The sequence below is a fragment of the Panthera onca genome, chromosome C2, assembly GCF_046562875.1.
Source record: "Panthera onca isolate mPanOnc1 chromosome C2, mPanOnc1 haplotype 2, whole genome shotgun sequence".
NCBI lineage: Eukaryota > Metazoa > Chordata > Mammalia > Carnivora > Felidae > Panthera > Panthera onca.
Window position 1 is genome coordinate 124,842,055 of NC_138347.1, and position 52,024 is coordinate 124,894,078.

Genomic DNA, 52,024 nt, shown 5'->3' on the forward strand with positions numbered 1-52,024 from the left:
CTGAGTAAGAGAAAAGATAATGTGGGCTCCACAGGAACTCGAGGATAACATCAGAGAGGACAAGAATATTTGGTTTTATTAAGTTTGAAATGCAAAAGGGGCACTTGTTTAAATGTGCAGTTTACATACTTTTTGCTTCCAAAGTTATTTAAGTGAACCAGCCATGTCTTAGAAAGGTGGAACAGAATTGCCAAACCATGTGAGAGAGATACAGAGGCTCCTTTTCCCCTCTGGCACCAACACTCGGCAGCAGTCTCTAGTGCTCTGCCCTCGGAGAGCAGATGTAGAGGCAAGTTTGGGATTTGGTTTGCTTTTTCCTATGGAAGTGATGCCTCCTGCTGGAGTTTGGTCCTGGGCCATCCCACGCTGGAGTATTGAACTGAGGGTATTTAGGTATACCACTATAACATTGTGGTCATCGGAAAAGTACATTTCAGTTCTAAAGTAGATACAGGGACAAATTTCCAGGCAGCACAGTACCAGAGGTGGCAGTCAGAAGGGCACAGGTAGTGTTGGCTTTTGGCACTTTTGGTGTGGGTCCCTTTTTATTCCTATAAAAGAAGCCTCTTCAGTCAGTCGCTTCCCAGGAATATTGGTAGCTGCTCCAGGAACAGACCTCCTTTTCCTCCTATGCCTGAGACAGGACCCTTTTGACAAGTCCCAAGTTGTATGTAATTACCCACACACAAAAAAAATCACCACTGAGATTCCTAATAATTTATTAGGCACGAATACCTCATTTCTTTTTGGATTTGAACAATTAAATCCAACTGAGAGAGTAGTTCTTGCTTTTGCATATGTTGACCTCTTCCTAGTATTATCCAGTCATGCACTTAAATTTCACACGAAAATGTATGTATATATTTTCAAATGGCTGTTCTGATTTAAATTACAAAATGTACATATGTACACATTTTAATATAAAGCTGGTAAGGGTGCTCATCAACTTCGGGGCTGTCCATCTGGAGTCAGCTCATACCTGTAAGACAGTCAGGTTGGACTTGCATTAGTATGAGAGCGTGCTGTGGTGGCAGTGGCAGAAAGGCAGCCTTGTCTAGCCTGCCTGGGCCCCTGTGGGACAGCAGAACCCGTCTCTCTGTAAGGAGACCAGGCAGGGTTAAGGCGAGAACTTAAAGAGGTCTGTTGGGCAAGTGAGATCTGCAAGCGGGGAAAGCCTGAAGTACAAGTCTAATCTGTCTCTCTCCCTGATAAGCAAAGAAGCTGACATGTCCTGAAAAGGGAAGAACTTTGGAGAGAATATGCACAGCTGAGACAGTGTCTTGAGTACCAGATTAATGTGATAAAATGAAAGGGCTCACTTACCAATGTGAGAAGCCCATAATCAGATCCTCTTTTGATAAGTCGATCAGTACCTAAACAAACACAAGTAATCAGTTTCCTTCCAAAAATTGCATTGAGTGGAAACCTATTGGCACAAACGGAATTGATCATAAAAAGGGCTTCCTTGGGCAAGGGCTCTTTTTCCTTTGGCTCTCAACATTGTACTGTCCTTGTGGAGAGGTTATGACAATGACCTCAGTGTCCTGAGAAGAGGTCAACTGCTCTTTGGAGTTAAACCTCAGAATCTACATGGGGCACCTGGGTGGCTCAGTCAGTTAAGCATCCGACTCTAGATTTGGGGTCAGGTTATGATCTTGCAGTTTGTGAGTTCAGGCCCTGCATTGGGCTCCATGCTGGCAGTGTGGAGCCTACCTGGGATTCTCTCTCTCTTAAGTAAATAAATAAAACTTTGAAAAAAGAATTTATCAATGTTACTGAACGGGAGAACAACTTGCCTTTACTCATGAACTGATCATAATTTTAAGCAAGACACCATAGTTGCCTCAACTGTAAAAGTGAGGATATTACCTCCATCATAGAAGTGGGCTTTTCAAAACATGATTATAAGAAGATGTTTATTGAAATACAACTGCAAAGTATTAACAAACATCCTTCTTTTTTGTGTCTCCTTGGCATCTTCCTGAAGATTATATTTACCGTACTTTTACTTTAAGTAAAATCTCATCTCCGCAAAAATCTTGACGTAATGAGACCCAAGCCTTCACAGGATGCTGTATTTATCAAAACAATACTTAATACATGTTCAGATACTTGTGCAATGATGAATTTAGATAGATTCTCCAGCTTGTTAAAAGTGTTGATCATATTAATTGGCACATCTAATACTATCAGAAACATTACACACACATACACACAAAATAAAAATAACCTCCTAATGAGGCTCTCCCCTCCTTGAACCCAGGTCTGATAATAACCAGATGATCCAATCAGAATTTCTGCAAGGGTGTTCCACCAATGAACAGTTAGAGTGCCGGGGGTGGGGGGGTGTGGGGGCGCTGTGGGAACAGAGTGTCAGGAGTCCCTCTTGTACTTACTTTTCCTAGTTCCTTCCTTCTGTGTGAGCCAAGTGGCCTACTGTTTTTCACTGCGACATCTAGTGACCTCTTCTTTACTTCTTCCATGGGAACAAAAAATTCAAATCTTAAAGAAGCAAAAAGTCAAATTGAGATTTACATATTTTAATCATTTTTGTTTGATCTATTTTCCTACTTTTAAAACCGAAGACTATTCAGGGGAGCATCCAGAACTGTTGGTTCATAACAGATATTCAGTGCATCATTATGACAGATAATCGCTGTCGTGTGCTAATCAAAAGCCCTGGAAGCATCAAGAGGCTATTTGCCTCTCTGGGAAGTGCCTCGGACTACTGTGCTTTGGGATTTGCTTCGGACTTTCTCTGAGCTTGCCCTGTCTCTCTTTACCTGCCCCTTCTCTCTCAGCAGTGCCTGTTCATAGGCCCACCTCAACTCTGTTTTTTCTGACCAGCTAAGGACTAGGATGCTAAATACTTAGGTCTCTTGGAGTTTCATGAAAAATAGTGGCCTGCCTTTCTTCTGTCTGTGGAGCAAGGCAGAGGAATCTTTTTGTATAAGCTTTGTCATGTACTCACAAAAGGTTACTGGCCTCCTTACTTGTAGATATTTTTTTTTTTTGAGGTAAAGTAACATTAGTTTCATGTGTATAACATGATTTTATATGTGTATATATTGCAAAATGATCACAAGTCAACATCCATCACTACACAGTTATAAAATCTGTTTTCTCATGGTGAGAACTTTAAAGATCCATTCTCCTAGCTACTTTCTAAAATGTAATATAGTATTATTAAATATGGTCACCATGCTGTACATAATATCCCCATGACTTAATTTTATAAGTGGAAATTTGTTCCTTTTGACCCCCTTCACCCATCTCTACCCTACCACCCCCTAGCACCTACCACCAATCTCTATATCAACGAGCTTGGCAGTTTTGGGGTTTTTGGTATCTTTTATGGATGTTTTTTTGTTTTGTTTTAGATTCCACATGTAAGTGAGATCATTCAATAAGAATCTTTGTCTGACTTATTTCACTTAGCATAACACCCTCAGGGTCCACCCATGTTTTCACAAATGGCAAGATTTCATTTTTTTTTTTACGGCAGAATATTTCATTGTGTGTATGTGTATGTACACACACACATACACATCTTCTTTATCCATTCATCCACCATTGGACACTTACGTTGCTTCCATGTCTTGGCTATTGTAAACAGTGTTGTAGTGAACGTGAGGGTACATATATATTTTTGAATTAGTATTTTCATTTTCTTTGGCTAAAGACCTAGAAGCAGAATTGCTGGGTTGTAGGGTAGTTCTATTTTTAATTTTTTGAGGAACCTCCATATTGTTTTCCACAGTGGCTGCACCAGTTTGCATTCCCACCAACAGTGCACAAGGGTTCCCCTTTCTTCACATCTTTGCCAACTCTTGGTAATAGTCATTCTAACAGGTATAAGGTGATATCTCATTGTTTTGATTCCCATTTCTCTGAGGATTAATGATATGGAGCACCTTTTTATGTATCTTTTGGTCATCTGTGTATCTTCTTTGGAAAAATGTTGAGGTTCTCTGCCTATTTTTAAATCAGACTTTTTGGGTTTTTTGCTATTGTAGGAGTTCTTTGTATATTTTGAATATTAACACCTCATCAGATAAATGGTTTGTAAATATTTTCTCCCATTCAGTAGGTTGCCTCTTCGTTTTGTTGACCATTTCCTTTGCTGTGCAAAAACTTTTCAGTTTGATGTAGTTGCACTTAATTTTGTTTTTGTTGCCTTTGCTTTTGGTGTCAAATGCAAAAAATGATAACCAAGACCAGTGTCAGGGAGTTTATTGCCTATATTTTCTTCTAGGAGTTTCATGGTTTCAGGTCCTACATTACATTAAGTCTTTAATCCATATTAAGTTTACTTTTGTGTATGATGTGAGATTGTGGCCCAGTTTCATTCATTTACATGTGGCTGTCCAGTTTTCCCAACACCGTTTACTGCAGAAACAGTCCTTTCCTCATTGTATAAGTTGTATTAATTGACATTGTCATAAGTTAGTCAACTATCTAGATGTGGATTTGTTTCTGAGCTGTTTTGTTCCATTAATCTTTGTGTCTGTTTTTTACGCCAATACCATACTGTTTTATTACCATAGCGTTGTAATAGAGTTTGAAATCAAAGTAGTATAATGCCTCCAGCTTTGTTCTTTCTTAAGATTGCTTTGGTTTCTTGTGGCTCCATACCAATTTTAGGATTATCTGTTTTATTTCTGTGAAAAAAGCCATTGGAATTTTGAAAGGATTACATTAAATCTATAGATTGCTTTGGGCAGTATGGACATTTTAACATTAATTGTTCCATTCCTTGAGCAGGAACTATCTTTGTGTTGTATTCAGTGTTTTTCATTAATGTCTTAGATTTTTCAATGCACTGATCTTTTACCTCTTTGGTTACATTTATTCCTAGGTGTTTTATTCTTTTTGATGCAGCTGTAAATGGGACTGTTAATTTCTCTGATAATTCATTATTAGTGTACAGAAATGTGAATTTGTTGAATAGTTCTAATGGTTTTTTAGTGGAGTCTTTAGGGTTTTCTATAATGTTATGTCATCTGTAAATAGTGACACTTTTACTTCTTCCTTTTCCATTTGGATACCTTTTGTTTTTCTTGCCTAATTGCTCTGACTAGGACTTCCAATACTAAAAAAGTGGCAAGAGTGGCTATCCTCGTCTTGTTCCTGACCTTAGAGAAAAAGCTGTCAGCTTCTCACTGCTGAGTATGATGCTAGTTGTGCGTGTGTCATCTATGGCCTTTATTATGTTGAGCTACATTCCCTCTATACCCACTCTGTAGACAGTTTTTATTTTTAGTGGATGTTGAGTTTTGTCACTTTTTTTTCCCTTAATGTTTATTTTGAGAGCGAGCGAGGGAGGGAGGGGCAGAGAGAATCCCAAGCAGGCTACATGCTGTCAGCGCAGAGCCCAATCTCACAAACCATGAGATCATGACCCAAGCTGAAATCAAGAGTTAAACACTTAACCAGCTAAGCAACCAAGGCACCCTGAATTTTGTCACGTTTTATCTGCATCTGTTGAGATGAACGTATGATTTTTGTTAATGTGATGATTCACATTGATTGATTTGCAGATGGATGTTGAATCATCCTTGAATTCTGGGATTCCCACTTGATCATGGTGTGCCATCTTTTTAATATATTGTTGAATTCAGCATTGTTTTTTAAGAGAGAATGTTATCTTTCTTATTAAACATTTAAGAGAATGTTACCTTTTTTATTAAAAAAATTTTTTTTAATGTTAGAGAGAGAGAGAGAGAGAGAGTGAGTGGGAGAGGGGGAGAGAGAGAGGGGCATTCAGAGTTGTTTTTTTATGTTTGTTTTTGAGACAGAGACAGAGAGAGAGAGAGAGAGAGTGGGAGAGGGGCAGAGAGAGAGGGAGAGACAGTATCCAAGGCAGGGTCCAGGCTCTGAGCTGTCAGCACAGAGCCCAACATGGGGCTCAAACTCATGAACCATGAGATCATGACCTAAGCCTGAGCGTCACTCAACCGACTGAGCCACCCAGGCTCCCTGAATTCAGCTTTCTAATATCTTGTTGAAGATTTTTGCATCAGTGTTCATCAGGGATATTGGTCTATAATTTTTTCTTACGATGTCCTTGTTCAGCTTTGGTGTCAGGGTAAATACTGGCCTTATAATATGAGTTTGGAAGAGTTACCTCCTCTTCTATTTTTTTTGGAAGACTTTGAGAAGAATTTGTATTCTTGAGTGTTTGGTAGAATTCACTAGTGAATCCATCTGGTCTTGGGAGGTTTTTTGTTTCTAATTCAGTCTCTGTATTAATAATCAGTCTGTTCAGATTTTCCATTCATTATTCAGTCTAGGTTGTATGTTTCTGGAAATTTACCTCTTTCTTTTAGGTTGTCAAATTTGTTAGCATATAATTTTAGTCTCATCCATTGTACTTCTGTGGTATCAGCTATAATGTCTCATCTTTAATTTCTGATTTTGTATTTCCTTTTTTTGATGAATCTAGCCAACGGTTTGTCAAATTATCTTTTCAAAGAACCAGCTCTTGGTTTCATTGATCTTTTCTATTGTCTTAGTCTCTATCATTTCACTTATTTCTGCTCTGATCTTTCCTTTCTTCTGCTAACTTTGGGCTTTCTTCATTCTTTTCACAGTTCCTTGAGGTGTAAACTTAGGTTGTTTTTTGGAGATGATTATTATTTACTGATATAGGCATTTATCACTGTGAACTTTCCTCTTAGAATTGCTTTTGTTGCATTCCACAAATTTGCTAAGTTGTATTTTCATTTGTCTGAAGATATTTTTGATTTCTCTTTTGATTTCTTCTTTGACCTACTGATTGTTCAGTAGCATGGTATTTAATCTTTACATACTTGTGAATTTTCCGGTTTACTTCTTGTAATTGATTTCTTGTACTACTGTGGTCAAAGAAGATGTTTGATATAATTTCACTTTTCTAAAATTTATTAAGACTTATTTTGTGACCTACATATTATCTATTTTGGAGACAGTCCCATGGGCACTTGAAAAGAACGTATATTCTGCTTTTGGATGAAATGTTCTGTATAGGTCTGTTAAATCCATGTGGTCTAACATGTCATTTAAGGCTGATATTTCCTTATTGATTTTCTGTCTGGATGATCTACCATTGAGGTAAGTGGGGTATTAAAGTCCTCTACTATTACGATATTGCTGTTTCTTCCTTTAGGTCTGTTAATATTTGCTCTATATATTTTGTCACTCCTAGGTTAGGTACATAAGTATTTACACATTTTAGATCCTTTTGTTGAAGTGACCTCTTTATCATTATGTAATGCCCACTTTTGTCTCTTATTACAGTCTTTATTTTCAAGTCCATTTTGTCTGATAGAAGTATAGCCACCCCAGTTTTCTTTTGGTTTCCATTTGTGTAGAATATCTTTTTCCATCCCTTCACTATCAGTTTGTGTGTGAAGGGAGTCTTACACTTAGCCTGCATCTGAAGTGAGTCTCTTATAGGCAGCATATAGGTGGGTCTTGTTTTTTATCCTTTCAGCCACTCTGTGTCTTTTGATTGGAGAGATTAGTCAACTCATAAAGTAACCATTGATAGTTCGTATTAATAGTACTTAATGTCATTTTGTTAATTCTTTTCTGGCTGTTCTATGACTTTCTTTAGTGGTATACTTAGGTTATTTTTATGTTGTGTATATGTACTATAGGTACATATGTGTGTATATGTACTATAGGTAACATTTGTGGTTACCCTGAAGCTTACATATAACAGTCTACTTTAAGTTGATAATATCTTAAGTTTGAAAGCACTCTAAAACTCTACATTTTGACCACTCCCCCCACTCCACATTTTACATCTTTTTATATCTCTTAACTAGTTACTGTGGTGATAGTTGTTTTTCGTACTTTTAACCTTCATACTAGCTTTATAAGTGATTAATCCACTACCTTTACTATATATTTACCTTTACCAGTGAGATTTGTACTGTTCTATGTGTCCTTGTTACTAATTAGCGCCGTTTCTTTTCAGTTTACAGGGTCCCTTTAACATTTCTTTTAAGGCCAGTTCAGTGGTAATAACTTCTATCTTTCCAATTATTTCTTTGTTTATTTACTCTTGTGAGATAGAGAAACACACAGAATCTGAAGCAGGCTTCAGGTGCAGAGCCTGACTTGGGGCTCCAACTTAAGAACCGTGAGCTTATGACCTGAGCTGAAGTCAGACACTTGACCAATTGAGCCACCCAGGCGCCCCCATCTCTCCAATTCTTAATGACAACTTTGCCAGGTAGAGTATTCTTGGTTAGTTTTTCTTTCAGCACTTTGTATCGTGTTAGTCCCTTCTGGCCTGCAGAGTTGCTGCTGAAAAATCCCCTGTCTAAAGGTGGTTCCCTTATGTGTAACAAGTTACTTTCGTCTTGCTGCTTTCAAGATTCTCCCCTTAACTTTTGACATATTAATTATAACGTGTCTTAGTATAGGTCATGTACTCACAAGAGGCCTCTGGGCTCCTTACTTCTAGGTGTATTGTTAGGGTGGAGGCTGCTAAGTCTGCCCTCCAGATAATCCAGCCATATCTTGCTGGATCATATTTTCAGAGAGAATTACTAACAGATCAGGTTTGTCACAAAAGTCAGATGTCAAACCTCTCCCTCCTCTGTTCCTACATGGCAATTTTGAAATCCTTTTACAGTTGTGTCAGAGCTGTCTTTGAGTACAAAGTCTCTGACTTGTGTGGCTCTAGAATATAGATGGTGCCTGGCATAATATGTTCAATAAATAATGACTAGATTCTCTCTCCCCCACATCCTTTCTTGGTACCACTGAACTCCCAAGTGAAGCTCTTAAAGGAACATACTAGTTCTTAGACATGGCCCAAAGAGCACTTAGTTCAACTCTTTTAAAATGAGTAATTATTAACCAAAATGAGAGGAAATCAGAATTATCAGGTATATTACCTTCCTAGGCTGGTTAGAAATGTCTTTTGTTAGGATCCTGATGCAGAAGGAAGCAATGAGGAGATTTTGACTTGTGTACCTTGAGATCAACTTGAAGTCAAGAATATTTCACATAAGACTTGCCACACCAGGACCATCAAAAGCAAGAAATGTGATGAGAATCTGTCTACCAGTCTTGTATCCAAGGACATGGGTGGACAAGTCAGGGTAACATATCTATTTCACTTGACAGCTATGCTTTGTTGCAGAAGGGAAGACAGGCCAAAGAGCTTGGAGCTTTGGAGGAAATTTTAGGTCCTTAGGTTCAAGGTATGTTTATTTTTAACTGCTACTTTAAGAGAGATTCCAAGAAATCCTCTTTGACAATATTTATATCCTTTTACTTCTAAAGAGGCTTCATTTAAAGAAAAAAAAATATGGCACAGTTCATAATCAGGAACACTTTAGCCCCTATGGGCAAGAACAGATGGTAGCTGTTTTGCTTCAGTGCCCTGGCAGTCCTCTTCTCCCAGTCATGTCTAGAAAGTTCGTGAAGGCACACATGTGGCTGGCTTGCCAGGCCCACCACAGGCCCTCAACAAATACTTGAAGACATAAGACAACACTCTAGGCAGGGCAGCTTGGTCCACTTACGTCTCATCGAACAGAGGTTCCAGGGTCTTCCTTTTCACTGAGGTTTTCTTACGACTTGCCCACCTCCTTTCTGGTAGCAAGTACACACGGACATAGGGATCAGCTCCACTGCTGGTGCAGGGTGTCAGGTTTCTGATTTGGTTTCAAAGACATTAAAGAAAGTTTTAAAATACTGCAAAGACTCATTTGGAGAAAGCTATACTAGCCATGGAGCTCTAGATGGCTTTGAGGACAAAAATGCCCTGTCGTCTAGATGACCAAACAGCAACAGTCTGCAGATTTGAAGGACAAAACATCAGACACACGATTTCAAAAGCGTGTGTGTGTGTGTGTGTGTGTGTGTGTGTGTGTGTGTGTTTTAAAGTAGGGAGGAGAGCAAGTACATTGCATCTAAAGGAAGTAGGAGATTCCTACTTGAGAGAAGGCACTGGCTCCAAGTCACCCCAGACAGTTTTGCAGTGGTTATGTCTGAACAAAGCCCTTGGCTCTGGAGCCCATCAGCATCATTGAGGACTTGTCATTCACAGCAGGCAGCCTTCAGCCCTCCCTCCTTCCCTGTGTATTACTTGTCTACCTCAGCCATGCCACCCCCACCCCCCCACTGCCATTGCTCCAAGCGCCTTTACTCTTTTGTTCACCTGATGCTCCCAGAGGCCTCTTCCTGGCCCCAGCATCTCGTTACCTGCAGCCACTGATGAGAACACTGAGGCAGCGCCGCAGACACACATAGCGCACCGTGAGCCGAATCTCACCCAGCCTCCGCTGCCGGAGATCCCCGCCTCTGTAAAGAAAGGGCTTGTCACGTCCCTTGCCATTACGGGTGTTGGCCTCTCCCCCAACCCCAACGACAGAAGCATGTCCTGCTTTAGGAACATAGGGCCCTGTGGGTTAATAAAATAGCTCTCAGGTTCTTTTTGGTCTGAAGTCCGTTCCATCCATTCACATTAATTATCCTACTTTACAGTAGGAAGGATATGAACCTTGGAGTGGGATCTGTTTCTATACCATGATTTCCTGTGAAACCTTGGGTAAGTTATTCGACTTTTATGATAGTAAATTGTATCTCGTAGGCTAATCGTGAAGATGGAATTAAATAACATGCTAAGCCCATGGTAAACACTTTATATAAATCCCACATTCTAAGCTCTCCATATCATCCTCATACACTTGAGAATTCAGGAAATGTTTCTGCGCTAAGGAACCTTCACTAGAGCCCAGCACCTGTTTTACAGTTGGTATGCATTTGCTCTCTCTCTCCCCCCTTTCCCTTGTGTTTCTAGCATACCATGCTGCCTCTCATGAAGCCACTCTGAAAGACCAGAACTTGTACAGCAAAGTAAGTTTGTGTCTACTATTCTATCCAGGGATGGATTTTTCATGCATGTCATTTTAGAATAGATTAAGCAGAGAGGTGCATACTCAGTGTTGAGGCTGATATCTGTCAGGTCAAAGCAGGAGGAGGCCAAGGAGTTCAGCGAGGACATGCTGGGAGCCAGCCTCTTGGGTGGCCACACAAATGGGGAGACAGGGCATTTCATGGGTCTGGGTGACTTGATGGGCCCTGGAGAGTGTGGGCCTGGGACAGTCAGGAAGATGGTGGCCGCACTCCTCTTCTTCCCCGTGGGCTCACAGAACCCTTTGGCACTGTCCTTGCCTTTGGGCTCTGGGCCTGTCTCTTGGGGTGTGGGCTCGGTGGCAACAGTAGTGGCACTGGTGGTTGTCATGGTGCTCTTGGAGGCTTCCTTGGTATCAGAAACAGGGTCTGGGGGGCATGGCAAATTTTCAGGGCCCCCTCCCTGGGATGGGGCTTTGGGGTCCTGGTTGGTGTCCACCTTCTTAACGAACAGAGGACCTTTCTTTAGGGCTTCAGGTCCTGTGTATGGGCTCCCCATCTCTCGTTCTTCCACACGCAGGAACTGCAAGCAGATGACAGGGTTATGGGCTGGGCCCCCCTATCCACCTTCTCCTCCTCTGCTCTCATCTTAACCTCTGGGAAATGGTTCCTTCCTGACTGCCCAATCCTCTAGATTCTACCTCCCACCCCCACAACCCCACACCATATCTTCCTTAATCTCTCTTTGCCCCTGGGTCCCTGTAACCAAATATTCTCTTTCTCCCTTATTCCTGCCTCAGTCATGAGTCTTCGTGAAGACTCAGTCCTGCCCCCACTCAAACTGGCTGGTGGAGACCTAGCTCACTCTTACAACATGCACTGTTCCTCTACACAGAGGACTCCCCTGCCTTCTGGATGGGGTCCTTTCCAGCTGTCACCCTATTCACCACTGCTTTCCCTAAAACAGTTCCTGTCCACATATACCCCTGTGTTCCTACCACCAAAATTTCAAACCTCAGCCACTATGTTTCTTCCCCGTTAGTCATCAAGACTGTTCCTAGGGACTTCCATTTCTAGCACTGTGGTGGTCAAAATATTCTGAAAAATCTCATTAGGAATGTCTAATAAAATGAAACAAACATCCTTTTAAATGCATTGCCAAATTCACAAGAAAGGAGGGAAAGCCCCTGGGGTTACTGAAAAACGAAGGCTAAGCTTTCCTTGGGTGGTTTATCAACCTTGAAAATTCAAGGGGTAAGGAGAAGAGGCCTCGGATCAATGTGAGGCTGGGAGTTGAAGTGGGAACCATGAAGGTGTGATCTCTAGGGGAAAAAAGTAGTCTAGGATAAACATTCCACCCCCCAGGAAAGACTGATAAGAAATATGTCTGTCTCAGCCTGTACTCTGGTGGGGGGAACTGAAGACTTTCCTGAGAATATGGCACCTTACAGGACTGTCTTATATGAATTTTGGTTCTTATTTTTACCTGTGGAATCTTGAAACCTAAAATTTTAAAAATAACCTAAGAATGGACCCTAGGTTTGTAATGCTCCCGAGGTGCTTGGTTATAGTAAAACGGAACCTCGCTGGAAGCAAGCAGCTTCAGTCCAGGTCCCAGAACACTGAACGTATGTTTGCAACCCAAGTTACCAAGCATAGAAAACAGATACAACAACCATCAAAATCTAACTCAAGATCTTAAGATATAATGTGTACCTGTGAATTCTAACGTAAGTATTTTCAAATGACTGAAGATGGAATAGAAACATCATAATAAAATACTATGAAAAAAGATAAAATCAGAAATAAAAAACAGCCAATTAGTGGTCTAAGATGACAGAGATCTGAGGAAATTTAGAATGTAGCACCAGGAGATAAAGAAACAGAAAATATGACAGTGAGGTCAGGTCGGGACATGGAGGAGGTGGTGGTCCAGTGTAAGAATTCTAGAAGGAAGGATTGAAAGAATGGGAGAGGCAATATCTGAAGGGATAATGGCTGACCATATTCCAAAGTTGATGAAAAACAGCAATCTATCTCCTAGCTTCTTCTCGGCACAGAGCAGGTACTTAGTGCTGGGATAGACCACCTTGTTCCATGGCCAGAGCTCCACCCCTCACCTACCCTGGGGCACAAGAAGGGATGTTTACCCGAAGCACTAGCCTCATGGAGATGAGGCTGTCCAGGCCTGAGTGGTCCAGCTGAAAGCGCTGCTCCAGGGTGAGGTCTGTATAGGGTAGAATCTGGCACAGGGGGAACTCCAGCACTCCCAGAGCACACTCCTGGTCATCATCAAGCACCTGGGCAGTGGGCCAGTCACAAAACAGGCTAACCCAGCCTCAGACCCACCACTGCCTTTCCCGAGTCTCAGTTCGCCTAAGTAAGTACTGTGCTTCTATTGGCCCCTGGCCCTGTTCTGAAAACCTGGGACTGGGACCAGGCCTGGTCCCTGTTTACAGTCAGGGTAGAGGCAGTTATGATCTGTATGAGGCAGGGGCCAAATGTCCATGGCCACAGGGGCTTTAAGAGCTGATGAGCTGAGCTGCTCCATGATGAGACATCGGACAAGGCTGAGGGCCCCCAAAATTTGCTGGGTCATGAAATCTTGGACGAGTCATCGTTTGAGCCTCTATTTGCTCATGTGTAAAATAAAGAAGGTATCTCTTTTCCACAGATCGTTTTGAAGATTAAGTTATTTTTTTAAAGAAGTATATCATCATTGACGTCCAGGGAGGATTCCAACACAGGCCCTTCTGGGTGCTATGTAAAACTGGAAAGACTTGCAGGGAGAGAGCCAAGGGACGTGAGGGTTCGCCCACCCACCAGTCCGTGAGGATGCGGAGCCTCCACATCCTCTCCCACACACACAGGCTGACTTCACCACTGGGAGCACCTGCCTGAGGTGCACTTCAAGCTCCCCACCCCTCCTGCCGTAGACACCTGTTAGCCTTGTTCCAAGACCCGAACTTGACACAAACCTTCAGATGCAGCTCCTCGGCTGCCACATCGTACACAAAGAAGGAGAACACCTGGCTCCACACGGGGTCCTTGGTGTGGGGACAAGTCTGGGGATGGAAGAGAGAAAGATCACTGAAGGGTCAGGATGGGCAGAGCAGGGTGCAGGCACCCTCTGCTCGCATCTGGCCACTCACCAGCACTGCCTGGGGGTCAGACCCACCCACACGGCTTGTGGGAGACTTTAGGGTGGGGCAGCCAGGTTCAAAGGCAAGGAGAGCTTTCCCAGGAAGGTTGGGGGTTTAATTTACTTACTTAAATTCAAGTTAGTTAACATACAGTCTAGTATTGGTTTCAGGAGTAGTGATTCATCACTCACATATGACACCAGTGCTCATGCCAACAAGTGCCCTCCTTAATGCCCATCGCCCATTTAGCCCATCCCCCCACCCCCCACAACCCCTCCAGCAGCCTTCGGTTTGTTCTCTGTATTTAAGAGTGTCTTAGGGTTTGTGTCCTCTCTGTATTTTATTTTTCCTTCCCTTCCCCTATGTTCATCTGTTTTGTTTCTTAAATTTCACATACGAGTGAAATCATATGATATTTATCTTTCTCTGACCTTTTTCACTTAGCATAGTGCACTCTAGCTCCATCCATGTTGTTGCAAATGGCAAGAATTCATTCTTTTTGATCTCAAATATTCCAGTGTGTGTGCATATATGTACACGTACACGTATATACATAGATAGATCTTCTTTATCCATTCATCAGGCAATGGAGATGTGGGCTCTTTCCCTAAACTGGAAGTTGTGTGGGGCTGAAAGCATAGCAGCACTAGAGCTCACTTCCAGGGGAGGGGCCAAAAGGACTTCCACAGCTTTCTAGCATGGGCCCTTGGGTCAGTCACTCCATCTCTGACCCTCAGGTTCTTGAACTGTGCAACTATTTTGTGAGGTTGTTTTGAAGACACCGGGCCTAGAACGTGTCCTGACACCTACGAACACTGTTCTGTTCTCTAATCCCCTGCCCTTTTGCTTCTCTCCTGTAAGGGGTGGGGCCCTCACTGTCCCATGGCTACACACTGAACTGTCTCACCTTGCTGGTTTGTGTCTTCTTGCCTACAGAGAGCTTGACATAGGAAGAGGGGTCTCTGCTCACTTTATTCTGTGGGGAACAGATGGACAACAATGAAAGTGGTACCAATGGTCTGAGACACCACCCTGACCAGCCTCACCTCCCAACCCCCAGGAGCATCAGTGGGACCTGGGGCCAGCCAATTGCTTCCCTCTGACAGAAGGCTACCCTGGTGCCCCCAGGTCCCTGGGCTGCCATCACTGTGAGCTCTAGGATAGGGCTAACCCCAGGGGAGGCTCCAAGGTAAAGACAGGAGGCCCAGAGCTGGGCCTGGTTGAGCACACGCTCTTGTTCCCTCGAGCTATGGAGGCAGACAAGTTCTGGCTCTTCCTTTACCTTGTGACCTAGGTACTTAACGTTTCGGGTGCTACTTGTAAAATGGCAATAAAACGAGACACACTCATCATGGGACTTGGGCATAACGAACGTGGGGGGTGGGTTGCAAAGCCCAGCACCTGGCACATGGCAGACATGGTGAATGGCACTCTTGTCATCCATAGGCTGTGTGTGCACAGACGGTCACCCAGAAGACAGGGCTGTGGTTACTCTGAGGAAAAGGCACCGTGACGGGCTTTCACTTACCTTGGTAAACCTAGGGAGTTTTTTGGCTCGATATTCGCCATTCAGGTAGTCAAAGGGGTTTCTCTGCAGCACAAGAATAGGATAAATGAATGACACATGGACATGTGCAAGAGACGGGCACAAGGCAAAGGTGTATGTGACACTGGGCATGGCACCACTCACCGGCAGGTTGCAGGCACTCTCCAAGAAAACCACGAGGATGGCAGTTGAAAAGCCACTATGGTCCTACAAGCACACACAGACTCTCACTCACTGGGTGCTGAAGCATTAGGAGACACAGACTGGTTTTGGAGAAGCCTATTCACGGCAGAAGGAAGCTAGCTAGCCAGACCTTGAACTCCAGACAAGCCCTACGATTGCCCACAACCTAGCTTTTTGTTAAGACTGAATCTACAACTGCAGCATGTCAGATTCAAGTCAGACACAGGGGTGGACTTCCTCAGGAACTGGGCTGACCAGCACTGACAGAGCTTTTAAGGATCCCATCTTTCCCGAAGATGGCTGAGCTGCTCCGAGACTGCTGAGAGATCAGGAGCTGCCTGATGTGGAGCTGAGGCCGAGGGACAGGTTCTGCCGAAGGTGGGGCTGGCTGGATGATTCTGTGAGCAAGATCTGGGGGCTTCATCTCGCCCCCTTCCACAAAGCTCACACAGGGACCGGCCGCCAGCCTCCACACACCTTTCTGGTAGGGAACGCTGACAGCCCACCCTCACCTGGGTCAGAGCTTCCGGGCTGGCGATCAGTGAAAGCCACTCCAGCCGCAGGTGCAGCCGCCCGCTGGTTGTGTCGTTCAGGACAAACCACTGCAGGAGGAGGGTGAGGAGGGTGAGGAGGGAGGAGGATGAGGAGGGAAGAGGGTGAGGAGGGAGGAGGGAGGACGGCTCCAGGAAAGGCCCACTGAGATGCTACCGACCCTCTTCAAGCAGTTCAATTCTGGGACCTGGTGGAGCCCTAATAGGGGCTTTAGGGCAAAGATGGCCCAGCCGGGCGGTGTGGGCTCTGGGCTCGAGGGAATGGGAGAGGTGGTTATAGAAGGCCAGAGCACTACACTTTGAGATGGAAACAAGAATGTCCATGGGGGGAGGGGGGGTTGCAGGCTCGACTCTACCTCATCCACCACTCTGTTCGTCATGACATCCCCAAGGCAGATCTGCAGGCTGGAACACACAGGGAGTCGGCTTAGCTCCAAGCAGGCAGGAAGCAGCATATCCGAGGGCGGCCCTCAAGACAGGGGACCTTAGGGGTGCCTGGGTGGCTCAGTTGGTTGAGTGTCCAACTCTTGATTTTGGCTCAGGTCATAATCTCAGGGTTTGGTTTGTGCGCTCGAGCCCCACGTCAGACACAGCAGACAGCATGGAGCCTGCTTGGGATTTTCTCTCTCCCTCTCTCTGCACCACCCCCCCTTCTCTTGCTCTCTCTCTCTCTCTCTCACTCAAAATACATAATGTAAAAAAATGGTTTATAATCTTTGAGGAAAAAAAAGATGGGATCTTATTCATCTCAAGGCACCAGTGGTAAAGCGCTTGCCGCTCAGGCAAATGAAGGCCAGTCAGCAGGTGGCTCCAATCCCCAGAGGAGAACATGAGCAGAGGCTGCTGGGCACACTGGCTCTGGATTCCCCAGTGACGGTACTATGGGCATTTTGAACAGGATGATTCTTCTTTGTGAAAAACTGCCCATGCGTTGCATGGGTTTAGCTTCCCGGTCCCGTGTCCTCTAAACACCCGCAGCACCGCCTCCCACAGTCATCATTAACGACCCCCAGGGCCCATCCATTTCCAACACTGCCCCAGGTGCCCTCCAGGGGATAAGTCTGGTTGGCATGTGTGTGACAGGAGGTGACAGAGACCTAACCTGACTGCAGCCCAAACACAAGACCCTGATAGCCAGAGGGGAAGGGGGGTGGGGATTAAGTCTGGGTGACTGTTAGAAATGTGCTTGAGCTCAGCACACGCTGGAAATCAGTAACATGCAGCATGAACTACAAGCCACACTTCTCATCTGCAACAACACAAAAACTGCAGCTTTTTCCATTAAGAGAAGAAAAAGAACATCTGGTGGGGAGCTGTTTCTTAGGGTGGCAGATGGCACCCTTCCCACTTTGTTTTGTTGCTTTTAAAATTACATGCTCGTGGAAACCAGCTAAACAATACAGGAGCAAGAAAGATTTGGGTGAAACTCTCTTTTCTGCCTCCTCATCCCAGGCCCCCTGAGGCGAGCGGTGTGAACAGTCTGCTGTGTGTCTCCTGTGCCCTTCTCTGTGCTCACACAAACATACTCCGGGGTCCTCCCTGGAGACATGAAACCACATGGGCCACACCCAGCTCCCGCCCCTTACCCCCTCCCCACCCCCCCAACCAAGTCTTCCAGCTCAACACAGACCCTGCTCATTGTTTTTAAAAGCTGCAGAATATTCTGTAGTTTGGCAATGGCAAATCTATTCAAACACTCGACCAATATCCTCTGAGGCTGGACATTTGTGTTTCCAGCCACCACAGTTCTGCTCATTGCAGAGCACCCCACGTATAATACTCTGACTTTATGGGAGATTCCTGGAAGTGGGGCTGCTGGGCCAAAAGACATATAAGTCTGAAGTTTTGATGGCCAGCCCCAGCCCCACCATCTCAGTCCCCCCACAGCCCTGAGTTTGGGTTCTGCCCCAGAGCAAGAGGCCAGGACTCCTTGGCACTGGGAACCTGACCATCCACGCCGGCCCCACCCCTGCACCTGCTCTGAACAGAGAGTCTAGCTACTGCACCAGGACTGCAGGACGCAGAGCCCATGGGACACAAACCTTGGGGCCCTCTGCATCCCCGTAGCCCAGCTCAGGGCTGGGCACTCAGGAGACACCTAGGAAGGAGGTTAGTAGCAGGAACGTGGAATGACAGAGCAGGATGCCTAACGCAGTCACTGTGTCAGGTGACTGCGTGCTGGAGGCGAGGGTGCTGTGGCCCGAGGCCTGGCCCAGTGCCCCTGCGCCCAGCTCAGCCCTCCTCCTCACCTGCCCAGGAAGTCGTCCCTGTCGGGATCCTGGTCATACAGGTCCACCTCCAGGTCCTGCCCAGGGACTTCGTACACTATAAACTGGAACAAAAGACGGGATACTTGATCTGCAGGCCGCAACAGCTGATGAAGCCAACCTCAAGCATGACCCAGGGAGAGCCCAAGTCCAGCCCCACCACCTGCCAGCTCAGAGCCCTGGGCAGTTTCCTGCCTTCAACACCTCTGGAGAACCCCACCTGTAAGAAGGGAGTGATGTCCTCCCCTGCGGGATGGGGAGGACGGGGGTTGGTGCACAGGGGACAACGGCTGCTGTGTGTTTTGCATGGGGCTCGCAGCTTCTGGAGCACTTCATAGGCTGTGGGTGCTACCTTCAGGTAGTAGGGATTGTGGGTGGATTTAAGAACTTTAAGCTCCTGGTGTGAGGCTCTGGCAGCAGGGGAGGCTGGGAGGATTGGGGCAGAACTGACTCAGGTTCTTTTACTTTGATTTGAAAAATTCCAACAAATCTGACAGTGATGGGGAAGGGAGGTGGGAATTCATTTACGAGCTGTTCCTCCAGCAGGGCCACGGCAGCCCACCTCTGAAGCCTGATGGATGTGGGAAGGAGGAGTGATGCAGGCCACCCTGCATGTCCCCAAGGCCACTCCTCCGGCCCGGTGTTGCCACATGGGTGTGTGAGGCCCTCCCTTGTTTGTACCCAGCATGACCCAATGTGGAGCCTGGAGGGCATCAAAAGTAGCCGAGGAGACCCTCACCTCAAATACCTCATTCCAGGTGGGGTTCAGGTTCTTGTAGATGGTCCTGCTCCGGAAATGCTGTAGGCCAATGCTCACCTTGGCGTAGGGGTCTGACTTGCCTCGGATCCCCAGGAAGTTGTCCTTCTGAGCCAGCTTCTCTGCTTCCAGCAAGTGGACTCTGATCACTCCCTGGAAAATGCCCCAGCCCAGGGCTCACAGCTGCTTTCTGGGCTGTGCCCACCCCCAAGGCCCACAACATCAGGGCCAAAGCCATCAGACATCATCCCAGCCCCGTCTCAGTGTCTCTGTGGTCTAGATGGGAGACAAGCCAGATATGTCAGTTTCCTTGCCAAAGCCACGCAGCAAGTGATGTCAGGGTCCAGGGCTCTGTCCACTCATCACCATGCCCTGCCCCCATTCCTGGCCTTCAACCTGCCGTGTGAATGGCTTGTTCAGCCACAGCTATTTCCTCCTGTGCTGACGACCACCATCTGAGGAGGCTGCCTCCTGGATTCCCCCTCTCCAGAGGGGAACAAAGTTCTAGTCATTTCCTCCTGAGGCCCAGGTGTACACACCCCTGTGGGCACTGCGTGCCGCTGGCAGAGTGCTCATAAAGGCCCCGCACTCTGGGCTTTGTCCTCAGACAGAATGGAACGCAAGAATTAGGAAGTACACTTCATGGGGCCAGGAGGCCTCCTGCCTAGAACTGTGTTTTTAAGTATCAGTAGATACATGTACGCTTAGGATGAGCACTGAGTACCGTATAGAACTGCTGGGTCACTATCTTGTACACCTGAAACTAACACAACACTGTATTTTACCTGTATTGGAATTAAAATAAAAAAATAAAACAGTGACAGATACACAGGCATTTACCCTTTGACCCAGCAATCCCACGTCTAGCCCTAAAAGTATACTGCCAAAACTCAAAAAAGACACGTCCAAGGCTATTCGTGACAGCGCTATTTGTAATAGCGAGAGATCAACACAGCCCATTCAATAACCCCCTGCACACACACACCGTGGAGTACTGGGCCGCCGTAAGCAGGAAAGAGTTAGGGCCCTGTCTACCCTGTCACGGAGCAGTGCCCATGACATACGGAGTGATAAAAGCAAGGTGGAGAAAACTAGGTTGCTGCCATCTGTCAAAGAAGGGGAATATGACCATCATCAGATATGCACACACAACCATATCTGCAATATATCTGCAGCTGCTCATTTTAGAAAACCAGCAATGAACAGTGGAAGGATAAACCATTACTTAAGGGGGATGGTGGAGGTCAGGTGCAGGGAAGAAAGGATCGAAACCAGACCCCTTAAGATAGAATCCGTTTTTATGTTGGACTTCGGAAGCTTGCAAATATTTTACATGACTGTGAAAGGAAGTTACGGTAAAAATTCACCCCTCAAAATAGAAAATGGAATGAAACAAATCAATGTAAATGTTCACAGCCAGTTGTCGCAAACACGCAGAAAGAACTATTCCAAGTGAGTTTAAATGGTAGCAACTTTCCAGGACCTCTTGAGGGGGATATCCCCTGAGGACAGATTGTTTTCAGTAACAGAGGCGTAGGTGATGGGGTTGGTTGTTATTCTGAGATGGCCAAACTCAGCCTGGGGAGGCTGAGAGGACATATGTGCTGCCGCCTGCTCGCCCCGGGCCTTACTCCGGTGCAGCCAGAGCAAGCCGATGCCTCTTACCTGGTACTGGTGGAGAAATGGGCATGCACCCCTCTCCCGAGCCCCGACTCGCAGCCCTGAAGGGCACCTTCTGTAGGGAGGCCATGTGGCTGTCCTCAGGGGCCTCCCAAGCAAGGCCCAGGATGTGGGGGGCAGGAGCAGTGGGACTGAGCACACAGGAAGGCCCACGTCCTGGCTCAACTGAATGTTCTTCCCAGTGTACCCCAAGGATTCTTTCCACCACCAAATAATGGAGTCGGGGGAGTCTCGTGTCCCTGAAGGGAGGATGGGAATCTCCTAGAGTTTCCTGGGGGCAGGGGTGACTTCCCATAGCCCCCAACCCAGGCTGCACAGGTGGGGGGTGGTGAGGGGGGACCAGCATCCAGGAAGGAATGCCACCTGGGTTCCGCCCCTCCCTAGATGGGTGGCTTTGGGCAAGTCAGTCAGTCTTCCAACACTCGGTCCTCGCCCGATCAAACAAAGATGCCGTGCTCTCACAGGGCAGAGACCAGGCTTACCAACTGAGAATGCATTCCCTCCTCCAGCCTGAGGGTCCCTCAGCTCTGGGCCCAGTGATCTGTGGCCAGTGCAGGTACTCACGCAGGGCAGAGGAAAGAGCAGGTTGGTCACATCCAGCCCCTTCTTCACAGGCACAGTCACGCGGTTGGGCAGTACCAGGTGGGCGGCGATAAGGTCCTCCAGCAGGCTATCTGACACCTCGCTGGGGACAGTGGACACGACCAGCTGTAAAGGCCGCCCACCCCTCCACTGGTCATCCCCAGAGCTCAAACCAGGAGCAGAGCGTGGTGGGGTGGGCCCTTCCCAACAGGGAACATCCCTGTCCCCAGCCTGCCTGGCTGGTGGGGGTGGGGGAAGATGCGGGGTTTACGTTTTGACAGCCCCTGACCACCACCCTCTCAATCCCACTCTGTTCTCTGAGGCATCCCAGCGTGGTAGCTAAGGGATGGCCTGGAGCCTGTGTGCAAATCTCAGCTCCACTACCCATGAGCTGTGTGACCTTGGGTAAGTCGATCACCTCTCTGGACCTGTTTCCTCATCTCAGAGAATAGCACCTGGTGCACAGTAAGTGCTAGCTAAGTGTTTGCTCCCGTAGCTCTTCTACTGGCTGACATCCCATCAGAGTTCTCTGCTCACTGCCTGACTCCCTCTCCCCAGCAGAGGAGCAGGGACAGCGCCTAGAACAGGACTAGCACACAGAGCGGGTGCTCAGGAAATATCTGTTGAATGAAACAATGCGCCACTGGATTCTCTGCATCCAGGGGGCCAGGAGCAGTGGGATCATCCCCAGGGAGCGAGCCAGTGGTCCTCCCCGCAGGCCAGGGAGCTGCCTGAGCCTGGGGAGCCTGCTGGTGCTTGCCCTGGCCAGTCCAAATGTCCCTGATGCCTGGGGACACGTGTCCACATGGGCCTGGAGCCCTCCCTTTCTCCTCCCAGGGGGCCTGAGGCTCTGAGTGCGGCCCTGCCACGGCCAGTCCCAGGAAGGGACGTAGAAGAACCGGGATCCCCTTTCACTGAGGAAGAGCCCAGAGAAGTCACACAGTTGCTGAACAACAGAGCCAGAGAGCCTGTGCTCTCTCATTAGCCCACACAGCCTCCCCCAGGACATCTCCTGTGGCCAGTGTGTGCCCGTGCGTTTGAGCGTGTGTGTGCGTGCGTGTGTGCGCGTGTGTGTGCGTGTGTGTGTGTTTTCTAGGTGCAGTGCCTGCCCACAGAGGCCAAGCAACACTGTTAGCCTCCTGGTCCCACTCCGAACACACCAACACATTTCCCCCCAGGGCAGGGACAGCATGGTGCCACCCCGCTCCTCACACAGGAACTGGGAGGGAGGGCACAGCCAAGGTGCAGCTCCAGTCACCGGATGCCCGTCTCTGGAGGACCTCACTCTTGGGATCTGCCTGGCAGCTCTTGCAGTGCACTCACTTGATTCCTGGAGCGTCTAGCAGGTTGGTCAGGCCTGTCCAGTTGATCTGCAGGTGCTGCAGGGGCAGAGGGAGGCTGTTAGGCTGGAAGAAGCTAGAAGCCCAGGGCCGGGTCCCTCTGCCAAGCGCCTCACACCTGCCAGCCCGGGGAACCCAGCCTGCTGGGGGTGGTGGTGGGACCTCTTCAGGGGCGTCAGGCAGGTGAGGGCACCTCTCAGTCTTGCTTAGGCCTCGGCTTGGGTGGCTGGGGCCGCGAGGCCCGCTGCTCTCCTGCCAGGACCACACGGGAGAGCAGGGCACACGGCCACAGGCCGGCCTGGACTGAGAGGTCTGGGTTACACCGTCTCCACCTCAGTCCCCCTGTGTGACCTCGGCAAGCCACTCTCCCGAATGTTTCCTGGTCTCAGGGAGAGCAGAGCCGAGCACCTCAGGCTGCCTTAGATGACATGAGACGAGCAGTTGGAGCAGCCAGTCTCGCCGGCCTTCGGCAGTTCCATTCTGGGACTCAGACTGGCTCCTGGGGCCTAGCAGGCGAGTGCTTTCTCACAGGGAACCGCAGGCCTGCGTCTTTCCCTGGGACTTACTGGCTTCTGAAGGAAGAACACCGTCACGGCTCCCACGAAGGGCTTGTCCACCAGGAGGGGCTCCAGGATGATCCGCAGCGTGCCCTGCAACTGGGTGGGCACAGGGGGCCAGTGTGGGACCTCAGCCCCACTCCCCCCTGCACCTGCTGTGCTCTGCCGAAGCCACCCCCAAACATCAGGGCCACCTGCTGTTCCAATAGGGACCACACTTAGGAAACAGAAATCTGCACACAGCTGTCATGCCTCTGCCAGCTACCAGGGGCCCCGAGCTAGCCACCACTGCCTTCCACGGGTGCAGAGGGCAATTTACTTTACCTCTTGCCCACGTTTCAGGCCAGCCCAGCCAGCGGGGACCCAGCTCCCGTACTACTCCTCTACCACAAGAGATCTCCACCTCCTCCTCCAACTGCCTCATTTCTAAGCACTGGTTCTGCATCACTCCATGAACAGAACCTTTCCCTTCCCTGGGCAGCTGATATCGCCCTGGGGGGACTGTACAGAGGCAGGTGTGGGGCCATGGGGCCAAGCAGCAGGTTAATAAGGCCTAGTCACCTCTTCACAGCCAGGCGACCTCAGGCCTGGAGTCCCTTGGTCATCGTCAGCCTGTGTTTGGTGTCTGCACCTTTTCTGCAGCCTGCTCCAGCATGAGCCCACTTCCCCCTGCCCAGCCTCCCACCCCAGGGGCAGGAATGGGGGGTGGGCAGTCCCACCAGGCTCCACGTACCTGGATCCCATTCACGCCAGCCTGTATCTTCTGCAGCTCTGCACTGATCTCACAGTCCCCGATGTAGCTGAAAGTGGGGAGGGACGAAGGGCAGGTACACCACTCAGAGAGATCAGGAAGCTTGCCCAGCACCACACAGCCCAAGTCCAGGCGTCCAGCCACCAAGCCTGAGCCCTGTGTCACCTGGATATGGCCTCCCTAAAAGCCTTAGCCTTTCTCAGCTCTGCAAAAATACCGACGTGAGCCCAGACCCTGGGAGGCAGCTGCACCGGTCCTTTCACCCAGGTGCCTCATGAATATCCCTACCTCCGCCCACAAGGGCGGTGACTGTGGTCACCACTTTGCCCTGTGACACCCCGAAGATGTGAAGTGGGGGCTCTCGATGAACATATTACCCAGTCCTCCGCTACTGCTGTGTGCCTGCCCCGTCCCTGTTCAGGTCTCTTCCCCAAGGACACAGGAACCTGAGTCTAGCTGGCAGCACTTACCAAGTAATGGGCACAGGGAGCCCAGATGGGCGCCTTGGAGGGTAAGGATCATAGGACTCTGTCAAAGGGTCCTCTAAGGGGATAGAGAGCGGGGAGGCTTTAAATATCTGCAGGACAGGCAGAGAAGCTGGGTATCACAGAAATGCTGAGTACCCTCTGAAGAGCAGGGGTTGGAGGGGTGGGGGAGACCTGTCTGAGCTGAGAAGCTAACTGAGTGCCAGATAACCTGATGTGCCTTAACTATTCATGCAAGGATCCTGTGGCAAAGTTTTGGAGCCAAGAGTGACCAACAGCCAATATCATCCCAACACACTTGAGACCAGCCCTCAAATGGGGATGGGTGTTCCCAGAGTTGACTCTTGTCTTCCCAATATGCTCTCAGTGCCAGCCTCTGGGCTAAGGACAGGAAATGAGGCACTGGAGAGGAATGGCAACAACCTGGAACTTTAGGAGTTGATCCTTGGTCCTTTAAAGAACAGTTCAGATCTCACCACCTCCAGGAAGACTTCCTGGATTGAATGTCCCTTCTCTCAGACTCAAGCCTGCTACAAACATCATTCCAAAGAGGCTCCTTTGCCCAACCCACTGAACTAGTCACTCATGTGTCTTTGCATCCTTGTTTTCCTGAGGTGCAACGACTCCAGTTCTCCCACAGATTTCTCACAGCCTGTGCTCAGAGCTCCCTGGGCTTTACCACAAGTCCCCATATCTTCTTGCCATACTTGCTCCCTCTTTCTACATGCTCTTTAAGGCAGCTGGTCTGACCCTCCAGGTGACTAGCCCTGACTTCCAAGAAAGTTCTGCTGTCTGGGCCTTGGCACCCGGAGCATGCTTGGTGCCTAGTCTTATGGGAGGAGCTGGGCCTGGGCTGAGGGTCAAACAGCTGTGGCTTCCCTGGGACCATCCATTACTCCTGATAGTCGGCCCTGCTCCAGCCCAAGGTGGTGTGGATATGTCTGTTGTGAGGCGCTTTCACACCCCAAATTCGAGTGTAAGTATGCTACTCCGTCCTCAAACTGACTGTTCTCACACAGGGTTCCCCTGTGCCCTACACCCGGCCCACAAAGGCAAGAGGGCTCACCATATCTGCAGGTCCAGGACCACCTGCCTTCGGTTGTGCTTGTTAGTGTGTGCCTTGACGCCGTTGACCCTGGGGCACTGGAAGAGAGGCCAGAGGGCTAGGTCAGCAGGGATCTGGCAGCAAGGGATGGCTGCTGGCCCCTCGCCCAGCACCGGGCTTTGTCCCCAACAACCAAGGTGGCCTCTGCATTCCCGGGATGAGGCACAAACAGAAATTCACACTGCTGCATCTGTCCTGGGCACTGTGATACTTCCCTCCCTAGAACGCACACCCTTTCTTCTCTCTCTTAGTGCAGGTATTTACGGAGTACCTGCTCTGTGCCAGGCACTGGACTGGGGAGAAGGCCAGGAGCAAGATGGGCTGAGCCTGCCCTCATGGGTTGGAAGCCCAGCAGAGGAGACAGTGGTGGGGGAGGGTGTGATGAGATTCAGCCCCTTGCTGTCACATGGGGATCTGGAGATTTCAGGAGCAACCTCCCCTCGTGTGGGCAGAAGTTAGTGAAGGCTTCCTGGAGGAGGAGGCATTTAAACAGTTCTGGCCTATGAGTAGGAGTCGGCCACCCAAGGGCAAGGGAAGAGGGCAGGATCCCTGGCTGTGGGATCTGACCCTAAAAATTAAAGTGCCCTGCCCTTGACCCAGCCCTCCATGACCCAGGGTCATGGTCCCCCAGCCTCTGGGGCTGAGGGCTGAGCTGCTAAGTAATGCCTCCTACCCCAGGTCTCTTCGCCTTCTGTTAGGAGGCTATTGGGCATTGGAATGGGGGTCTGATTATTATTTACGAAGAATAAAAAGCAAGTATCATTTGAATTTGAGTTATAGTCATGCTGAAGTAGTGAGGGTTGAAGTTCACTAATGTTTGCAATCTAGTTTGAAATGCATTTTAAAAAAAGATGATGAGGTGGGGCACTGGGGTGGCTCAGTTGGTTAAGCGTCCGACTTCGGCTCAGGTCATGATCCCGTGCTTTGTGGGTTCGAGCCCCGCGTCGGGTTCTGTGCTGACAGCTCGGAGCCCAGAGCCTGCTTCGGATTCTGTGTCTCCCTCTCCCTCTCTGCCCCTCCCCCGCTCACACTCTGTCTCTCTCACTCTCAAAAATAAATAAATGTTAAAAAAAAGTTTTTTAAAGATGATGAGGAAAAATAGATGCATGGATATGTGCTAAAGCAAAATACAGCAACAGGTTAGCAGTTGTTTGATTCAGATGTCTCGTGGCATAATACTCTCACGTCTTCTGTATGCTGGAGATTTTTCACAATGAAATGTTGGAGAAAAAAATTCGGTCAACCACACTAGAGGATATTCCATTATCTTTCTGTTCTCCCCTTAGAAAGTGCCATTTACAAATGCACTGTCACATGAAAAGCCTATCCAAGAGTATGGAACCAAAAATGCAGGGGAAAAAGTATTAATAGGGACATCTCGAGTGGTTTAATTAAAATTATTATGTAGTCTTTCCACAGTTTGTGATATGTGTGGTAGGTCAGCTTTTTTAAATATATAGTTTGCTGTGGTTTATTTTTGCCATTCTTTCTCATATTTATTTAACATTTATTTTTGCCCTGATTTTATATTTTTATTTTTTTATTTTTATTTTTTTTTTTTTGAGAGAGAGCGAGAGCACGCATGTGAGCAGCAGAGGGAGAGAGTGAATCTTAAGCAGGCTCCACGCCCATCATGGAGCCGGACACAGGGCTCCATCTCATGACCCTGAGATTGTGACCTGAGCTGAAATCAAAAGTCGGACGCTTAACCGACTGAGCCATCTGGGCGCCCCATGTTCTTTTTCTTTCCTGTCGAAGCTTCAGGCCACGTCCACCCTGGTCTCCAGGGCCTTCGTATTAAAGACCCAGAAAAGCCAGTGGAAGACTGGGGAGCAGGGCGGGGCACTGTAACGGACTTCCCATAGCCTGGAGCCTCTAGGCCTGCTTCTGTTGTGACAAGGGACAACTTCCCAGCAGCATCACATCCCACAGGCATCGGGCTGTGCGGTAAACACAGCAGTCTGCCGGCTCCTTAGCTCTTAGCCTGCTGAATCCTTCAAATGCCAACTCAGACATCACCCACTCCCGGCAGCCTTCCCTGACTACCCCATTCCCCTCCACTCCTGAATTCACGCATTCCTCTACCATTGTGTGTACACGGCCCTGTTGAGGTCCACCAGTTTATACGTCTGCCTCACACAGGACAGAGACCTTTGTGAAGGCAGGCGCATAGCCACGCCCATTTCTGTCTATGGTGTCTCACTCACAGCCATGTTCCATAAAGTCTACATGAACGAACCAGGGAATGGACAAATGAACCAACAGATGCTGGGACAAGCCAGTCCTGGCTGAGTCCGAGTGGCATAAACCAGAATCTCCAGGGCTCAGGCGGCTAGCGGGGCAGAGTTGGGACACGTCCTGGGGCAGGCAGACGGCTCTCAGCAGGCTGGCCTGCACTCTGGCACCTGCCTGCCCCACAGCAGACCACATGCTGGGGCCTCTGATTTCCCCAGTGATGGACATCACAGCAGTTCTCTGCCTGGAGGATGCTTTTCTTTTTTTTTTTTTTAAGTCAACTCTACATCCAACATGGACCTCAAACCCATGACCCCAAGATCAAGAGTCATGTGCTCCAGCGACAGAGCCAGCCCGCCAGGGGCTCCTGGGATGAATTTTCAAACAGCAAAAATAAGACTCACAGCAGTGGGGCACTTTAGGGCAGCAGGAACGGGGCACAAGGGTGGACTAGGAAGCTGTCAAGAATAAGGACCTGATGTTGGGTATGTCAGATGCAAACCTCACCTATCCTGGGTCACCTATTATCTTCACAGAACTAGGGTTGGGCTTGTGACGCTGCTTGTGAGAACCAATCATTTGGTACAGAACTATCCACTGTGTTGAGGCACTTCCTCTCTCCGTGAAGGTGTGCTCTCCCAAGCTGATGCCTTAGCAAGCATGACTTGTACATCTTTGTATCTGGCCGACTGCCACTGCCTGGCATGTTTCCAAAATTTGGCTGAAGAAAGGTGGACTTATTTCCCATCTTTCCTTTTTGTTCTCTCAGAGCCAGGCTTCCTTAGACCCTGCAGAGACGGTGGGGCCGGGACTCAGGGGTGAGGGGTCTATACCGAGGCTGAGAGGCTGAGAAGGGCAGGTGGCAGCCAGGCCCCCAGCAAGGTCCCCTGGGATGTTCTCAGTCAGGAGCGAATGACCTGGGGCAGGGTTTGGGAAAGAGAAAAGGCTGCAGAGCAGATACAGGCTGCCCCTCCTGAGACATCACCCACCTTTTGTCACCCACCTTTTGTCCAAAGTAGAGCTTGGTGAAGGTGAAGGTCTTCAGGTGGATGCTCTTCTCCCGGATCTTGGGCTCGAGTTTCTCCCGGAACTTGTTCTCCATGATCATACTCAGGTAGGGCCAGATCTGAGAGATGATCTGTGACCACAGGAAGAGGCTCTTGGGGGTCAGGTCTGTTTCCCCCACCCAAGACCCAGGGCTACCCAGAACAACCTGGCCCCGGGGTGGGGGGGGGGTCCCATGGCCCTTACACTGCAGCACCCACAGGCCTGTCTGCCCACCCATCCACGCAACTGTCCATCCATCTATCCATCAAACATGGCATAACTACAACAGTTGTTCTCACTCTGGCCCAGGCAGTGGGACCCCAAGACTTGGTGCTGTTTTGCAGAACACCACGAAATGGTCACTCAACTTAGTATTATGAAACTTTTGGTTCACTGCTAAAATGTAAGCTATCAGAATCAACATTGTGGTGTAACCAGGAAGGAGCAGGTGCCAGAGGCTTAAGGAAAAAGAATCACAGAAGAGAAAGTTAAATTGCTTCCTGTGGATTTAATTTTTTCTAACAATCAAAAAAAGGCTGCCTTGGGCTGATCTCTGCAGAATGACTCATGGCGTGGGTCTGGAAAGTAAGCATGGGACAGGGGAGAGGGAGGGCAGCAGAGAGCGGTCATAGTTTAAAGATGCAGTTCCTGTTCCCCAGACCCAGCATCGGAGGAGCCCGAGGCTGAGAGGTTTCAGGGCACCACTGCCTCCATCTCTCTCAGGGGCCCCGTTAGGGCTGGTTCCATCTTCCTGCCTCACTGCTTTGTCGTCTACTGAGTGCATCCTGAGCATGAAGCTCCATGGGACACACTGGGTGCCCCAGTGTGTGGTTTGTCTACACAGTTGTCTCCCCACCCGTGCCCTGAACTGAGGGTGGGAGCCTCATCCTACAGTCATACGTCCCCAACACCTTGTGTGGGACTCTGTGTGTCAGTGTAAGAAAGCAAGATGTAACACACGAGGGCACCCATGAACTAGGGGACACAGGCAGGAGGGACTCCCCTTTGTGGGCACAGAACAAGGTCTGTCCCAGGGGCCCTGGGCCCAGCGTTAATCCACAGAAATCTGGTCACTCCTCTGAAAGCAGCAACCTACTTCGTCCAACTTCTACCCATAGGCTGGGAGCAGTGTTCTTTTTTTCTTTTTTTTTAAATGTTTATTTATTTATTTATTTATTTATTTTAATTTTTTTAACGTTTATTTATTTTTGAGACAGAGAGAGACAGAGCATGAACGGGGGAGGGTCAGAGAGAGGGAGACACAGAATCTGAAACAGACTCCAGGCTCTGAGCTGTCAGCACAGAGCCCGACGCGGGGCTCAAACCCACAGACCGCGAGATCATGACATGAGCCGAAGTCGGCTGCTTAACCGACTGAGCCACCCAGGCGCCCCAAATGTTTATTTATTTTTGAAAGAGAGAGCAAGTGAGCGAGCAGGAGAGGGGCAGAGAGAGAGAGGGAGACACAGACTCTGAGGCAGGCTCCAGGCTCTGAGCTGTCAGTACAGAACCCGACGCAGGGCTCGAACCCACAAACCATGAGATCATGACCTGAGCCAAAGTCGGACACTTAACTGACTGAGCCACCCAGGCACCCCTGCTGGAAACGGTTTTTGATCCACACGGCATTGACATCTTTGGTAACACAGAACTATCAACTTTTGCTCAAAAACCATCAGGAAGTCTTTTCTTAGACCTAACTTAAGTCATTCCTGCTATGGCTGTTCTAACCAGAACAGAGGCAAGGTTCATATTAGAAAAAGTCCTGAGTCAGAATACTTGAGTGGGTGGGAGGATCCACGAGCTGTCACATTTAGGGGACAGATGTGGGCTGTCCAGATAGGGGCCAGACTCTGTTTCCTCATCTGTAAGAAAGGGCTAGACCCAGAGTTGGAGCCTGGGGGCCCCCCTGAGGCATCTGGGAGCAGAGCCTGCTGGGAGTTCCCTGAATGATCTAATAGTAGTCACACCAGTGATGACAGTGTTCATGACGTCCCAGGCACTGTGGGGCACTCATTACCTCATTAACCCTCACAGCCTCACAAGGCAGGGACCGTAATTATTCCTGTTGCACAGATAGGGGGAACCAGCTCTGAGAGGTGAGGCGGCCTGCCCAGGGTTGCAGAGTCCGTGCTGACAGATCTGGGCTGGAGACCAGGTAAAGTGTGGCCATGGCCTTCCTCCCTAGCAAGCACTGATCTTGGCCTCATGGGCCACTGGGGGTGCTGCATTTTTCTCTATACTTCTCTGTGTTTTCTAACATTTCAGCTGTGGCCATGCATTAGTTTCACACTAAAATAAATTTTGTTTTCTTCTGTTTTGTTTTAAATAGAATCATTGGTAATGAGAAGATCCGGGAGGGTGGGAAGGGGAAGAAACCGGCAGAAGGCAGCCGGCAGTTACTGCCAGGAGGCCCCTGTCCCTGTGCGTGGCATCGCCGACGCCCCGTCCCCGGGGTCCCTCAGCCTAGGGCCAGGAGGATGAGGCCTAGAAGGAAGCCAGCCCTGCCGGACCCACCCCGGCCTTACCTTATTGGCCCACTCGACCCGCTCCACATCTGGGAAGTGGATCTAGGGAACAGAAACCCCAAAGGTAAGTTAGACTGAACACCTGCCCATCCCTGAAAACCCAGAAGCGCAGCAGCCGGGCAAGTCCCCGCTCCCACCCCACATGCACCTCTGCTCTTCCTCCCCGCCCAGCACCCACTTGGCCAGAGACTCAGCCAGCCCTGCCCCGGAGCGCACCGTCTGGTGCCGCAGGCAACCAGACCGTACCAATGCATGGTCAACACTGACACTACTGGGCTCGGAAGCCCTGCACACAGGTGTGCGGTTCTGTAGAGACTGCTCCTCTCTCCTGCCCCCCACCCCCAACTGCGCCCTGCAGCCCACAGGCTGGAAGGGCGGGGCTGGAACCCCTTCGCTTGCTTACGCAAATAAGACCTTCCTTCCCGGTGGATACACACAGACCCCACCTGGGCTGGCCCAGGGTACCACCCGACTTCGTTCCTTGCCTTTCCCTCCTCCTTATTCCTTTTAATGCCACAAGTAATCATGGACTCTGGAGAAAAACTAGAAAATACAGCTAAGCAAAAGGAAGAATATTTTATCACAGAATGCCAAGGGACAACCACCGTTAACAGGTTCAGCCTATTGCGGAAACAAGGCTATGTAGTTCCCACAGAAATTGAAGTCACCGTGTGTTTTGGTAGCCTGCTTTTTTCCACCTAGTGTATGTAGGATTGTATTGATTCCTAAGGTAACAACTGCTCGTTTGAAAGCCATTTTCATAGGCAACTGGAGAATGGAAGTGTCCCCCTCAGCTCCCAGGAGCCCCTCCCCAGCAGGCCAGATCTGTGGTCACATAGGGGAGCTTCCTTCAGGTCACAGCCCCTAGCCACTGTGCGTGCCGGGTGAGTCCTGCCACTTCCTTGGGTCAGGGAGGGAGCTTGGAGGGGGGGGGGGGGCGGGGGGCAGGTGAAGCAACAATCCTACTGGCTAACCTTTGCATCACCTGAGGGTGTTTAAGCCCTTCCTTGCAAGAGTCTCAGTCTCTGCCAGTGTCTGAGCTTCTCATAGACCCCCGCCCCAACCCCCAAGGTTTTCAGGGACAAAGGGGTAAGACTGTAGTGGTACCTGGCACAAAATAGGGATCAGTAAATGGTAGCAGTGGCTACCATCACTGTCACCAAAGTCCTCTGAGCACAAGGCCAACTCAGGATCAGATTCATGGTGGGCATTGGAACTCCCAAGGTCAGGAAAGGAGATGTGTCCATGCAGTTCACACTCCTAGTGCACACCAGGCCCTGGGCTGGCTCTGGGGATGCCCTGAAGGCCTAAATGTAGACCCCGGCCTAGACCACTTGCCCAAGAGGAGAGCCATTCCCAAAGGAGTGATAAGCAATTCAGTCCTCTTAAGGAGTTTTTAACAACCTTGAGAAGTCAAAGAAGCCCGGCGCTTCTGAGACTCCTGGAACATTGAGCCATTCTCCCAGCCCCAGTTCCCCCAGCCCTGGGCAGTGATCCGTATTAAATTGGAGAAGCATCTAACAGTCTCAGGTGCTAAAGGAAAATCACAGCCTGGTTCCCAGGGGGAGGGCAGGGGGAGGCTGACTCAGTCTACAGGAACAGAAGGGAATGGTGGGAAAGGAATCTTGAGGGAAGTAGGCAGGAATTAGGGTCAGCCCATCCATTTCAGCTGGGGAGAAGCAGCCTACTCACCACCCATTCCCTGCTGCTGCCCTGGGTCAGGTCCTAAGCTGGTAGCAGGCAAATGGAGGGTGAGACGCTTTCATTGCTCCCTATCACACTGCCCACTAAAGCACACTAAAGAAAAAGCTCCTGCACATGGGGCTGAAACAGACATCCCCACTGCTCTTTGGTTGCTCCACTCATTACTATCTTTGACTTTATTTCTTCCAGGCAGCCTTTCCTGATCTCTCAAGTCAGAGACAGGTGTCCCTATTATGTGTCTGCTGGTTCTCCTTTGAGACACTTAACACACCTTCATAGACCTGCTTGTCTGCCTGCCTCCTTACTAGACTGGAAGCTCTCGTGGGCCGACTCGGCCGTGTTCCCTATTAGTACCTGTCCCTGACACATGAATATCTTGATAAATATTTGTGGAATGAATGAATGCATAAATGTATGCAAGGCTCTTGCCCTCAAATAGCTCCTAGGCTGGCAAAGGAAGCAGACAATAAACAGATCATTCCAAGTACAGGATCAATACCAAGGTGTGGGGAGTGGGAACCCCACAAAGGAGAAAAGTGGGTTACAGCTGGGCTTTCACTGGCACCTTTGTCCCTCTGTTGCTCAAGCCTGCTGGCTGGACCCTTCCCTCTCCTCCGTCCATCCTGCCCCCTGCACTCCCAACCTACCCCGGGGCACATCTTATGTGCACACCCCTTCCACCGACCCCCTGACTCTCCAGGGGAGGACCCAGAGGAGGTTCTGTACCCCTGGGAACTGGGTTCTGATCTCCTGCACCCTGGAAAAGTGATCCAGCTTGGCAGGTCTAACCCTGGCCACACTTGGGAGCCGGCTGAACGAAGATTCCTGAGCTGCCTCACACCTACTGACTCACAGTGTTTCAGGGTGGGGCCTGGCAATTTATTTTTAACAAGCTCCTGGCAGGATTCTGGAGTTCCATCAGGGTTGGCATCAATGACCAGCCCGCCCCTTCCTTTAGATGGGCCCACACTCACCCTGACAATGCAGACAATAGCGGGATGTCCAGGGCTCACACTGTTTTCATGGTCGCTTGGCCAGCTGCACTTGTGTTGAGGCTCCCTGCTAAGAGATTCCCCTAGAAAGTGAGTCTGAATGCCCTGACAAGAGCAGCAATTCAGGCCAGGAAAGGAAGAGGCCATCAAGTCTCTACTCTGCCTTAGGCACCCTGCTGGCTCTCCCTCGGCCTAAATCTCGGCACCTATCGTGACTCGCCAGTGAGCTGATTCAAGAGCCAAGCCACCTTCTCTGTGATGGCCCTAGAGTAAGTCCTGGACCAGAGGATGACATCAGAGTGATGGACATTTAGGAAGCAATTACTCAGACCCAATGTTCCCTCAGTTTGATGGAGACAAATTAGTCATATTTCCATTATAGTTGGCCTTTTTTTTCCCCTACTCCAAATTCTCAAAGTTATTGCATGCTTTTATCTATTGGCTTTATATTTTAGCTTTTCCACTTAGGTCTTCAATCTGTCTGAAATTTTTTATAGCAGATGAGATAGGCCTCTACTTTCATTTCTCTCCACACTCTAAGGCAGCAATTTTCTAGTATCACATACCAAAAAAAAAGTCTATCTTTCCTCCTGACTTGTGAAGTGACTTCCCTCATATGTCAGCTTCTGCTGTGTACTCTGGTGTGTTTCTGAACTTGGCATTGAACTCTGTGGTCTGATTGCCTGTTCCTTGTCAGTCTCACACTGTGCTAATCACTCTAGCTTTGCAACATGACCGGGGTTGGGTGATTCCCTCTGTTAGCTTTTCTTTTTCAAACTGATTTAGCTAATAGGAGTTATTTATACTTCCATATGAATTTTGGAATCTTGTCAATCTTCCCTCCAAAAAATCCTCCTGGATTTTGATGGTTATATTCCAGAACTTATAAATTTGTAGGAGAAATGACAGCTTTACAATATTAAGTTTTGTAGCCATGAGCAGAATATTTCCCTTTATGAATCACATTAGGTTGCACTCACATTTGAGATCATAAACCTTTTCCTATAAAAATCCCATATATTTTTGTTAGATTACTTTGTGGGTTTTGCAGTTATTAAAAATGGTATTTCATTTTCTGGGCAACTTTGTTGAAATTTGTTGCTAGTTCTAACTGTTCATGAATTCGCACAGATTATTTATACACATGAATAATCTCCAGTAACAATTTTTTTCTTACCTTCTCTTAGTTTGTCTTTTGGTCACGCCCAGTAGCAGTGATCTCGAACAGCTCTACCTTGTTCCTGGCCTCAAATGGAAGTTTTTCCATGAAGCGTGATTTTTGCTGTAGAGTTTTAGAGGACAGCCCCTATCAGGTTGAGGAAGCTCTTCTCAATAACTTAATTTGCAAGGACTTTCATTATAAATGGGTATCGAACTATATTCAACACAATAGATATTGAGACAATCATGTAATTTTTTCCTCTTTGTCCATTAATGTGGTGAACTTAACTGATGTTTGTTTATAAAACAAAACCATCTCTAGTACTCAGGAAACGCCCCATTTGAAGTAATACATTTAGGTAGCCTGATATCTCATTTAGGTTTTATACACTTAGGATTCAAAGTGATACCTACAATTTTCGTTCTTGTGCAATTCACACCCAGTTTTGGTACAAAGATCTTACAATAAATTATAAAACTAGAGGGACAGCTTTTCCATATCTTCCTATTTTCTGAAACAACCTGTAAATAATAGGAATTATCTCATTTAAAAGAAAAAAGAAAAAAAAAATGGGTGCCTGGGTGGCTCAGTCGGTTAAGCGTCCAATTTAAGCTCAGGTCATGTTCTCCTGGTCTGTGAGTTTGAGCCCCGCATCAGGCTCTGTGCTGACAGCTCAGCCTGCTTCAGATTCTGTGTCTCCTTCTCTGTCTTCCCCTCCCCCGCTCATGCTCTGTCTCTCTCTCTCTCAAAAATAAACATTAAAAACAAAAAAAGGAATTATCTGGTCAATGAAGTTTAATGCATCTTAGCTATAAAGCCATCTTGGCCTGAGGCTTTTTGGGGTAGGAAGTTACCATTCCTCTTTTTAGTGGTTAATGGTGTATTCAAGGTCTACTTATCTCTTATTGTGGCAATTTCAGCATTTATATTTTTCTAGAAATATAGTTTATATAGGCTTTCAAAGGTATTGATATATATTTGCTTATAATATTTTATTATTTTTAAAATGTTTATTTATTTTTGAAAGAGAGGAGTGCGAGTGGAGGAAGTGCAGAGAGAGAGAGGGGGGACAAAGGATTCTAAATGGGCTCAGCACTGACAGAAGGGAGCCTGATGCAGGGCTCGAACTCAGGAAATGTGAAATCATGATCTGAGCTGAAGACCGAAGCTCAACGGACTAAGCCACCCAGGCTTATAATATTTTATTACTTTTAATCTGCTTTATCTATAGTTATTTCTGCATTTATCCCATATTTTATTTTCATCTTTTTCTATTTTTTAATAGGTCTAGCTTGACAAAGGTTTTGCCCATTGTATTGATCTTCTCAGAGAACTAGCTTTAGTTGTTAATAGTTTTCTTTCCCCTTTACCATTATATTAACATTTTTGTTCACTTTCATCGTTGTTTTTTATTTCCTTACCTATTTCTTTGATCTAAACCTGTTGCTCTTTTATGTTCTTGGAGTTGAATTTATTTTCAGTTTTTGGTTTGTGATAAATTCAAAGTTTAAATTCCCTATGATTTTTGGCATAGTGTTTTCATTATTTACCTCCCATTTTTTTGTCGTTTCCATGATGACGTTTTAAACAATAATTTTTTACAATAAGTACTATTTTTAAATATTTAGGCATGTGAGGTTTCTAACACTGCTTATTGCTTTCTGATTCCATTTCTTTATGGCCTGCACAGTCTGTAGGATGGCAGTCCACTGGAATATATTTATAATTCCTTTGCGGCCTAGTGCATGATTAATTGCTAGGGCTGTTCCATGTATGATCAAGTTATTAATCATGTCCTTTGTAAAAAAAAAAAAAAAAAAATATCATGCCCTTCAAAAATTCTTTATCCTTGTTTCCTCCTTGCATACTTCTCATTTTCAGAGAGGAATGTATTAGAGTTTCCAAGTCCAACTGTTGCTTTATCTTCTTCCCTGTGCAGTTCTGTCAGTTGTTGCGTTTTTTACTTCAAGTTTATATTATGCAGCATATATATGTCCATGACTGTTATCTTTTAAAATTACTATTCCTTTTATAATGACAGAACATCCTTGTCTTTAGGATATATCTGAGTTACATTCTACTTTATCTGATATGAAAATTGCTACTCTAGCTTACTTTTGTTTCAAAGTTGCCCAGTTTTCCACCTTATTTTCAAACTTTTTGAGTTCATGTGATCTCATGTCATTTAAAAATCACCTTAGTCCCTTTTTAGCTCCATTTTACAGATAAGGAAACTAAGGCTCAAAAAGGTTACTTACAGGCACTAGCTGCGGAGTGCCAGAGCGGAATCACAGATCCAGGTCGGTCTCACCACAAAGTCCCTGCCTGTCCACCCCACCCCTCTCACTCCTCTTAAGAAAACCTTACATAGTATTATCTTTTCCTCTTTTATAGAAAGTCTAATTTAGCAGAGGGTTGCCCTCATGGGACCTGAGTCTTCATTAGCAGGCCATGCTTTATAGCTTACAAAGGACATTCTACACTTTCATTTCATCCTCCTAATACTCCATAAGGTGTACAGCAAAGCTACAATTATCCTCATTTTACAGATGAGGAGAGGCTCAGAGACTAGTTGGTACCTGCCAAGATCACCCAGGTGACCAGAACTCAGATTTCACCCGCATGTAATTTGAGCCCAGCCTTCAAGACTTTTTTCTCCCTGCCTTCTCCACCTGAAGTGTCAGCATTTGAAGTGCATTTCTTAGGGTCAAAGTAGTCTTTGTGCATTTAAAATTTCACCTCTGTAAGCCTTGGTTTTCTCATCCGCAGGATGGGTACCATGCTACCAATTTCACAGAGCTCCTGAGTAAATGAGACAATGCAAGTGCTCGGTACCTTCCCTGGCTCAGAGTAAATGCTCCAGAAGCTGTTACTGTTGTTGGCAGTTGTATAGACCCTGAAGGTGCAGACACTGACGTCTTTGTCCTCAGGTACATGCCAAGAACAATGTCACCTGGGCTATGCGTCCAGTTCTGTCTGACCCAAAACCCAGCAAATTCTCTACGGGCTCCCCAGGTGCCTGCGGCTCTGCACTTTGGGAAACACTGAGAAGAGAGACAACACAGTGAAAGCGCCTGAGGCTGAAGGAGGACCACAGTTGAGTGTTGTTTCCCCGGCCTCTGCTGATTGGCTGAGGGATGCGCCCCTAGATAGGCTGGGCCCAATGCCTGTGAGGCGCCTGTGTGAAGCTGTCCAATGAGGGCGCTCCACAATGAGGCGGGGCAAAGGGACCCAATCAGAGCCTCTGTGCATGTCTTTCCCTCAGGAGGTAAAGGAAGGGAAAGCTGAAAAAGACGACTGGTGGCCCACTCTCAGACTGAGTCCTAAAGTCACCGGAACTTTGGTTCCAATACCTCACAAGGCTGGGAGTCTCTGAGACCAGAGAGCAGGGAGACATCCACGCCTCCTGGCAATGCAAAGGGCTACACTCAGGCGGGTGTGGGCAGCGGTCTTAAACTTTTCCTTACAAAACCACCACCCGGAGACCTCGTTAAGACGTGGATTCTTAGTGAGGTCCCTCAGAGATTTCGATTCTGGGAACTGAAAACTTGGGGCAGGGACCCGACAGCTTGTATCTTTAACAAGCTCCCAGGTCATTCTGATCACAGTGCTGGGGCGTGTTGAAGAATGAGTGGACAGGCCTCCCTAGGCTAGGGGACCCGCTCCGACCCTGGGAGAAGGTGACTCCTCTGCCCCCCTGAGGCTCCTGACGAGGGCTCCAAAGTCACAGCTGTCACTTTGTCATCAAATTCTTAAACTCCAAAGTCACAGCTGTCACTTTGTCATCAAATTCTTACCGGCAGCCTATGGACCTCAATTCTTTTACAAAGGGAGTATCTTTTGTGCCACAAGGAGCAAGGGAAGGCAAGGGCTAGCAGATGAAAACACAGTATGATGAGTCTGCCTGGCTTTGGGCGCTGCTCAGGCCCCTAAAAAGGTGAGCCACTTCCACCCGGTAGCTGCTTTCTACAGCCAAGCAGCAGAGGTAGGACGTGCCACCAGGGGCCCTGAGGAACAGGGTCTGGTCCTGACCCCCTTTCTGCAGCCTCAGGTTTCTCCCCATTGAAGGAAGTGAGGCTGTGATGCCTATGCTGCCCAGGTCTACAATCAGGAGACAATAAAAGCAAATCTACTCTATATGGAGACAAATTAAGAGCTCTAGCAAGGTGGGGCGTCTGGGTGGCTCAGTAGGTTAAGCGTCGGACTTCGGCTCAGGTCATGATCTCACAGTTAGTGGGTTTGAGCCCCATATTGGGCTCCGTACTGACAGCTTGGAACCTGGAGCCTGCTTGGATTCTGTGTCTCCCTCTCTCTCTGTCCCCTCCCCACTCACGTGCTCTCTCTCTCTCTACAATAAATGAACATTAAAAAAAAAAAAAAAAAAAAGAGCTGTAGCAAGGTTCATCCCCCTAGAACATGGACACTATCCTGACTGCTATATTACAGGTGTGAGCACTTACCCAAAGAAGGCCTGGAAACTCTTAAAGTTGCCCAAGCCCGTGGTCAAGTCACCAAGACCTTAGATGCCTGCTTTTGCCCCTCAGAGAAACTTAAGTAGACGGGGCCTCGGCACCCACCGAGAGCCTCCCTGTGCTAACTTACATCTTGCTGCTGTTAGTGTGCTTGGGCCAAAGCTTCCCAGGCAGTGGGCTCATATTTTAATGACAGCAACGTTTTAGACAATGGCAGTAATGAGAGCTCAGAGAAGAGATAGACTGTAAAGCAAACTCAAGTCAGAATTCCAGGCTAGCAGAGGCCACCACAAAGGCGCCACACATCAATGCTTCATCTCTAGGTGGTCGTGCTTTACTTCTTAAACCCTTGAGGAAAAAGGATTCCACAGCAGTGAGGAAACGGAGCCAGAGTGATGGCTGTGTCCAGCAGCGTGGAGCCTAGGCAGGCCCCACAGATGGACTAGGAGGCCTGGACACCAGCTTTGGGCCACCAGACCCTCTCAGGAGGCAGGGAGATTGGAGGGTTTCACTTAAATTTTTTTTTTTCAACGTTTTTTAATTTATTTTTGGGACAGAGAGAGACAGAGCATAAACGGGGGAGGGGCAGAGAGAGAGGGAGACACAGAATCGGAAACAGGCTCTAGGCTCTGAGCCATCAGCCCAGAGCCTGACGCGGGGCTCGAACTCACGGACCGCGAGATCGTGACCTGGCTGGAGTCGGACGCTTAACCGACTGCGCCACCCAGGCGCCCCTGGAGGGCTTCACTTAAAAGGCCTGCGTGTCACCAGGTGAACCCGGCTCACGCCCTGTCACAGGGATGGTAGCTCTTCCCATGGGAGCAGCCATGTGCAGACACACAGACACAGAGAAAGAGACACACAGACATACAGAGATAGAGTATGTTCCTGTGCCTCTTTGTATCTCAAAGACCTGAGACACACGCTCCTGTCTTTCGAGATAGATTCCTTCTCTGTGGTGCCTATTCAGTGGTTCCTCCTCTACCAGAAACTGGTCCCTCATTTCATTCACTTGTTTTCTGGTGAAGAACAGCCTTCGTCCCCTTTTCTCTGTTCTTGGGAGGTAAACATTTAACCTTAAAAATTGCTTTTAAATCTGTCCACTCTTCTGCTTAAAATTACCCTGCTAAAAGTGCTTTAAAGGAAAAAACATTTTGCCAACTTGAAGTTCCATTTAGTGCTGCTCTAAAATCCATAGGCTATTTAACGACACACCCAGCCTGCAGACTGGCCCAAGCCAGCTGGACCCAGTAGAAGGGGCGGGGGGGGGGGGGACACTGAGCAGATAAAACTCCAAAGGCAGTCACCGGCCATGAGAATACTGGTGCCAAGAACCTGTCACCATTTGCTGAGGAGTAAGGGCTTGGAGCATAGAGGGACTACCTGGGCTCTAGAGAGTCTTTGTTTCAAGGAGGCCTGAGTGTAATGCTAAGTCTCCAGACAGTTCAGTCACACAGTTAGGTTTGGTAGTGCCCAAAGGTTAACAAACATATCCTCTTGCTTATCAAACTAGTATAGGCAATGCCTCAGAGATACTGCAGGTTTAGTTCTAGGCCATTGCAATGAAGTGAATATTACCATAAAATGAGTCAAATGAATTTTTTCGTTTCCTATATGAAAGCTATGTTTACACTATACTGTAGTCTAGTAAGTGTGCAATAGCATGTTTTAAAAAAAGTACATACATTAATTTAAAAATATTTTATGGGGCGCCTGGGTGGCTCAGTCGGTTAAGCATCCGACTTCGGCTCAGGTCATGATCTTGCGGTCCGTGAGTTCGAGCCCCGCGTCGGGCTCTGTGCTGACTGCTCAGAGCCTGGAGCCTGTTTCAGATTCTGTGTCTCCCTCTCTCTCTGACCCTCCCCTGTTCATGCTCTGTCTGTCTCAAAAAAAAAATAAATAAATAAATAAATGTTAAAAAAAAAAATTAAAAATATTTTATTGCTAAAAAATGCTAACCATCATCTGAGCTTTCAGGAAGTCATAATCACTAATCACAGATCACCAAATATAACAATGGTGCCAAAGTGTGAAACACTGCAAGGATTACCAAACTGTGACACAGAGACACAAAGTCAGCAAGTGCTGTTGGGTAAATGCACTGATAGACTTGCTCGATGCAGGGTTGCCACAAACCTTCAATTTGTAAAAAAAAGAAAAAAAATGCAATTATCTGCAATGCATAATAAAATGACATACACCTTAAAAGACCAAAAAATGGAGGAGCCCCCGGGTGGCTCAAAGGCCTGACTTCAGCTCAGGTCATGATCTCACCGTTTGTGAGTTCTAGCCCTGCAATGGGCTCTGCGCTGACAGTGTGGAGCCTGCTTAGGATTCTCTGCCCCTCCCTTACTTGCACATGCGCATGAACTCTCTCATCATCAATACATAAACTTACAAAAAAAAAAAAAAAAGAGAGAGTAAAAAATGTAGTATCGATGCTGTTAAGGCCACAGTGAAGTGGGAATGAGAATCTTTAAGTTGTTCCCAAGCCTTGACCTATCAGTTTAACATGTAGGAATCTATAGCAAGGAACTTGTGAAACTTGAGACTAAGATTCATGCAGCATGTGAGGAACAGATTTTTACCGAGCCCACTATGTACTAGGCACCAACTGAGGAACTGCAGGTACAGATCGGAGCAGGAAACACACCTTGCCTCAGAAGAGCATTCAGTCTGGAAGAAAAGTCAGATGCAAAAATAGGTAGGTGCAAGTCCAGGAAGGAAGTGGGGTGACACAGGTTCCGGGTGCTGCGGGGGCCTGAGGAGCAGTGTCTGAGATTGGGGAGCCTGAGCTTGGATTTGAAGGAAAGGACAAGGGAGCCCCTGGCAGGTCAGAGGGAGAAATTCCAGACAGACACAGGAAACACCCCCACCTCTGCTAGCCACATGAGTAGGACAAACCTGAAATAACTGAGATAATCAATCAATGTTAGAGCAATCTTTTAAGCAGTGTAGGGTATATTCACATTAAGGGTATCATAATCCTTAAGCATGTTTTTGAAGAATGTTATAGAATGTTAAGAACAAAAAAAAAAAAAAAAAGGGTGCAAGTTTTTTAAGAAAACATGTTTGTATACTTTCTATACAAAAGAAGTACACACAAATAGAATAATGTTATCTCTGGGTGGAGGGACTGTTGGTTCTAATTCTTTTAGGCCATTTCCAAATATTCTACGATGGGAATACTTCCACTTGACAACCAGAAAAAAAGATTTTTAATCACTTTTTATAACCAGTTACTTAAGAAAGTAAACATGACATGGGCAAAGGAATGGAGTGGGTGATTCTGGGGTCTTGAAACATCCTGTATTTTCCTGGCTCTTTCCTCGGAGTGTCTGGAGGTCCTGGCACCCTGCGATGGGGTTTCACGGCCAGGAGCGGCCACCCTGAGCTCCTAGAGAGAGAGGGCTTGCAGGAGCTGGGCCCTGACTCCCAGTGTGGCCTGAGGGGGTCACCTCTCATACCCTTGGCTTGAAAGGCAGGGTAAAGAGAATGGGGCTTTCCCCTTCCCCTTTAATAGTCCCCACTGAGACAGAAAACACCTTTTAACTCTTCACTATTTGCAGTGAAGAAGGAGGAAGAAGGAAATCACTTTCCTCAGGCACATGTGAACACTTTGGGGCTACAAGCTCTAGGTTTCCTGAGATGAAAAACCCCTGGAACTCTCCCAGGAAATAACTGAAGGGAGGGGTAGGAGGGTCAGGAAGGAGGAAGGGAAGGCAAGGCCGAATCTCCTCTGTGTGGCTGGGTTGTGACCTTCAGGCTGCAGCCCACACCCTCCAGCGGCCCCCCAGTGTCATTGGGAACATTCCCACTCAAGTGCCAGCTCAGCCTGCTGTCAGGCCAGGGCCAGGAGACCCATGGAAGCTGGTGAGCAGCTCTTCACACTTCCTGCCCGCTGGACAGGGGGCCACGACAGAGGAGCAGGGCAATGGCTGTCCCCTTCTTGGCCCTGATCCTTGTCTACCACGTGACCTTCCCATTACTAAGGTCCTCAGGTACTTAGCTGGGAGACAAGACTGCTGTGGACACTTCTGTCGCAGAAAAATTCAGCCCCTTCTACATAAAGCAACGGGAAGCCTCGTGTGAGTTAGGGTATCACAAGTTGCTGTCCCAGAATCTTCTCACCCCAGAACGAGATTATGAGCTCAAGTGACCATACCTACCCACAGTCCCCATTCCTTTCCCCAGCCAGCATCACCCAAGTGTTGCTTTGTGGGCCACTTCCAGCCTGGGTTAGATCCCCTCCCCCAGGCTTTCTCAGAGCCTTGCGCGGCCACCTCATAGGACTGATCACACTGTATCAGGAAAGCCTGTTCTAGCGGGTCTGAATCACCATCTAGACCAGGGGTTCCTTGAGGTCGGGGACCAGGTGTCACTCATATCATTAGTCAGCCTGCAGCACCATGCCTGACACATTGCAAGCCCTCGATAGATGATTCCTGACTGAGTATAGGAATGAACACATGGATGCCTAAGATCCCTGTGCTGGGCCTGGAGGGCAGACGCCCACGTTCTGTCTCTTTAATTGCCCAGCCATGGCCCGAGACATGCTAAGTTCATAAAGCATCACTAAGATGTGGGGCAGAGACTCAGGGGGATGACTAAATCATGCTGTGCCTCTTCCTTCCTGAGGACAAGCCTGACTCCAAGCCATATGCATGACCTCATGGGACTGCAGGGACCCCACAAGTAAGTCCCTTAACTCCAAGCAGATCCCACAGCACTGGCTCCAAGAATTGAGCTCAATTGAGTGGCCAGCCCAGCTCAGAGCTGTCATTGCATTTACTTCCTCTAATTAACAAAAGTATCAGAATGGGACAGACCAAGAGCGCCTGGGTTCTGGAAGACTGCTGTTCCACCCACAGAAGGAATGTCAAACTCAGCCCCAGGAAAGCAAAGCACTCAACCCTGGTCTTCAACCTGAATGATGCACAGGAAGGGCCTGGAGGGCAGTATCCTGGAGACACTGCCGGGAGCCCTGGAATGCTCACAGCTTTGTGTGAACAGTTTTCCCTGGTGCTTGCCTCACCTGATGTCCCCAGGGCGCACCCAGTTAGATGATGGGTAGGCAAGAAAGACTGCAGAACCCGGTCCTGTGGGTGGGTGGCAGTACAGAAAAGCCAACTTGGGACTGATTCATGATGACAGACTCCTACAGCTGAAAAGACTCCAGAGGGCATCTCCTGGAGTCTCATCATTTTCAGAGGGGAACCAGGGACCCAGGGAAGACAGGGGACCTTCTCGAGTTCCCCTGGTGAATGAGCATCAGACTCCAGGCCCCTCCCAGCCACCACATCACCTCAACCCCCACCCCCATCCCAGCAGATACTGAGGGTTAATTGTCTCTAACAAAGCTGCCAACTGATTGCTATCAGCTGGCTGGAGAGCAAGTCCGGCTAGACGGGAGACCCAGACAGACAAAATGCCAGGCTTTCTGATAGTTCTTCCCCCACTCTACTCAGTCTCAGGCCTTCATCCCCCAAACCTGGGGCCAGGCAAGGCTCTCACTGAGGTTCCCTCAGCACACCACACAGAGAACAGTTGTGATAGGGCAAAACACACCTCTGATAAACCAGTCAGGTTTATCAGGTTACTGAGCACAGGTCAAGGGCTTGATGAATATCCTGAAAGGGCACGGGGCCTTGAAGGAGAAATCTGGTGCACAAGGTCAGGAGGGCAGCCGGCCAAGCTTCAACCAGGGGCCCAGGCCTCGAGGAGCAGAGCATCGAAGGGACCCTGCAAAGGATCTTGAGGAGCCCAGAGCATGAAGATCAGAAGGGAAATGACTTCTGGAGCACGGTCACTGGAACTTAAGGACCTATAGGAGCAGGTCCCAGAAAGAGCCAGGGGCCCGGGATGGAGTCTCACTGCCATGTGCTACCCGTTCCCCTTGCTTGCTTTGCCCTCTGCAGCCACTGGGGGTTTCACCAGCTCTGCAGTGGCAAGGACTCCACTTTTGTCACTACCCGGTCCACAGTCCCCAGCCCTGGCAAGATGGGCTAATGGAAGATGCTCCTCATTCCTTGAAAAATATATCTAAAAACTGTGTGCAAGATATATAAAAAAACATTCGCACATGAACAGTGAGGGGCAGCCATTCCTCTGTTCAGAGGATGAGAAGTGGGGACAGCTCGGCCTGCTCTTTTCGAGTGGCCAGGCCACGTTCACAAGCCAAGAGGACCCACGGCTTCTTCACTGGTGACCCCTCGCAAAGCAGAAGAATCCTTTATTCCAGCTCTCTCTTCCCTGGAAGGGACCCAGAGGGAGGGCAGGGCTGTGTGAATGAAGCTTGACCAGAAACAACCTCCTTTTATAGGTGGGGACGCTGAGGCTCAGGCTGGGAAATGAATCTCTAAGATCCTTTCTTATGATGCCCTGGGGGCAGCAGCTTGGAGCAGTGTGTTGAGGAGTCTCACAGGCAGGGAACATTGCTCCATTGAGAACTAAAAATGCCCACTGTGGTCCGGCAGGGGAGACTGGCTCCAGCTCAGCCTGGCCTGGGCCTCCTCTATCCGCTCACAGGGGCTTGGTGCAAATTAGAACAAGGTACTCTTTCTCAAGCAGCCTGTGGGCTGGATTCCCCACAGTCTCCCTTCAAGACCCTCAAACTTTTCTTCAACTCTCCCCAACTATTGGTTTGCCATGTGTTAATTTGTAAAAATATTTCTTGATACCAAAGGAGGTCATAAGCCATTGACCCCACTTCTGTGCAAGAAGCCAATTCTCAAAACAGGGAGGACGGCACACTGAAAGGTCCATATATAAGGATAAAGACACTGGTGCTGTGAAATCGTGGGCAAGGGTCATGCTGCCCCCACCATACCCAGAGCCATGTCTCTGTCTTCATCAACAGTATGCATTCCTCACAACAGGGAGAGAGTATGCAACCAAGTAGCTTCCAGGTTTTCCGCATCATCTCCCCGTTTGGCAACCTTCCCGAGGAGGCAGGGCAAAAAGCCCACACCTGAATCTAGTTGCGTGCTCTACACAGGTGTTCACGCAGACGACCAACCTCCCCAGACCTGTTTCTCATTCTAGATGCCCAGCTCCCCAGATTAGAAAACGCCTTGGAAGATTCCTGGATCCCTCCCTCACACTAATCTAAGGCCACCAAGCACCCAGAGTCCCACTCTTACACATCTATTGTACTCCTCCTCAGTCCTCAGTACCACCATCTTGGCTTAAATCAATTTCTCATCTTGTCTCTCTTCTCCAGCTTCACTCCCCACCCCCCATGCTGCTTTTTACAGCATCTTTCCAAAGCCTTCCAGAGGCTCCTTGTGGCCTTCAGAATCAGGCCCAACTTCCACCAAGCCCGCCTCAGTTTGGCCCCTGTCCATCAACCCTTACCACACACTCCAGCTGAACCAATCCAAACCATATGGTGCTCCCTCATATACTGGCCATTCTGTGCCTCCATGCTGTGCTCGAGAGCCTCCCCCAGCCTGGAATCCCCTTTGCAGCACCACTGCCTCAGTCCAAAATGTAATCCACATCCTGGCTCACCAAACTAGCCAGCCAAGCCAGCCAGGAGAGTCTGAAGACTGCAAGCTGAGGCCAGACTCCTCCCAGGACTCTGCCAAGGCAACAACAGGCTGTGGTCTGGGGACATTTTGATATGGAAACAAAGCCAGATGTCCTTTGCTCCATGCTTTCAACCCTTGACTGGACCCTGTTCAGACTATCTCTGGCTTCCCTGAGACCTCTATGGCAATTACCTACATGCATCCACTTCCTGCCCCAGACTGTCCTCTTGGAAGGAGAGACACCATCACCTTCCTCTGTGTGTCCCTAGACCCAGCCGGGTCAGTCCTGGGGTATGGTTTATGAGATGAGGTAGCTTCCTGTGTTGTCTCACCCATCAGGCTGAGCTCCCCGTTGGCTAGTTTCATGTTGCTCCTGGTGTTCGTGTGCAGGGGGGCAGGTGATGGTGGTTGGGGCATGTCAATGCCCCCACAGGATCTGATTCTTGCCTCAATTTTGGAAACATTACCTTTTGCAAACAACTAAGTGTCTACAGGCCTCCCTAATACAAGAAGGGGCAGAAAGAAAGGGCCGTCTCCTGGTGAGGACTCACTAGCTCCCCCTCATGGATTGATGCCACCATGGGGTCACAACAAAAGTCTAGCAGGCATCCAGTACTCCCTCGACAATAAGCAAGGAGCATGGATAGGCCCAGGCCTGCTTTCTGGGTCCACATCTTTCAGGATCACAAGCCCCCAAAGAACAATCAGGATAATCAAGTTTGGGAGACAGGCTGCAAATACTGTTCCCATGGCTGCTACCATAGAAAAGTTGTCATTGTGATTATTGTGCACCCTTAGCGGAAGGTTTGGGCCCCCTCACCCTCAATATATGTAAACCAATTTACAAAACTGTATGGTCAATCCATATATTAAATATCAGTGTTATGAACTGAACCATATTCCCCAAACTCATGGTGAAGTCCTAACCAGGACCCCGGAATGTGACTGTTTTTGGAAAGAGGGCCCTTAAATAGGTGATTAAGTTAAAATTAGGTCCCATTAGGGTGGACCCTAACCCAATGTGATTGGTGACCTTAAAGGAAGAGGAAATTTGGGGACACCTGTGTGGCTCAGTCGGGTAAGTGTCTGAATCTTGAAACTCTGGATTTCGGCTCAGGTCATGATCTCACGGTTTGTGAATTAGAGCCCCCATCAGGCTCGTGTTGACAGCTTGGAACGCACTTAAGATTCTTTCTCTCCCTCTCTCTCTGCCCCTCCCCTGCTAGCTTGCACATGCACGCTGTCTCTCTCAAAATAAACTTAAAACGAAGAGAAAATTTGTATACAAATATATACAGAGGGAAGACCATACGAAGACATGATGGAGACAGCTATCTACAAGCCAAAGAGAAGCCTCAGAAAAGGCAAACCCTGCTGACAATTTGGTCTTGACCAGTTTCCATTGTTTGTGTGACTGGGTTTGTGTTTTTGTGTTTGTGGTATTTTGTTATAGCAACCCTAGCAAACGAATATAGTCAGGCTTAATTTCTCTCGTTTTAAAGATAAACATAAAACAGATCTTTCTAATTAGTTCTTCTCACAAGCACTTTGGAGGCTACTGTCATGGCCTGACTGAATTTTAGAATACGGGTCTCAGGCCAGAGGAAAAGAGGGGCCTGGGGGCCTCTGGACATCTCCCACTGTGGGCCTGAGTGTGTCTGGAAGAATCAGAGAAGCACCCAGAGGGGTAGGTTTGCCGCAGACCAAGCCTTGGACCAAACACCCTTCTTCCAGTATTTCCCAGACTCACCGGATCCCAAGATTCACCCAGGTGCCTCAACCCCACCTGGGAGTTGCCAGGTGGGACTCTGAACTTGTTTTTGTTAAGTGGGCCAGGTGATTCTCAGGACCAGAAGCGTTTGAGAAACCCTAATACAGGCCCTTCCACACCAGGAGGGGGGTGTGTAGTTGTGGAGTGTGAATATGTGTGTGTGTCCGGGCAGGTCTGAGCATCCCACCAGGCGGAGGCAGGGAGAGAAGCTCGTGATCCAGCCTCCCAGCCCACCCTTCAATCCCATCTCTAGCCCGCCCCCTCCCTCTGTCCGGACCTCTGCGGAGGCAACTAGGCTGAAGTTTCTGTCATTGCTGCATTGGCGGATCCGTTTTGCGCCTTGCATTCTTTCTTTGAATCAACAGGTGAGTGGAAGAAATAAATGCCTTTTGCTTCCCTCCCGAGGAACTTTGCAAAGTACCAAACGCCCTTTTTTTTTTTTTTTTTTTTTTTTTTTTTCCTGGGTGTGGCCCGCCCGTAACTTTTCTCCCAGGCTCTGGGCCCTTAAATGAAACCTAAGTTCCCCGCTCCCCGAGCTGCCAGACCAAGAGGCGGGTATGAGGCTGAGGGACGTCGCGGCGAGGGGTCTGTGCGCCCTGCTTGGTGGGGCACCAGGTATTCGGATCGTGGAGCGCCGCCCCCAGCTCCCCCCGTGACAGTAGGTTCCTTCCGAACCTCCAAAGGCATCCATCCCACCTCCGCCCCCCTCGACCCTGCTCACCCAGGCCGGCAGGTGCTGGCCCCGCAGTTCGCGGCTAATGAACTGGCGTTCGTTGTCTAGGAATTCGAATGCGGCCGCAAGACGCCCGAGCTTCCCGCGACGGTTCCTGCGCCACCACATCCACAGCAGAGCGCCGAGCAGCAGCCAGGTTATGCTGAGCCCCAGGTAGCCGGCAAGGTAGACCGGCGCCAGGTAGAACAGCACTCGCGCCACAAAGGTGTACAGCTCAGGCAGCAGCTGGCTGGACAGGCGCGGCTCGGGGCTGGGTGCGCTCTGGCTTCCCTGGGCGCTGGGGGCGCCGGGCTCCTCCGCTTGCATCTCGTCGCCACCGTGTTACCCTTTCCCAGAGCTTCACCCAAGCTCAGGTCCACGCGTCCTGACACCAGGGCACATCGGGCCTCCAAGCGCGAGGACCCGGCCGCCGCGCCGCACCTGCCCTGAGGGACTCGGACTCGCTGGTGAGGTCTGGGCGCTCAGTTCCAGGGCTTCGCTGCCGCCACCTGGAGCGCGGGATGTGCAGATACGCGGCGCCGCAGCACTTAACTCCCAACCAGAGCCTTGGCTCGCGACGTCTCCGCCCCCAGAGGCGGGCCCAGGGAAGGGGGCGGGGGTCAGACCGTGGGCGGGGCTCCTGCGGGGTTCTGAAGAGCAACCAGCGGGCGTGGGCACCCTCCGACACCGAGGTCCCGCGCAGGCGTCAGCTAAGGGCGCAGTTGCAACTCCCGGGTAGAGCCCTGGTTGGTCTAGGTGCTGCCCCAGGCGGTTTATGACTCACCGAGGCATGTGGACAAATGGCTTGTCATGGGTAAACATCACATAAAACCTGTTTCCTACACCCGTTTATAATATGCAGTCTAGTATATGGGCTGTTAGCTGGGCGTTCGAGGCTCTCCACGGACCGGCTCGCCGGGCCTCTCCACCCCACAGTGGGTCAGACTCAGCCCTCCATCTGGCCCCTAGAGCCCGGCATCGATGCCCGCTCCTCTGGCATCCCTAAAGCTTAGACCTGGCCCCCAACCCAAGCTAGCCAAGCCCAAGGTGCCTCTTGCCCCCCACAATGCCCTGTGTCCTGCATTCCCCACTGTGTGTGTCAGTTTGGATCTTAATTCACCCCCCACCCCCACCCCCCCATCATCAGACTGGGAGTTTCCAGTGGCCAGGCTGTCCTGCTAGGCTCTGGGCTGCCCAGCACAGCAAGTGGTGGGTGTTCACAAGGGAGATGAAGGGCAAGCCCTGGGGTGACTGGAGGTCGGTTGTGAAGCCCATGGTTTCTATCTAATCGTTTCTGAATTATGTGAGCAGGGGAGTCTCAGTCTCCACCTTCAGACAGTAAATTGTCTTGTGAATGGCACACATTTTAGGCGGTTCTCATGAGTGATCACATCCATTACTGGAATGTGATTTTGGAGGTGACAAATGCACTGGAATGATTCCAAGCTTTCAGTAGTTTCATTGAATGGCTGGACCCAATGGACAACAGCCAGAAGATAACTATACTCTTTCCCTCTGTCCCTATCCTCTCCTGGATAAAATTCTTTGCTGCAATGAGTGTTTTCAATAACAGTGTTCCTTTGGTTCCTGTTGGGCTCTCCTCTTCCAGGCCATTCTTCCTGGCCTTCCAGGACTCAGTCAAAATGGAAGCTGAAAGCCTCCCAGCTTAACATTGTTCCGCTATTTCCCAGGATAGCCTGGGAAATCAGTATAGGAAATGTGGTTTACTTAACGGTTTTTGTGGTTTTGTTTTGTTTTGGAGAGTTCCTTTTTTGGGTGTACACAATCCTATTAAAGGCTCTGAGAATTCCTGCAGATAAAAAGCTGTTAAATTTTATTTAACTCAGTTTCCAAAATTATTTGACCACAGAACTCTTTCTCAAAACACTTCTGTTATTGGTTGACCCAAGTCAGCTTAAGCTAAAGAATGGTGAATATATGATGAGGATATAGGAAGTGCTCTGTGAACCTGAGTCAGGAATCCAACCCGCCGTCAGGATGGACGCACCAAGAAGCTGACTGTTGACTCAGCTCTGAATCCCTGCTGCTATTCCTACTGACCTGC

At 48.7% G+C, this 52,024-nt stretch overlaps 1 protein-coding gene across 1 annotated transcript; it reads right to left on the reverse strand.

Annotated features, from left to right (window-relative positions):
* Positions 1-702: 702 nt before the first annotated feature.
* ESYT3 (extended synaptotagmin 3) lies at positions 703-50,491 on the reverse strand. Its single transcript, XM_060638764.3, has 23 exons — positions 49,969-50,491; positions 31,615-31,656; positions 29,043-29,177; positions 25,766-25,842; positions 24,197-24,263; positions 23,473-23,562; positions 22,890-22,945; positions 21,549-21,669; positions 19,287-19,457; positions 18,530-18,612; positions 16,637-16,685; positions 16,242-16,331; positions 15,691-15,753; positions 15,529-15,591; positions 14,908-14,976; positions 13,836-13,922; positions 13,008-13,157; positions 10,944-11,440; positions 10,207-10,305; positions 9,525-9,656; positions 2,397-2,502; positions 1,324-1,373; positions 703-979 (listed from the first exon to the last, which is right to left on the reverse strand). The coding sequence occupies exons 1-23, from the start codon at positions 50,284-50,286 to the stop codon at positions 943-945; spliced, it is 2,652 nt and encodes an 883-aa protein (XP_060494747.3). The 5' UTR covers positions 50,287-50,491; the 3' UTR covers positions 703-942.
* Positions 50,492-52,024: the final 1,533 nt, after the last annotated feature.

Bases quoted from the DNA above. Each gene is read 5' to 3' on its own strand.
- ESYT3 (XM_060638764.3), bottom strand. From the start codon at position 50,286: ATGCAAGCGGAGGAGCCCGGCGCCCCCAGCGCCCAGGGAAGCCAGAGC. The intron at 24,264-25,765 runs GTGAGCCCTCTT...CCCCACTTTCAG, and splicing joins GTCCTGGACCTGCAGATATG to CTACATCGGGGACTGTGAGA. The intron at 2,503-9,524 runs GTAAGTGGACCA...TGCTTCTTTAAG, and splicing joins GAACCTCTGTTCGATGAGAC to ATTTGAATTTTTTGTTCCCA.